Source organism: Syngnathus acus, chromosome 2, assembly GCF_901709675.1.
Source record: "Syngnathus acus chromosome 2, fSynAcu1.2, whole genome shotgun sequence".
NCBI classification, from domain to species: domain Eukaryota; kingdom Metazoa; phylum Chordata; class Actinopteri; order Syngnathiformes; family Syngnathidae; genus Syngnathus; species Syngnathus acus.
Window position 1 is genome coordinate 16,913,916 of NC_051088.1, and position 69,607 is coordinate 16,983,522.

The following is a 69,607-nucleotide window of genomic DNA, read 5'->3' on the forward strand; positions in this document are numbered from 1 at the left end:
TAGAGTTTCAAAGTAGGATTTCAAGATTGGTTTTCTTGCCAGAGTTTGGCTTTGCAGTTCCAGTTAAGATTTCAAACTGTTGTTTAAAGCCAGCATGAGAGTTTGAAACCAGGGTTAAGTTTTCAAGGCAAGTGAAGCCCGCTTTCAAGAGAGATTTAGTGTTCCGAAATAAAGGTTTAAAATAATAAATCAGTGCAAATCGGCTGAGGTTAAGAAGGGTCAACGCTTACTCGCATCAGGCACATATAGACACTAGGTGGTGCTCAAGCACCTCCCCTTTTGCTCTGCATGAAAAAAATTGCCCTTACAATTTAATTTTTATATATCACAAAAACCTGTCCATAGAACAGGGCTGTTTAAATTCAATGTAGCTTCCCCTCACAGTATGCGACTTCCTCTCGCCTCTACTCCATACACTCAGTAAGCAGTAAACAAGTGCAGGTAGAACAAATATTTGATGGCAAAGGAAGTGAAGATTGTAATCTGTGAGTCATGCTCTCAACTGCAGTACCCTTAAGAGTCGTCAAATTCAACTTGAAAAGGGGAAGTGAGTTCAGTGTATCTCAAACCTACAGGAAGGTTTGACGGATGCTGACTTGAAAGGTCTTCAACGAGAACTCGACCCTCTTTTATTTCTGACGCCTCTTTGACTCAAGCTGATGCAGTGGAAATCGGTTCGATGGGCCCGAGTGATTCAGAGCATCGTTCCTTGTGTTTGCGGCACGTGTAACCATGAGTGGCAACAACAAATTGCTCAATTCGGCCGTGATCAAGGCAGAGGTCAAGAGGTTCGAATCGCTCTACAGTGGCATCAACAGACTTTACAAGCAACTGGAAAGGGTTGAGGACTTGCAGCTGCGCTCAGGCCTGAAAGTTTATCTTCGCAGTATAGAAGGTAAGCCGCTCTTTTGCAGCCTTGGTATAAATAATTTTCTGGCCCACATGAATCAGTCGCCAAGGAGTCGCTCTGATATTTCTAGTTTTGTTTCATCATTAAAAAATACCAAGTAAACAACATGTCGATAAACAATTATTGGGAAATGATTTTGCAATCGACTTAAATCTAGATTTTTGTTTGTACAAATTGTATATTTGTATAAATAATTGATAGAATAATTAATTCTAAAAATATTTGATAGGTGCGTCCCAGAACTTGAGTGGGTAATATGACGCATTTGGCTTAGTGAGTTTGATTTGAAAATTCATGAGGTGTTGTGATGGATATCGTCTTCTGCATTTCCTGTTAGCCGTTATGTCTTCCACCCAAAGTTTCATTTGTATTCCCCGATGTGAGTAGTAGCGCTATGTTTGAATGCACTGAAGGCTGCAGCAGAAGAGTGATGAGCGGTCTACTTCCTGTCTGCCAGTGAGCAACCGCTCTCAAAGCCACTTCCTTTCACACAAATGGGCCTTTTCTTGCGACGTTGATGAGTTCTACCTCGTTTCCGCGCAACCTTCACTTCTCATCGCTTCTTGTTAAAATGACAAAAGCTCCCGCAGGCAATTTTTGGCTTGTATTGTGACTTTTCTGGTGTCAAGTGATAGAAGTGATGTCAATGTCAGAAAATGTCAAATAAAAAAATAAAACAGGAGATAAATCAGGTCATCTTCCTTGAAGATAATGCTACTTTTCATCTTCACTGAGGTCAAACAAATGAGCTTTTCTTTTTTATTTTTTATTTTAATCTACCGTATAACATTTCTCATATTTGCTCCAAGGCCAATAAGCTGCCTTGGGGGGGGGGGGGGGGGGGGGGTTGCTGAGCTTTGAGGTCTTTTTAGGTTCTGGCTCATGTTGAAACAATTTCCCTCCGTTTTCGTGTTTGACAACATTCAAGTGAATTTTTGTATAATTAGGCTGGAGCGTTGAGTCTGGATTGAGGATCAAAGCGAGCGGGGCCTTGATGTCGGAGTTCAGAGTTGACTGATGCTAAAAGGAGAGATGCCTCTCCGACAAAGCTGCTCCAGGGGGTGAAATGAAGACGTTGAGATGTGTTTGTGAGCACTTAGCATGTGCGAGAGAGGACGAATGAAGGAGAAATGGGTGCTCACCCGGCGTGACTGCCGCCTTTGGCCATTGTTTGCTCAACAGCAGTCGTGCTCTGGATATGTGACTCTATTTTAGGCTTCTGAATTTCATATTGGATGCTTATAAAACAATTTAGCGTGCTGTGGCCGCCATTGCTGTCTGTCCCCTTGAGCCAAATGCAGTTGTTGGCTCTTTTGTATTCCGTGTGAGTGGTTATTGGGCGGAGGGAGGGAGGGAGGGAGGAGCATGCAGGCAGAGCAGGTGGACAGTCTGATTGTGATTCTGCCATGTTGCGCGTATCCTCGGATGTCATATCAGAGCATTTTTGCGAGAGCAATTAACATTAAATTTTGTGCAGCAAGGTTTAAAGAGCTGGATGCATTCTTATTGTAGCAGCAGCTGCTTTTGCGTGCTCATTTTCAAACACGGCGACTGTTGTTTTCGTCTTCTCTATGTGTTGTGTATGTGATCCGAATTTATTCGTAAATCATAACATGATCATAATGATTGATTTTACTGCACGGCAACAATTTGACATCACAATCAAGTCTGTTTGCATCCGAGGTTTGTCATTGATAGGTTAGATATTGCTTATGAATTGACGCCAGGAATGGTACTGAAAAATGACAAGTGCTGCTACTTTTGAGTGATCGGCTCCACGATGTAATGGATCCTTTTTAATCCCATGCCACACCCCGCCACCAAAAACAATGTTCTATTTTTGGCATGATCAAGGTAACACTGACAGAGTGCCACACAGGCGCAACCATGAATGTCATCTCATGGTGATTAGCTCCTTAAAGGTCTAAGGATCCTTGTTTGGTCAGAAATGAGGATGAGAAACTGCACGTTATTCCACATCTAAGTAAGTGTGTGATGACAGATCGTATTCTGTGGCCCAGCTATTGATGTCCAATATGTTCCCATCCTCCTGCTGAGACCAGAGCTTTCCCACTTCTGCTAATGAACACATGCCGTACGTAGCAGGCAATACGCTACAGATCGATACACTCACAGAAAAGCTCACCCACAGACACGCACACAAGTAGAGAAGCATTGTGAAGCGGCGTTACAGAATGTACCAAGAGAGGAAGGAAGGACACGGAGGAGATGATTGTGCCACCATCGCCAGGAAGATTGTAACACCTTAGCAACAAACAAGCCAAGCCTCCCACTGAGGAGGAGCCACATGCACGAACGCATACACACACACGCACACACACACACACGCACGCGCACACATACGCACAACGACAGACAGCTGAGGACAGATGGATGGTCCTGATAAATTTATTCCTCGGGAAAAAACATCTTGAGTGCCCCCTTTCCCTCCTCCATCCTTTATTTGCATTCTTGGTTACCAGCCCCTCCTTTTTCCCACTGATATTTTCCACTGTCTCCAATTTCTCCGCTCATTTAGCACCCCCACCCCGCCCCCCCATAGACACCCCACCCCTGCCTCGGCGGCAAGCTGGGAGAAAGATGAAGGGGAGGAGGGGATAGGAGGGATGAGCAGTAAAGAGCAGAAAGCAAGCACAGTCTGCAAGAGAAATCGGCAAAGGAGCAGGATTGTGTGGATTGCAACAAGGAGGGGCATGCAGCTCTTTGCTCTTAGCGTGCCTCAGACTCGTCGGACCTGTGCTACGGCATCTCTGCTGTTCTAAGCTGTGACTCGCCTTGTCTCCTACGTCTTGTCATGCTCAACGCTTCATGCGCTCAAAGGACTCGGGCGACCGGGGAGACTACGAGAGGGGCGTGATGGCCAGACGTGCTCTGACTCCTTGGTTTACCTCCGTCAGGAATTCTTCTGGCATCTTCTCTCCATCCACCTCAGCCGTAGTCCATGTCCTTCCTGTCTGCCTGCCACACGTGAGGCTTGAGGAATGGCAATGAGAGCTCATGGTCCAGATCCCTGGCTGCACTCTACCGTGCTTCTTTGAGGTGACCCTACTGAATATTCAAATACTTCACCTTGTCACTTTACGGCTGCCATTGATCCCGTGTTGGATGACGTACGAGACGCAGGGCAGGTGTCGTCGTGAACGGAATCTTGTTTTGCGCAAGAAGAGCCGTGGGGATGAGTAACACATCAGATGGAAGGTGCTAAAAATAAGGTCAATCGAAGTCCGACACGAATGAGGTATTGCGCACGCTAATGAAGATTTATCAGCTTCAGTAGCCACACACAGGCATCGGCGTGTTTTCCAGGACTAAAAGAGTTTCAGTGACTTGTGTGCCAAAGCGATGGAATGTGTCGATTCTCTGTGAGTTAAATTAAAACCTCAAACAAAGGATAAGAGAGATTTGGGGAATGGATGAAGCCAACCGTCCCTCTGCTGGCGTAAGGAGAAACTTGATCTCCTGTGCAAGTTTTTTGTCTCAGCTGCACCGTCGGATTCTTCCGCACATCGACACGCCGGCAAACTGTCATTAGTTGACATCCTAGCGTCTGCTTTGATTCATTTCCTGTGTGTCAACTGAAGCTGGACCCCATGAGCGACAGCGGCGCCCTGCAGCAACGCACCACCTACCTCATCTCCCTCACCTTGGTCAAGGTAGAGGCAGTGGAGGAGAATGGAGGGGAGGTCCAGAGCAGCGCCTCGGAGAGGGACGCCACAGCGAGATCGGGGACCCTGTCAGCGGAGAGCCCGGGAGGAGAAAGGAAGGTGGAGACTGAAGCACAGAGTGAAGCTGGAGAAACCTTGGGTGCTGAGGCTCCTGTTTTTGTCAAAGGGGTTAAATCACATGAAGTCAAAGAAGAAGGGAGGAAACCTCTGAGCAAGTTAAAAGATGACTCATCCTGCGCTGTTGATTCCCCCAGAACTATCTGTGAGAAACCACTGTGCAAACTTTCTATCCCCTTACAACCTGAGAGAGCCATGACTCCCAAGTCGACGGACACGGACGCAACTCAAGAAGAGAAGACATATTGCGCCCCGGAAACAAAGCAACCTTGGCCTCCTTTTCTGCCCAATACACCTCCAACAGAGACCCTTGAACCTGTTCGTACCCCAACCAGAACCAGCCTGCCCATCCGTCCTGTAGGCCAGAGGCCCGTGAGTCTGCTCAAGTCTCACAGCAGCGTGGCCACCCGTGGCCGGGAGTCCAGGGAGGGTCGCGATCGCAGCCCGACCTCGGCACAGAGTCTGGATCGCAAGGACTGCCGAATGCCCACACGCTCCCCCGGCCCCTGCAGGGCCTCGTGGGCCGAGGCCAGCCGGACCGAAGTATGGAGGGACATGCGGGATGAGGTCCAAACTGGGATACAGCTGGAGATTGGAGGCGGGGTGGCCGCAATGCTCAGAGACATGCCTCGCAAGGACAGACTTAAGTCAGGTTCAACCTCCCTACCTGCACCGGCTACCCAGGCAAGCAAAGCTCCACGTAAAGGCAAAAGTCGCACGCTGGACAACAGCGACCTGAACAGTCTTTCTGAAGACCTGGCGCTGAGCAGGGAGGCCCAGCAGGGCCAGCGGGGTGCCTCAAAGGATAGGAAGATGCTCAAATTCATCAGTGGCATTTTCACAAAGAGCAATTCCGCTTTGGCCGGGTCATCCACAACGACTGCTCCTGTCTTCATTCAGAGGGACTCCAGTGAAGAGGAAGGTAGGTGTCCACAAACGCACACTCCCACCTTTCATGATAAAGGAACTGGACACTGACGTACCTGTTTATCTGGGTGCGGTTGGTGTGTCTGCAGTACTCTCTGCGTGTGTTTCGAACCAAAATGGGTGTCCTGAAATAAGCTTTTGTAAATGTGCAAATTCAGACTGATGACAGATGAACTTCTTTCATCTGAGAGCGCACGATCCAATCGTCTTGGACGGTCTTAATCTTATTCCCCTTTGAGCGTGGGCTGATTTCACGCCGCTGGAGGGATAATCTGCTTGCACACATATAACCAGCGTTCCCAGCATAGCTCTAAATCATATCATGATTCCAAGGCGTGGTGGGGGCGGGGTCGCTGGTGGTCCAGATGGGTCTTTCTGCTTGGGGTGATTTTTAGCTCATAAAGATATAACGGTCGCATCGGCAAAAAGCACGAGGCAAAATACCCTTGCCCACGTCAAGAGGGCTATTAACAGCCAAGAGGGTTTCTTCTGAAGTCCGCCCACTTCATGTGCTGGAAATGTATTTCCCTCCCTCTGTCACATGTTCACTTTCATTCGGTACCGTTTTATTTATCAATAGTATTCGAACATTGAGATATCGTTCACAGTTGTGGTTGTACGAGTGAGTGTGTGTGTCTGTTCATTCATTCATTGTGCATTCACACGGTTACACAGGCACATTGTGGATTCACTCAAGTCGTCAGACTACACACACACACGCGCGAGTACACACACGAGTACACACACGCAGTTTCACCCAGCTAGGGCAGGAGGAAGTGTTGCCATGGCAACCGGCAGGACGGCTGCTGCTGCTACAGAGGCAGAGTCTGATGAAACAGAAGGGTGGAGGAGGAGGGCGATTTGTTGGTGTGTGTGAGCGACACAGGTTTGTCACAAAATCCCTCTCCGAAACAATGAAATGGAAAGATTGGTAGCGTTAAACGTCAACTGGCAAGCTACATGTGGCTGCTAAGTGGATCCCACACGGCTGGTTCGGGCCACAGAGCGTGGGTAATTGGCTTTCTGTGGAAATCTGGGCAGCGGAGCAGTTGAAGAATCACAATGTCTGATCAGTTTTGGCTCAGGATGAAGGACAAAGATGAAGCCAAAGTCTATGAATATCTTTTTGCTCCATGCAAGTCGTAAAATGGTGATACCTGGAGCTAGGGCTGAACGATTTGAAGAAAACATTATATAGCAATTTTTCTGACAGATTTCGATTCAATACGCAATTTTCTTGAATCAAGCTTCAGTGCGATTCATAATGTGCAGTAACATGAAAGAAAATGAATTAGTCTTATTCGGTTGGACAGCTACACTCTTAACAAACCTCAGACAGAAGGATCATCTAAGTGGACAATCTTGATAGTCGGGCATTTGACAGCCTCACTCTGCTTGTCTTTGTGTGTTTTCTTGTGGGAACACATCAACAATTTGATGTAGTGTGCCACATTGACCTTTGAGTGACTATACTATGAGATAATGTGAGAATAAATCTGACCAAAAATCCAGATTCTTCCTCGAATCAGGTTTTTTAGGGCTGACTGTCCACTCACTTTATAGCCAGCTCTTTTCAATTTCTTCAATGTGCGCCAATTTTTTTACTGCTCCCAACTTCAATTGGGGCACTTTGGTCTTGCATCGCATAGAAAAGCGTCACGGATAGTCCAAACGCATTTGTGTGTTGTGAGCTGTTCAGACTGAGACGCATCCTGTCCAAATTTGATATGAAACTACCTTATGAATGTGGTTCCATGCAAAAATTGGATTTTATGTGCTTTGTAACGCTGCAGACTACAAAATAGCCATCCACTTTCAATGTAGATGTGCTAAATATTTTTGACTGGAAGTCTGAACGGCGACTTCTCACATTTGGTGCCAGCGGTCTAGACAATGTCTGTGTGTTGAGTCATTTTGAGGCAACAATTAATATACACTGCATCTTGTACACTGACCACAAATAACCAACTTTGGTTATTGTTGAGAGTTTTGGCCTCCTGGCACTTGTAGAGTTCCTCCTCAGGCTTTGTCAGTCCTTTCTCGCACGAAGGGGAATAAAGTGGCAAACGAGCAATGTGGCAGCAGAGCTCTGGATCCCCCGTTGTGATAGAAAGGTTACATTCATTAATGCAGTTGGCCGGGCCACACGTATGCTTATGACACCCAGTCAGGGAGCTCTGATTTATTGCTGTCCTGATGGCTGCCCTTTAATGATCATGATGAGACTGATGAGGCCTTCGTCATGTCGCTGCCTCCTGACTGTTTTTGTCTCCCTGTCTGCAGTAAACATCGCCAACAGCCAGGAATGGAGCCTGGGCAGACCCATCCCAGAGCTGAGATTGGTGAGGCTTTTGCTGCAACGAGGCTGCATGCTGTTATAAAAAAAAAAATAAATAAATAAATAAAAAATAAAAATAAAAATAAAAATAAATAACCATATACACAGGCACGCACACACACGCGCACACACACACACACACACACACACACACACACACACACACACACACACACACACACACACACACACACACACACACACACACACACACGCACGCACACACACACACACACAAAGTATATCTTTTAATCAGCGGAAGCACATTTGCCATCCCTGAACTAGATGGTGAACAACAAGAACAGCGTCAATGTCAATAGTGTGAAGAAACTGGCTAATGAAAGCATACTGGCTGAGATGACAGTTGGAGTGCAAGCGAGCAACAGATTGGGCGACAAAAAGGAAAAAAGAAAAGAAGGAAAACGTTTGCAAACATGATAAAAACATCAAATGTACTCTAGCATTATTCTCTACAAGACTAAAAAAGTGTATTTGAGGTAACGGAACAGAGTGACGTGAAAGCAGTGGCTCATTTTTAATTTTCCGCTCATTTCTCTCAGGGCATTCTGGGAAGTGTGAAAAGTGGCAAGTCGGCCCTGGTGACCAAATACATCACTGGCAGTTATGTTGCGCTTGAGAAACCCGACGGTAAGCGGAACCTGACTTTTAATAGAAATGTGTGAAGAACACCAAACAAAGCAACCATTTGAAGTGTTACACTGAAGAATTTAAATGACAATATGCTTTTCATAACCATCACTGATAAAAAAAAAAAATCAACTTGTGAAAGTGGAAAAATATGTTAATGCATATTTCTTGAATTTTTGTGCAAAATCTTTGTGTGAGGTGTTTTAGTGACCAAAAGTGCAATACGCTTGTTTTTTTAATGTTGTGTGGTCTGTAACGATCTCCAAACACATTGCATAAGACAGGATGTGTCATGCTCTGAATATGCGATGGTGCTTGATGACTTGTCTCTGTCAGGTGGCAGGTATAAAAAGGAGGTGCTTGTGGACGGACAGAGTTATTTATTACTGATCCGAGAGGAAGCCGGGCCACCCGACGCGCAGGTTTGTGGACCGATACGCGGTCCGTGATGGGTGCAGTCTGCTTCATCTCATTCTCTGCCTCCTTCAGTTCAGCGACTGGGTGGACGCAGTGATTCTGGTGTTCAGTCTGGAAAACGAAGGCAGCTTCCAAGAGCTCTACCAGCTCTACAGCCAGCTTGGCTCGCTGCGCGCGGACGTCCCCGTCATCGTTGTTGGCACTCAAGGTGAGAGCAGCGGTCCCATGACTCGTACTGGCAGAACAGGTTGAGAACGGCGGGGTGGACGTTAATATTCATGAGGCGAGTGCTTCCCGATTGTCAAGTGAGGGATCCTTTCGTCAATCGGGACGCATTTCCCTGGTGAGGGCAAGCCCTGCTGATCCACTTGCTTTATTTGTTGAGCCGTAAAAGTGGTTCTCTCCTTTGTCAGTCCGTTTGACTACATCAGGGAGGACATTACCCAACCAGACAGGAGTCTTCTCACTCAGTAAATACATTTTTGGGAGAAATGCCAATATCTTTGTGTTTAGATAAAATCAGCAGCAGCAACCCACGTGTGATCGAGGACCAAAGAGCCCGCCAGTTGTGTATCGACGTGCGTCACTCGCTCTTCTACGAGACCTGCGCCACCTACGGTTTCAATGTCGATCGAGTATTCTTGGAGGGTGAGCATACGATGAGAAGCGACTGAGTCATCACCGCCAAAAGATTCACCTGCTTCTCTTTTCCAGCTGCCCAGAAAATTGTCGCCCAGAAGAAGCAGGCGGCGCTGCAGGCCTGCAAGTCTCTCCCCAACTCTCCCAGTCACTCCGGAAGCTCCACGCCTGGCTCGGCCTCCTTCCCTGGACAGGTTGGAAATCCCCATGGCGCTGTGTCCTGCCCACTCATTTTCTGTGGTTACCCAAACTGCTTAAACCCACAAGTGGTCAATCTTTGACAACTAGTTTGAACCCTCACAGAGTGGTGATCTATTTTTAGAACTGGCCTACTGGCTGTTCATGTGGTCCTTGGGGATGTCCAGTTACCATTGAACACTTTGGGTTGGTCCCTTTCACATGGCCTTCCTGTTGTCTAAGACTTTGCCTCTCTGACGCAGGAGTTGTTTTACATTTCACATTCAGCGTCTTCATTCTCATCATGTCATCACCCGCCGCACCCTGTGACCTTTCCTCTCAGGTCACTAATGGCGTTAGTGGCGGCTACGCTTGCTCCCTCCCCTCCACCCCCATGCTCGGTCACAGAGAGCTGAGGGTGGCGCACGGGGAGGGAGGCGGCAGCTCTCGTTCCCTGAAGAGCATCCCTCGAAGACCCTCGCTCTTCAAGGTCAGTTGTGTTAGCGCCCGCTGCCATCTCACAACTTTGTCGTCATTTCACGCCACCACTTGTTCCACTTGTTGTCCGGTTGGCATGTTTTGAGTACGTCACGCATACTCCGCCTGTTGTTGGGTTTTTCTTGCAGAACCGGGACTCTGAAAGGAGAGTTGCAGATGCCAAAGGAGACACGAGCGGCACTCGGGCCATCCCCATCAAACAGGTTGGAGCCAACCACAATAAAAATAACGGAAGAAAATGTTTGCTTTCATATTCCTTTAAATTGTCATTCAGTGTGATCTGGAAAGTTTGTCTATACATGTGTGCGATTGGCTGGTGACCAATCCAGGATGTACCTCGCCTCTTGTACCCCTGCAAAATGGATGGATGAAAAGTGAAAAATGCCAGATTTTTTTCTTTTCCATTTGCAGATGAAATGACAAAAGCAGATGAAATCACAATTGGCTTTTCTATTAATAACGTCCTTTGTGCTGTTGCTGCGGGACAGCTTTCACTGAAGAGATTGCCTACTTTAGCTTGTTGTGTTTCCACAGAGCATCCTGTGGAAAAGAAGTGGCAGCTCTCTGAACAAGGAGTGGAAGAAGAAATACGTCACTCTATCCAAAAACGGCACGCTGTGCTACCACTCCAGCTCCAGCGTAAGAAGACACCATCGATAACAGAGCATCGACATTTCTCTCGTGTTTAACTTCACCTTTAATCCGTTTTCCATACACGGCTTTGCAGTTAGATTACAGTTTTGAAGCTTCATTGTTGAAACACAGCACAAGCCCAAAACAAAGAACAGGTGAAGCGGATAAGTAAGATGTTGTGGATTTCAGGATTACATGCAAAATGTGCACGGGAAGGAAATCGATCTGCTGCGCGTGACCGTGAAGGTCCCGGGAAAACGTCCTCCGAGAGCCGTGGCGCCCGTGCCCTCGCCGGTGCCTCCTGCCTCATCTGGCGTCAACGGGCTCAGTAAAGAGCTGGCAGCTGCCGAGAGCACCAGTACAGGTACCAAACCGCCAAAAGCGTCCCAGAACCTGCAAATCCTAATTTGAGAAGCCCTGTTGTAGATGTATGTCTAAATAGAATTTCTTTCTGTCTGTCAGTCCCTCAGTTGTGTCCTTCCACCCTTTCCGTGCTCGATGACCGCTCTGCCGGAGGAGAGCGAGGCCTTCAGCGCTGCGTCTCGTCTTTGTCCACCAAAGCACAAAGCGTCGGTACGAACTCATTCTAAAGCCGCTCTGAGGCCGCAGGACTCACAAAACGCACTTAAGTAGAAGTACAAATACAATGAATATAAATGTATCTTCTTGTGATTCGAGATGACTCACTGGAAAACTGGTTCCACGGTTAATATGACCTAGAAGTGAAAAGAAATGCATTCACTCTATTTATTTATGACATTTGGCGAGGTAGCCAAGAGAGGATAGGCAGCGAGCTTGGGAGGTTGAAAAAAACCTATATTGACAATGTAAGCAGTAGAAAGTACATACAGTAATCTATTTTCAAAGGTTAAAAGTACAAAAAAAATGTCTTTAGAGTAGTACTGCAAATTGATCTGTGATTTGATTGCCTTTGCCCAAACTGTTAGATGCCCTTGAGGGGGCATCCGGACCATTTTCTGGAAAAGATGCTGGCCAATCTTCTCCCATGAGTGACCGCAAGAAGAACAGGAGGAAGAAAAGCATGAATCAAAAAGGAGACGCGGCCGTCGGGCAGGCCGAAGGTAATAATAAAGCTCTCGATGAGGGAAAGTTGTCCTTTTGCATAAACTGACAAAAATCTCACTGCTGATGGAATGTTCTGCGAGTTTCACACATGTTCTCTGAATTGTCTTTAGTTGTGATTGTGTGTTTGTCTCTATGTGCCTTGCGATTGGTTCGTCCAGGTTGCACCAAAGTCAGTTGCAGCCAAAAATGAATCTTCTCTGCCTTGAATTAATCCTTGAATTAAATGTGACTTTCTCTGAACATGTTTTCTCAGGCTATTTTTAACATCTGCGCTTTCTTTCTTTGCTTTGTCTTCTGCTTCTCTGTGCTTGTCTCTCGCTCTGCAGCCAAGCGCAAAATGTGGAAGTTAAAGAGCTTTGGTAGCTTGAGAAACATTAACAGGACAGGTAACATTTGCGCTCACATTTGCTCTGTTTGACTGACATTTTCATCGCCAATCCCGATCGTCTTCATTTGTCTCGTTTGTCACAGCAATGTGGGCTTTCTTGCCTCCGTTTGATGTCAGCATGCCAGGAAGCTCGCTCAAAATGGATGACCGAGGCTATCGCGATCGCGTTGTTTGTCTTTCAGATGAAGAGAACGCTGACTTTATCGTGGTGTCGTTTAACGGACAGACGTGGCACTTTGAGGCTCCCAGTCTGGAGGATAGGGACTCGTGGGTGTCGGCCATCGAGAGTCAAATCTTGGCCAGCCTGCAATCGTGTGAGAGCGGCAGAAACAAGGTACACACGCGACTTAATTGAAAGGGGAGGTGAGCACAATCTGTACAAACCGGAAAGGATTCTTTCGAGACCCATCTTGTGAGTTTTTCAACGTACGAGCGGTGAATTTTGCGCTTTGACTTGTGAGCGGAAACGTAAGCGACGAGTACTGTACACGACAAGCGGCCGTTGGGCAGATGAGAGGCATCAAGCTGTAGATGAGAGGCGTCAAGCTGTTTGTTGCCGCCCCCCACATGAGGTTTAATATCAAACTAAACATAAAACTGAGAATTACACTCCGTGGGCCCTTTTTCGTGCCCAGCGCAAGTCTGGCACAAAGCACAAGCTAACCGTGCGCATGTTTGGAATCTTCTTTTTGTTATTTTCGTAGAAGGGCGCATTTGCACTGTTGTGAAAGTGTGTGTGTTTGTAGGCACGACGCAGCAGCCAGAGCGAGGCAGTAGCGTTGCAGGCCATCCGTAACACCAAAGGCAACAACCTGTGCGTGGACTGTGAAGCCCCAAGTAAGTGCTCGCGCGTGCATCTCGAGCTGCAATGCCATTGCCCGCTTGAATCCAACATTTAGTAAGATCAATTCATGCTTGATTGGAATTCATGCTGAATGCATTTTATTTGATGGTAAAAATATGAGAAGACGAGGAAGCCCACGTAGCACTTTTTAAAAATCACACCTCTGATGTTGTTCCCTCCCCAAAGACCCCACTTGGGCCAGCCTCAACCTGGGCGCACTGATTTGCATCGAGTGCTCGGGAATCCATCGGAATCTGGGTACCCACCTCTCTCGGGTTCGCTCGCTGGACCTGGATGACTGGCCCGGAGAGCTCACGCAAGTCCTGTCCGCCATTGGGAACTACACGGCCAACAGCATCTGGGAGGGTCGCACTCTTGGCAGGGCCAAGCCCACCCCCAATGCTTCACGGTGGGTTCATGCTCAGAATATTTTCTCGGGGAGGAAAGGGTGGTTTGAAAATTACATTTGTAACCCGCTGTATTCTATGTGTGTGAGTTCTTTTTTGTTGTTTTTTTTAAAGCGAGGAGAGAGAGTCATGGATTCGTGCCAAGTACGAACAGCGGGCGTTTGTGCCGCCACTCCAGCCGCGTGCGGACGATAATATGCCAGCACGGCTGCTTTCGGCGGTGACCGACCGAGACCTGGCGCGCCTCCTGCTGCTGCTCGCCCACAGCAGCAAGGAGGTCATCAACGCTCAGCCGCCCCCCGCGGGCACGGCCCTGCACGCCGCCTGTCAGCTCGGCGACGTGGTCATGACGCAACTGCTCATCTGGGTGCGTTTCTTCTTCTCGTATCGAACAAGTGCTCTCGTAGCAAATACGGTTGAATTCAGAACTTGTTGGTATTGTTGTGGTGTGACTACATCAGACTGTATCGTTTCTCCACCTGCAGTACGGAATCGATGTGAAAGCGAGGGACCACCAAGGCCAGACGGCCATGATGATAGCCAGAAAAGGCGGAAGCAAAGGCTGCATTGATATTTTGCTCCAACACGGCTGCTCCAATGAGACTTCCCCCGCCGTCGCCACACCCGTCCTCTCCCGCCGCTCCAGCACCGCCAGCCTGGGTCGAAGCAGCCCCAGGAAACCCGTTCCGTAGCCTGGCCGTGGACGCTGACCTCCCCATGACCGCCGGAGTTTGGGAACTGTTGTCAAACTTTTAACACACTTGAGTGATTGAGTATTATGCAGAGGTGGGGGACGCTAGTCACATGACTTGACACAAGTCAGATTTAACTCACCAATTTTAGGACTTGCGACGATCTTGGCTAAAAATGATGAAAAGCTCGACTTTGACTCTACTTGACCTAGACTCGAACTGCGTGTTTACATTGGAAGATGCACAAATTTTAAGACAGTGTGTCACTTGTTTTGCTCTTGAAAGAAAATGTATTTGTGTGTGTGCGAGTGCGTGTGTGTGTTCCACACCAACTTGGCACTCGTGAGCTATGATGACGCCACTTCATGACGCTGGTGTCATGTTTATTTGAGAAGACAATAAAGCAATAAATTTAAAATTCTAAGATAAGAAACATAAGAGCTATTACAACGTCAAAATAAGTTAGCTCTGTTAACCTCACAGTTTAGCCTCCTGATAGTTGGTCAAAAAAAGCTTCATGTCCATTTATTGTCAAATTAATAAGACTGTAAAGAAATAGACAATGCTGGCACTGATTTTGGAAGAATAAAAAACTATGTGAATGTGTTAGCACAGTAGTACCAAGCCAGGTACAGGTGACTAATGTGCTAATATTTCTTGTTTAAACCAATTCGTGACTTGCTCGAAATTTAGTGAGGATTTCACTTGAGTCGCTTTATATTTGCCTGAGTAACCTGGGACTTGCTTAAAACTCGAAGGCTAAAACTTGTGATGTATGTATGACTTGCACATTTGTGACTTCCTCCCACCTCTGGTTTAAATCAAATGTCTCGGAAGACTGAGCAACATATCTAACCATTTGAAGCAAGCAATATTCATTCCATGTATAATATCGGGGAGATGCCGACTTCAGTAGACTCTTTGTAGCGGACTTGTGTTCGACTTCCTCCAGAACAAGTGCAATAATACGGCAGGCGGTGTGTGCTCGTGCTGAGGAGACGATCTGTTCATGTATTCATGTCAGCGTTTCTTCCATTGTTTTAACAAATAAGAGCAAAGCTACGAGATGTCTGCCTGTTGTGTGCCTGTTGCCTCCCTTTGACGGTGGCCTTGAGAAGCGCCTGAGGTCATTTGGTAGTTCTTCTCCAAGACGGAATAACTTGGGAAAACATGAAATGTTTCTGCTCCAACATAAGGTGTTTTAATATACTGTAATTAAACCTATACTACATTATCTGTAACAAAGACACAATGGAAACCAATCAATCAGTTTTGTAAATCATTTCTTAAATGCTCTTTTTAAAAGGCACCTGTTCTTTTTTTTCATTGTCTCCATAATTTTATGACAACATCCATGTTATGTAGGTAATAAAATGTCATTTGGGATAATGACTGAAGGTGAGGAGAGGTGATTCCATGATTGATATCCTGTTCCTGTTGTGTAGGTCTACTCCATGAGTTTACTGTTACGAATGAAGCGTATGTTATTTCTGACACTTGGTGGGTCGTGCGAATCCCAGTATTAAATAAACTTTTTTTAAAATGTTGTTTTGTGTTGATAACTCCTTTACCTTTCACTGAATTTGTGTAATGGCGCCAGACTGAATAACTACATTGGCTCAGGATGACTCATATCAGCCCTCTGAAAAAAAGGGAGGGAGAGAGAGAGAGAGAGAGAGAGAGAGAGAGAGAGAGAGAGAGAGAGAGAGAGAGAGAGAGAGAGAGAGAGAGAGAGAGAGACTGCTGTATATTTTTGGTTACAGTTTTTAATTGTGCCTGAAGAGGGCGCCAGCCCACGGAGCATTTCATCGCGTGACGCCATCAACATGCGATCCGAGTTGAGCTCCTTGATTGTTAAATATTGATGACGTCACAGCTCCTTTTAAGTCATTGTAAACACAATCGAGCAGCGAGGAAGCGACAACACAATGACTGCTTAACTAGGTAAGCTTTTGCAAGGACACAAGGTGCCATTTGTTTGTTAACACATTTTGCTCTCAATGGAATTCACGCCTGTTGGAAATGACGTATTACGTTTAACCTCTCGGCGATTTCTACTTACACGCATGAATTAATGTCATCCATCACGCGAATTAGTTGACGTTGCGAAGCCCTATGACGTCAAGGAGCACGTGACGGGACTTGTACACTGTCGAGCTCATAACCAACAAATACATTTCCATCCATCAATTCACATGCCATTGTTCAAGTTCAGCACCCTCCCCGCCAAAAATCACAATTTTTTTATTTTTTTTGGGGGCATTCATTTTACTATTATCTGTCAAGCATTTCAAGGACCGATCTTTCAAAACCCACAAAATTTTAATTTCTGTGACAAAACAGGCACCAAACCTACCTACGGACTAAACCACATACTGAAGTGTAATCAATTTAATAACGTCCTATTTATGAATCAAGCCCAGCCTCTCAGTTAACAGTTAGCTGATGGGTCCGGCACATATTCCCCATTGAGAATTGGAAGTGGACTGTATGATAGCTGAAGTTTTTAATTTTATTTTAAATTAATTTTAATTTTTCAATTTAATTTTTAATTTATGCTCCTTCAGGTGGCCAGAAGCAAAGATGAGGATCCGTCTCCAGGGTCCCGGCCATGCTGGCCTCCTCCTCGCCGAGCTCAACCGCTGCCGCCAATCGGGCCGCTACTGCGATGTGTCCCTGCAAGTGGGCAAGCGCACGTTTGCGGCACACCGCGCCGTTTTGGCCTGCGCTGGCACGTACTTTCGCAACTTGTTCAGCCAGTCTCCATCGGCCCGCACCGACCCCGTCTCGCTGGAGTTTATTTCCCCATCCAACTTTGAGAAGGTGTTGAGTTTCATGTACACTGGGGAGATCTTGACGGATCTCATAGATGTCGGGGTTCTTTATGAGCTGGCTGAGAGGCTGGGCTTGAGCGAACTAGCGAGGGCGTGTCACGCCACCTTCCCAGACCTGCAGGGATCCATGTCAGCTAACGCCAAGGCTGGCAGCCCCGGAGACCTTCCGACTGCCTCCTCCGTCTGTTCCTCCACCGCCTCCTGCTCATCTCTGTCGTCTTCTGCTGCCCCGACCCCTGCCGGTGCCCTGTCACCTCACGCCAAAGTCGGTGCGGTGCCGGAGCGCCGGTCTCCAGCTGGGACTGCGCCCATGGACTTCAAAATAGAAGACATCCAGTCTCTTATAGCCTATGGGCAAATCGTTGCAGAGAAACCGAGACGCTGCGTTTTAAGCAGTGAGGCGCTCTCTGTGGGTGCTGAACTCTTAACCAAGAAAGAGCAGACATTGGAGGAGGCAGTTAAAGGCAGGCCGAAGGTTTCTGAGAAGACGAGCGACTCGGAGCCATCCCTCGCCTGTCCCTTTCCCGATTCTCTCGCTCGACTCGGCTCAGGGACCTCCTCGCCTTCGGAAGGTCTCGCTAGCAGCGGGGAAGAGTTGCTGGTTTCGCAGGGGAGCGAAGAACGGCGACCTCTGCGATTCAATGGCGCAGTTGGACAGACGACGGAGGAGCAGTGGGGGCGGCTGGCAGCCGAGATCATTGAACTGAGCGATGACGACAACTTTATGGAGGAGAGAGATGAGGAGGACGACGAGGATGAAGACGACCTCTCTGTGGAAAACGGACACGAAAAGGTCATATTTGCAGTGGTCATTTATTAAGTTTAGCCAGTTAACAGCCAGCCAACTATGCTGGATTTTGGCTATGGAACGTAACCTCTGCAATATGCATGTTCATATGATCGATTGGTTTTGTTTTCCTATGCAGGTTCTGGGAGACGTGCTGCTATGTCAAGCCTGTGCGGCTCCTCTACCCGCAGATCCGGCTGCGCTGCGGAGACACGCCGAGAGCCACGTGAACGAGCTCGGACAGTGCAGTCTGTGTGGCGTTTCGTTCCGGGACCGGGCCGCCGGGATCTCCCACTCTCTCGCCCACGTGGGGACGCAGCTTTTCTCTTGTGACATGTGTCACCTGGACTTCTGCAGCCAAAAGAAGCTGCTGCGCCACCAGCGGGAGAGCAGGTCCGCACGTGCCTTAGCGCAGCTCGGCCAAGGCTGTGAGCTACGGTGTGCCGTGTGCGCAAAAGGCCTCAGCAAGGACTTCCAGGTTTGCTATCCATAATTGCTGCCCCTTCCAAAATGTCTAGAATTGCCTATATATCAGGGATGGGCAACTATATTCTATCTTATCTATATTTTCATGTTCATAAGATACACTATCCCAACAACAAAGGGTGTGAAGTAAACAACAAAATAACCATGAACTGCATTTATTTTTCCAGTACAAAGGACTCTCTTGCCATTTCAGGATGGCACAAAAGTGCAGAAATCATTTTGTAAATTCTTCCACAAAATCAGCTCACTCAAAGTTTTTTGATTGAGGTACTGTTTTTTTCTGAAAAAAATATAAAGCCTATGCACATTGTTAAATGGGAAGGGGCAATATGTGACCCAGTGGAAGGGCACCTGTCAGCCATCTAGTGGTGATGGATGATATTACAACTTAACACTACAATTGACCTCTGAATATTCACAGTTTGCATGTTCATGGATTTCCTTCTTTTCTTTCTTTTTTTTATATTTTGAAATGTTCTTGTTTTTTTCTGGAATCCCCCCAATTTTGCAACAGCGATGTAAAAAAATTCTGAAGTTCGACCGAAGCCATGCAATTAGTCAGTAAACTTCAAGCACTTTTTATTTATTGTTTGATTCTATCTGTAAAGAAATTATTATTCCCTTTGTATTGTTTTTGTTGTTATATAGTTTGGGGTGTCACTAAAGCAAAACATATTAGTGTCAGAGTCGCTAGTTTTCTCAATATATTTTTTTCACCAAAACCCTTGTTTTCTCTTTTTGTTGATCAGAGACAGATCTGTTAATAGTCTGCTGCTGATTTCTAAAGAATTGTAAAAGCTAGAAAGAATGGCAACAAATGATCCCAAAACACATTGTCATTTCAAAGTAGCGTAACAATTTGAAAATTGTGACTTGCATGCTGGACCTGCATAAGGTACCTCAACTGTGGTACTAAAATACATTGGGAAAAAATTTCAAAACAAAAGCAGCAGAATAATAGATGATAAAATGTATTTTATTTATTCAAAATAATAAGACACTTGTAAGGAAAGTTTTGATAAGATAAACAAAAATACAGCTTACAGCGTGCACGCCAATAATTCCCTAACTTTGTCTCAGGATAAACATTACAACCTTTCTCACATGCCTTTTTTTTTTTTTTTTTTGCTACCAGATGGTGAGAGAGCATGTCCTAAGCCACGTGTGTGCCCAAAGCCTGAGCTGCAGCGTTTGTCACCTGCCCCAACGCTCCCTGTGCTCTCTGCTGTGGCACGCCCTCACCCACCTTTCGCTGCCCGTCTTCCCCTGCCCCTACTGCGCCCGCTGCTTTGTAGAGCGCCCTCTACTGGACGCACATGTGGCCGCGCACGGCGAGGACGCCAAGGAGCGCGAGGACATCCGAGTGGTCACAGTAGGGGGAGAAAATCTTTCGGGAACGGAGGCGCTCAATTGCTTCCTTTGCCCACAGACGTTGCCTACCCCCTCTGCCTTCCTGTGCCACCTCAGCCAGCACACATCGGAGTCCTTCGGGGGCGGCGGGGAAGGGAGAGGGGGTCCTGGCTTGTTAGGCAAGCGTAAGGCCGAGCAGCCTCTGGAGTACCCGCCCTCGTCTTCCTCCTCTCCGCAAAAGCTCGGAGGTCTCGGAAAGATAAGTGGCACCAGTTTAGGCCCAGGAAGCGGAACGGGCCTCTGCTCTCCTGATAAGTATTTCCCGGGGTCCACGCACAGTTCGTCTTCCGTTGCATTGACCAATGGGAGCACGGGACACGACGGGGCGGTGGGCGTGCGCGGGAAATGGTACCGCTGTCGCTACTGCGGGAAGTGCTTCGCACACTCGGGTGAGTTCACGTACCACCTGCGCATCCACACGGGGGAGAAACCATACCAGTGCAAGGTGTGCCTGCGCTTCTTCCGAGGCCGCTCCACCATGATCTGCCACCTCAAGACGCACGCCGGCGCGCTCATGTATCGATGCACCGTCTGTGGCCTCTACTGCTCGACGCTCAAGACGATGGCCGCACATATGGAGCTCCACAAGGACCAGCTGCCGGCCGATTTCAACATTGAGCACACCTTCATGTATAACGACCACTCCAAAGAAGCGCTGACTTCTGTGGACACTTGAATGACTCCTGGCAGAGGCGTGTGTGGGTATGTGTGTGTGTGTGTGTAGGGGTCAGGGGGTCATGTGCATTAAACACTCGATTGTGGTAGATGTAGTTGGCATCTAAAATGTGGCTACTTAAGTAGTTTAGTTCCAAAATGCTTATTTAGGGCCGCAAAATAATTAGCTGTAGTGACAGAATAAATATAACAAATTTTTATTGTTGCCACAATATATGTATAATATGCACACAAAATCCCAATTACTAATTTATGTGCATAAAATGGCGCACAAGTAAATAGATATATATATTTTTTTAAACTTTAGTAACTCTAGAGGGCCTCTATATGAAAATCCCGCTCTTACTTCCATTTTTCTACATGCAGCCAACCTGTTTATTCACATCCACAACATTTGATCTTCGACTGAAACAAAATACTGTACTAAGTTATGGCCACAAAATAGGCATAACGTGCTCATGAAATACAAAACTGTGGGTTTAATATTTTCCTGTGATATCTTCATTGTCCGGTTAAGCAAATGGAGCACAGCAGCGTACCCTTCTCCAGAAACTTTAATGTCTTTCTTAGCAAAAAAAAGCTATAGTACTTTTGGAGTCTATTTAAAAGTAAAACAATTCTTTACAATAATATGTTCTATGCACCCTCACTATTCTAACCACGGCATTCTGATTAATATTGCATTTGTGAAATATAAATGAAGCAGCTAAGTCACTAAGTCCACCTGTTTTGCTCTAACTCAGGGGGTGGCCATTTTGCAAGTTGCTGTCAATTAAAAATGACATCACAGTGCCTATGTAACGAAAATTGTTTTCCGTGTATGGACATGTGGCGCTCACAAGCTGATCCTGCAATGTCATTTCAGTCAACAAGTGGGAAAATGGCTGCCCGATAGGAGAGAGAAAAATAAGTGGATTTGCTGCATATTCCAGAAACTATTCCAAATATTATTCAGAATACCGTTGCATGGAATATATTACTGTGACAAACATTTTTGACTCGAGTTCCTCTTTAAATGCATCTGAGTAATAACAATTCTTTGTGGTGACTTGATTTTTTGAGTCCCAAGAACAAGTTAGATGTCTGAGTACAAAATGGAGCGCACCTTCTGTAAAAAGTGCAACGTCCTCTACTTCTACATACTTTTTAAAGACGCTGCAGTCTGCTTACCCAACTGACCATGAATGATATTAATAGAATTAATTTCTATTTTCTGGACACACTCAAGAAATACCGAAAGAGTGAGAACTCTCGGAATGTTTCATGTTCACTTTGTAATTAGCCTTAGCTCATATTTATGATACTGTGACCGCTCTGACTTTGGACATCTTTATACAATTTGTTTCTATTTGTAAATGCCTTTTTATTGACAAAAATAGAACAAATGCACTAAGGAAATTGTGTCATCATGCATGATATGATTGCCTAAAGTTGTTTGATAGAAAAAAAAAAACACATCCATCGCTAGCAGGCCGTGATGACTCAGCGTATTTATGCGAGCACCCTTGCCCCTTGTAAAATTCTTGTCGTCCTCTTCCTGCTATTGTCCTAACACCAGCTCTTCCCCTTCTTTATTGTTCAAACTTTGAGGCAAATTCCTCATTTGGAAATGACAAAAAAAAAAAAAATCATCAGAAACCTTCTTTCAAACAGAAGTAATGGTGTTACATTTAATTTGTTCATGTTTTGTGAAATTTGTGAAGAAAGCACCTCTGGTGCTTTTACATTCAAGAGGCTTTAACAAAAGCATACTCATTTATGGCTTAGATAAGACAAGAAAACATTACATTAGGGCTCACGGCCAGCTTGGAGACTGGCCAAGTGAGAGAAAACATACACAGGAGAATCAGCAAGCAATGTTAAAAACATCTTTCCCTACCTTTATGATGTTTTTAAAAAAATGTTTATTCATTATAACACTTATTTCCATTTTTTGACAGATTTTTATTTTTTTTCTATTATTGTTATAACCTCTCACCATTTTTTTGCAGGAGCCCCTGCTTATTTTCTTCACAATTCTCCATTTAGTCCCATTTTTTACATGATTCGTTGTGCGTTCTCTGTGCATATTTCATTTTAATAGGGGCAGAAATTAAATTTAGATAAAATATGGAACCTATCCCATTTTTGTGGAAACCCCTGCTTTTTTCACAGTATTTTATCCCCAATCTACCACTTAGTCCTGTTTTTTTTTTTTTTAATATCTGTTTTTACTGAATTAATTTTTTTCTATATTCAGGGTCTGAGTGAGTTTGCTCGCACAAATACCTGGGCATCAATTTATGTGCATTTTCGGTTCATAAACACTCATGTCAGGGTTTATTCAAGGTCGCAGATCTTTGCCAACAGTTTTTGTTGTTTTTCTTGTTGCAAGGAAATTGAAGTTCAAAATTCCCTTGCGACAAGAAGTAAATATCTGGTAACCATTTCATGAACATCTGCTTCCTTTGACGAACCTTGATGAGCATGAGCATTAACATTAGTGTCCTTCGAAAACACTTCAGCAGGATAGGGGCTCTGGTGAGTGCAGTTTGTGGTCACAAATGGGCATTTCTATCTAAATCGTGGCCACGATTTGTCATGTCTGTGGCTTTTACATCTATGAATTGACCAAACATGCCTGAATGCCTGAGGGAGGGAGTCAATCGATCGCTTGTTTGAGCAGCCACTAAAGAACCGAGAATCCACTTGTAAGCAAATTCCAATCAGGACCCGAGATCTGACTGGCTGGTGCTCACGTCGCTCAACTTACGGCGTGAGCCCTTGTCGCAAGCTGTCTCTCCTGTTCCTCCTCCCCCGTTGGGCCTGGTCCCCATGTCCGTCTGCCGGGGCAGGCGGCTGACCACGGCATTAACGAGGTTGTCGCGGAAGCCTTTGCTCAGGAAATTATAGAGGACAGGATTGGCCACGCAGTGAAAGAGCGACAGGTTCTGCACCACGCTGAATGAGAAGTAGACAAACTCCACAACGTTGCAGCTGAACAGACCAGGCGACAGGTCGCTGATGATAATCAGCGTCATGACCAGGTGGTAGGGCAGCCAGCAGGCCACAAACACCAGAGAGTAGACGTGCACCAACCACACGTCCCGTCGGCCCTCCACGTGGGTTGCCGCACGCACGGTGCGAGCGATCAGCACATTGCAGGTGATGATGACTGAGGCGGGCCCAAGGAACTGGAAGATCAGGCACAGAAAGGCCACAGAGACGAACCATTCGGTATAGTTGCCCTCCGGAAGCATATAGCAGCCCGGCTCGTCCCACTCCAGGAGGTCCACGTGGACGTTCTCCAGCAGTGCCAGGAACAGGGCGAAGAGCCAGAGACCTCCGCAGAGGGCCCAGCGGCGCCAGCCCGTCGCTGGAAACAAGACGATCCCTGACGGCCGGTTTAGCGACAGGTAACGTTCCAAGGTCATGGCGGCCAGGAAGAAGGAGCTGCTAAAGAAGTTGATGCAGTAGACCAGATTGGTGAGCTTGCAGAGGAAGCGGCCCCACAGCCACACGCGCTCCACCGTCACCTCCATCATGAAGAAGGGCAGCACGATGATTACCATCATGTCCGACAGGCTGACGTTGAGCACGCAAAAGAGAACGCCATTGGCTGAGTGGCGCCGCCGCCAATTGACCCACAGCACCAGCACGTTCTCCAGCAGGCCCACCACGAACACAAACAGGTAGAGCAGGAAGAGGCAGATGCGGCGGTATTCGGCATCCAGCTCCAGGGTGCACTCGGACACAAACCATGGCGTTTCATTGGCTGAGACCTGCGAGATGTTGGGCTTGTCTGCGCTCATCGTGGACGGCTCTGGAAACAAGTAGGACACGGCTGAAAATGAGACCTTGTTGAAGTGTCACTGAAAGGAAATGCTTTCTGGAAACTTCTGTCAGCGGTTGTCAAAGTGCAGAACGTATCACTTAATCAAATGTACAAACGGTGCAGAACATTACACCAGCTCATTATCAATTCAAATTCAGTTAGGCAGAGGTGCCTTGAGATACAAGTCAAATTCTTTCAGTGAACGCACCCCAAACACTCTTAAATCAAATCATCTTTCCTCAGGGATCAAGTCACAATCAATCACGGCTCACCAAAAGATGAGCTGTGATTGGTTGTGACAGCAAGGAGCATTGGACTTTGTCAAATGACTGTTTTTGTGCATTTGCAATGGCCCCTTCTTTTTTTCCAAAGCTGGATGTGTGAACTGCCTACTTTGCTCCACAGACGGCTATCATTTTTTTGTTTATCAAAAGTGACAGTAAGTCAAATTCAATTCTAGAAAAAAAATAAAAATACTACTGCAATATGATCACAAAACGTCAGTATGACTAACCAATCAGGAATAAGGATTTCCCCAGTCGGAGTAAAGTTTAACTCTCAAACAGTAGGTATGTTTTGCAGCCTAATGGACAAGAGAGAAATAAAGTCTGTTTAAGTTAAGGTTTTTTCCAGTGCAGTTTTCCAATTTTTAGTGGAGGCTACGGTATTTGCTTTTGGAGTTCAACAAGTTAATTTTGTTCATGTGCAATTTATCAATGTGGTTTTAAAAACGGTCAACAATAACTAATATTTATGAAACTCTTTTCTGTCTTTTTGATGACCACCGTACGTAACTGCACGCCCATAAATATTTAAACTCCACATTGCTAGAATCAAAGGCCAAATGTCACACAAGACACGAATGAATGATCAGCGTACCTGGAGGGATCCTGATGCCTCCTCGACTGCAAATTAGAGGAGATGCTTTGCAGCTCCGATGTTGATGGATGTCTGAGCTCTCTGCCGGTCCCACTCTGCCTTCTCCCCACTTTCTCACACACACACACGCACACACAGATTTAACAGGATATCCTGTGTAAGTTGCAAAATTGTGGATCCGGCGATTCCCTCACCTCAACTTCAGGGTTAAGAGGGCAAAATAATAATCATTATCATCAGGACATTTGCATTTAATGCTGGATACTATCGCAGTGTTCATTTATTGAGCCGAGCCCGCCATTTTAGGTTAGCCAAGTCTGACAACACGTCACCGTAGAAAAATGGCACAAAGAATCTTCTGAATGATGGTTTCCATCAATTTGCAATTAGTGTGAAACGTAAACCTGTTCATTTTCAGAGATAGACTGATGTTTTTACCAATTGGTCAAGGAGGCAGACAACATTGTAGTAAAAGAAAAAAAAATAGAAATTACATAAAACATGTCGCCGATACATTTGGTGTACAAACTCAAACAGGTGCCATAGCTTAGCGCACAACAATGGCAGGAAAGGGACACACGAGACAGGCAAGCTGGGTTCGGGGAGAAGGGAAGCTGAGGAGGGGGCCCCTTTAACATAGCTGCACACAAACACTTCCTTAGCATCACATGAGTTATCTGTTTTGTCTGTCTAGTATCTTGCAAAAGTGAGAGCACCTATTTTATGAGCGGAGTGGAACAGGATTCCAGCGAAAAACTGGGAAGCTGTGAACTCCCGACATGCCCGAGCCGCTCATAAGCAATGCTGGAAAAGAATGGTGGCCGGACATAGTACTCGTGACACTTTGGACCCAATTTGGACATTTTCACTAAGGAATCACATTTTAGCAAATCAATCTACTTCTAAAAGTGGAAATAAAAAAACACTTTGTTGAGTAGCTGACATGGAAGAAGGCAATGCAAGTTAAGCCAGTATGTAAACAAATGTTGCTTGCAAAAATTATTGACAGGAATAATAGGAACAGATTTTTTTCTAACGCTTTGAGGAATAGAAATAATTCCATTCCAGATGTGAAAGTGGTGTTCTCCACTAAATGCTCTGTGCCAGGGTCAGATTTGTGAAAGATTACTTGCATGATCCTCGTGTAAACACGTCTTTAAAAATCTCCCACTTTGTAAATATTGCTCTTTAAGCTATGAAATGTGGAGATTCCAAATGTATCCATCCATCCATCCATCCATCCATCCATCCATCCATCCATCCATCCATCCATCCATCCATCCATCCATCTTACCAATGTTTCTAGATGTTTCCATTAGGGCCACGGAAGAGCTGGCGTCTATGCCAGCCGAGGCCTTGTATCCCCCTGAAGAAAGGACCAACTTTCTGGGGAGAGTGGAGTGCGGGCTTCCACCAAGGCGACCTGACCCCGGAAGAGTGAAAAAAAACTGATGGATCGATTTTTGCGGTTTTATTAATTCAATAGTCTATGCATTTGGCAATTTACCAGGGCTGTGTGCTCGTGTTGTGTTTCCGCTGCAGTGGCAGGTTTTGAATATGGGAAAAGGTCATAAAGCAAAAAAAAGCAGGAACATTTACATTGGCCGGGTCCTGTGCAGATTGATGGATACGCTGTTCCTATTGCTTCTCGGAATTGTCAGCAGTTTGGGACTCGCATGGTGACCCTTTAGCTAGTCGCTCATCCTGCCTGGAACTAATATGTGTGTTTGTGTGTGATGAGAGACTTCCAACAGTCAGCATGTTCTGTCTTCTCTAGTTTGACAGGAAGGAACCAGTCAGCAGAAATCCCTCTTCTGACACAAATGAGACAAATAACAGTCCCTGACCTCCACAACATCCTTGTCATCATCCTCATCTTCAACCCCATTATATACACCACAGCAAGGTGAATTAAAAGGATGTCGTGTACCTCACCTTTGATAAGTAGCTGATTCTAAACAAAAGATGAAGGTATTCTAGAGCATATCTAGTCAATGGGGGGGGGTTCCAAAAAGGTGAGTGTCCCTTGCAATAATCCCCACTACAGTAAACAAATAAACAAGAACCATAATAATCAAGTGAGATGGAAAAAAATGTTTTTGATCAACAATTTTAAAATAAAATAAACAGCAGCATGAATTGCACTTGTACCTTCTGCCTTCTAACAGAAATGCATTTGATGTCATAGATAGATGAAAAAAAAGACATGTTTGTAATTCATAAATGAGAATATTCAGAACAATCTAGTGAAATTGGCTGATATTCCACGCACACTTGCCTTTGTACACTCCTAAACAGTAGGTGGCGGTGTGCGACAAATGATCGTAACCCGCCGGTAAACTAAAAGTAGAAAACGAAGAAGAAGCTTTCAACTTTATTGGGGATGAATGTTCACGACTAATGTAGAGAGGGTTGTTTTGAAAAGTGCGTTCAAGTTGCGTGAGTCCGTGTGACACATCGGTTCGGAGGTCGACGGCTGACTTCTGGTTGTCCTTTGTCCTTTGCTTGAGCATCATTTGGTTTAGCTGAGCGGCGGTAATGGCTTCGCTGGGGAACTCGGCGGCCGCCTCGTCGAATAGCAGCAGCCCCATGGTAGTGCTGGTGCCCCAAACCAAGACGAAAAAGAAGCACTTTGTCCAGCAGAAGGTCAAAGTGTTTCGAGCCAGCGACCCTGTCCTCAGCGTCTTCATGTGGGGCGTCAATCACTCGGTGAGTCACCAGCTAGCATGCTAACGCTGCTACCTCGCTTAGCATTTTTAGCTTGGATGTTAGCAGGCGCGCCAAACGCATGCCTGCATGCATGAGCGCACGCACAAACACAAACACACGCGCTCACAGGAAATCTGATTCACCGTTGTGGGACTTCATATTCGTACAATATGGCCTCAAAACAAAACTTGAGGGTTGTGTGTGTGTGTGTGTGTGTGGGGGGGGGGGGGGGTACATTTGCATATACACTAGAAAACGCTTGATGGCACTCCACCAAACACAATAATGTCAAAGTACAGTATCTGCTAACAAATGAGTGTGCATAGGGCTACTATCCATCCGTCCATCTTCTATACTGCTTGTCCCCATGGGGGTCGTGGGTGTGCTGGAGCCTATCCCAGCAGTCATCGGGCAGTAGGCGGGGGACAGCCTGAACTGGTTGCACATATAAACAAAGAGCCATTCACTCTCACAATCACACCTACGGACAATTTGGAGTGCCCAATCAACCTACCATACAATATTTTGGAATATGGGAGGAAACTGAAGCATACAGAAGAAACCCTTGCAGGCATGGGAGAGCATGCAAACTCGAAACAGGAAGCCCAATCGAAACGTGCACCTCTGAAGTGTGAGGCGGACTGCTAACCAGTTAGTATTCAGATTCATTGGACTGGTTGTTTGGTCCACACCTGGATATGTTTTTGTGTATTCACACCTGCATAAAGCATATAAAATGAAACCCTGGTTTGTTTAACATGGACCAATTACTGCAGTGTGTTAACACCCCTAATTTGCCACTGTTAATTTAGTAAAAGAGTGGTCTTGCTTTTCTCCAGATTAATGATCTGAGCCAGGTTCCAGTGCCTGTCATGTTGCTCCCCGATGACTTCAAGGCCAACACAAAAATCAAAGTGAACAACCACCTCTTCAACAAGTATGTTGTCTCGATGAAGGTGCTTTCAAAGGTTACAGTCACGTCATGTTAATAACATCACAATGCTTTCCTCTCGGCACAGAGAAAATCTTCCTGGACACTTTAAATTCAAGGAATACTGTCCTCAAGTCTTTAGAAATCTTAGAGAGCGCTTTGGAATAGAAGATCTGGACTATCAGGTAGAAGACTTCTCTCTGCTGTCCTTACATGCCACTTAAAGAGTGTTGTTGTTAGGTTTAATGCAGCGACAGATTTTTCTTGGTGTTGAAACATGACTGATTGTCTTTATCCTCAAACTTCCAAGGTGTCTTTGACCCGCAGCCCCCCAACGAGAAGTGTCAATGACCAAGGGGAGGGGCTGCTCCTCAACTCCTACGACCGCACACTGATCGTCAAGCAAATCTCTGGCGAGGACGTGGCCGACATGCACAACATACTATCGGATTATCACCAGGTGAGTTGGAATGAGAATCCCTTGGACCAAATGCAAATACAAATTCGGCTTGTCATTGTAGCAAATCTGGTCGAGTCTTATTGACAGTTGTGACTTTCAGCACAGCTGTCATTGTAAAAAAAAAAAAAAAAAAGCCATGCCAAGATTTTTTCAGGTGTCTGTAATTGAGTTTGTATTTTTCTGATGACTTTTTATCTCTACTCTCTACATTTCAAAGCAGTTATCTGTGCTCCTTTAATTTGTCAAAATAGGCTTTTTTGTTACTGTTTCTGAACTGGGTGGATGATGACATGATGTTAAATAGAGAGAGAACATGATCCATGATGGAAATCTTGATTGCTCGAGTTCTTGGGGTCTTATCAAGGCAAAAGAAAGATTAACATCGACCTAAAGGAATGTTGGCCAGCCTGTTGACAGCAACTGATTTGAAGTAGCCATCTATGGTGTTATGACAGAGAAGTTCAATGTCAGCTACAAGAATGGGATTGCTGACTAGAGCCAGCATGAAAAGCATGACCTTCTGGCACTTAATTTTTTTTCTTACTCTGGTAAAGTGTCTTTTTTGTTGGCAAGCGCTTAAACCGTAACGTGACATGGAGTGTGATTTCTCTCAACCACACCTTCTCTCTCAGTACATGGACCATGTGAGTTAATAAAAGAGGGAAACTGTTTTGTGTGCAAAGAATTCATCACCATGCCAAGTTAGAAACGTCACAATTTTACTGGAGTGTGAGTACTTCTGCCACCTCTGTTGTCCATGCAGATGCCATCTGATCCATCTGACCTCTAAAGCTGAAAAATGGAATGTGGTAGAAGCTCATTGTCACTCAAATGATGATATGAATCTTGTAAACGTGTCCCCTATTTTGACTGCAAAACGTGTAGCTAAAATAAAAATCCCCAGTTAGGAGGCCATAGAAGGAGGCTGGTGTGCTGCAGTTGAACCCAGCCAGCATCATTTTTTGCGTGCCAGCTGTGTGTCCTACTTATTCCATCTGTACCCTTCAGCTTTTGTCAAATAGTTTCGCAGTTGAGCGCATGCCAGATGCTGCTTTGACTTTTACACTACAAGTGTGAGCAGCAGGTAACCCAGATATTGGAAAATTAATCGTCAAATTCAGTTGGAGAATGCTGTGACAAATAGTTTGCTTAACGTACAAACTGTATTATTTTTAATCACCATGACTTGTTGTCAGTGTTCCTGGTTGGAAATATTTTCCTACGCTTATTTGATCAGCGCCATGAAAAAAACAATGATCACAAAGTAAAAAAAAACCTCAGGTCTTCATGGATGTGTGACAGTTTGGCTACTCAATAATAATAAAAAAAAAAACAATCACAATAATTGAAATCACAATTATTCAAACAATCGTTTTTTTTTTTCAAAATGTTTATTAGTAAAAAAAAAAACATTAAGATAAATTTCTTTGAAATGCTATATCTAGTTCCTTTTGGACCAAACAGAATTTATCAAATTAATTAGTTAAAATAAAAAAGGTATGTTTTCCTTGTATAAACACACATTTTATTGAATGAATGAATGTCTTTCTATTTTTTTTCCATCTATGCCCCTCAAGCATATAGTAAAGTGTCACGGGAGTACCCTGCTGCCTCAGTTCCTGGGAATGTACCGTGTTAGCGTGGAGAGTGAAGAGACCTACCTGATTGTCATGAGGAACATGTTCAGCCACAGATTGGTGGTACACAGGAAGTATGACCTAAAGGTGAGGCCAAACGCTACTTCTTGCTTGCACTGCTGTCGTCAAACTTGTTTCCCCAACATTTTTCGAGCCAATGCACAGAGGCTTTGTTCAGACTGCAGGCAATTGCGGCGTAAATTAAGATTTTATATTTGCTATATAGATTTTTTTTTTTTTTAGCTCACTTGAGATTTCTGCTTTGGACAACTTCGTTTCAAGATTGATAATTAAACAGAATCTTCATTGGTATGGTTCTTTCTCTGTGTTGAGAATTGAGATAATCAAACCACACCACACACATAATGACCAAAATTGTTAAATGCCTGAATTTTGATCCTCGTGTGGAGTCTTTCACAGATAGACAAATTTGCAGTATATTGTCTGTCAGTTATTTTTTTTTGAGGTGGTATTTAGCGTGAAATGTTTGAGAAGGGTGCAGATTTTCAATCTTGTGATCTCTGCAGGGTTCGCTGGTGGATCGGGAAGCAAGCGACAAAGAACGAGTAAAAGCCGACTTGACTTTCTAATAATTTATCTTCTCAACATGCCAAAGTGTTTTAATCTTTGAATATTTTGGCTGTGCTTCAATTGTACAATTCAGGGTAAAGAGCTTCCCACCTTTAAGGACAAGGACTTCAGGAACAACATGCAGAAGGTGTACGTCACAGACGAGCAAAAGGAGAAGTTCATAGAGAAACTTAATCGAGATGTGGAAGTGAGTTGCACGGAAATGGAAATGATTTTATTTTGTTCCCCTTCACTGTTGCAATTGCTATGCAATTTTAAATTTGATTTTTGAGTTTTTCTCCCTGTCATCATTTGAATATTTTATGACGTTAGATTTTTAGACTTTTGGTAGGTTTGATGCTTAGTTTGTGACAGAGCACAATATTCTGTGCATCTTGAAAGATCACTCAAAATATTCTGTAATGGCTGCTTGCAATCTGTTTTGAAAAAGGCAGGCAGTGGATGAGTTCATAATTAACATGTTGCTCTTATTAGATTAGGCCTCTTTGGTGCGTCTAATTAGATACACGCCTTGAGCTAGACTGTGATTGTGCTGTGACCTTTGTCTAGCTTTTGCTTGGCTTTCTATCTTTGGCACTCTGGCACGCATCCAGTTGAATCCACATAAAGCCATCGGTTCGCACATTGTCACATGGGCTAGCAGAAACGCCCTCCTGTGTGGAGGCCGCTAAGATGGTATAAAAGTAGGTAGGTACCATGGACAGTGTCACAATGCTCCTCTTTTCCTCAGTTCCTGGTGAAGCTGAAGATCATGGACTACAGCCTGCTGCTCGGCATCCACGACGTCGGCCGCGCTGAGAGGGAGGAAGAGGAAGGCGAAGAGGTTTCCAACGAGGAAGACCAGGAGAGTGAGAACGGCTTGGCCACTGGCCCCGCCGTGGGATCTTACGGCACGTCTCCGGAGGGGATCGCCGGTTACATGTCCTGCTGCAAACCTCTCGGGCCCGGCGAGTTTGACCCTTATGTGGACGTCTATGCTGTCGCAAGCTGCCCTGGTGAGCTTCTGTGCGGATATGCTGTAGCAAGTATACGTCCAGCTGATAAATTCTTTTTTTTTTTTAACGTCGATATTTTGCCGGTCATAGAATTAATAAGATAACTTCTTATTTGGTTTCTTAACACAAGAACAACGCTATTAATTACAATCAGAGACTCAGAACATTTGACTGTTTTCAGTACGACAGACATTGGGCTCTGTGTTGCTGTCAATCAGCAGCCCAAAAGGTCACTGTTAATTAAAAAAGGCCTAATACTTGCCGATATAATCAGCTGGCTGATTGATTGTTCGGGCCCTAATAAAAAGCAACAGTAAACCGTAGATTTCAGCATCAGACGGAGAAGCTCCGCCAAAAAGAGCGTTCTCACGATGGGCCTTTCTGTTATTGCAGGAGCCCCTCAGAGGGAGGTCTACTTCATGGGCCTGATCGATGTCCTGACTCAATATGACACGAAGAAGAAAGCAGCTCATGCGGCCAAGACCGTTAAGCACGGGGTGAGTATGACGCGCAAGGGACTTGAGGAAGAAAGGAGGGCTGTTTTTGACTTTCTACTGACCCGCTTGTCTGGTCTTGTGCCCCTTTGTCACAGGCGGGCGCCGAAATCTCCACCGTACACCCCGAGCAGTACGCCAAACGGTTCCGGGATTTCATCTCCAACATTTTTGCATAAACTACATGCCTTGCTATTGACCAAAATTGGTGTGCCCAGGCAATATTTTCAATTTGTTGACATGAAGACGACCTCCATTGCATAGAGACAGTATAGCGTGCTTCATTATTATGTGCTTCGTTATTTCTCTGAAGGGAAGAAATCTGGATCTTTCACTGACCTTGTTCACTGTTCAAGTGCACAATCGTTTCTTCCTTTTACAGTAAAGATTGCATTCGAAAAGGAATTGCCTCTCCAAAGGTGGCCCTTCTGGCAACTTCCCTTTGGCACTAGAGGCCGCTGTTGCGTAGCACTGGCATTGGAGTCCAGGAACTAGGCAAAAGGTTCCCAGTGATTAATTCAAACTCCCTCTTGAACCATAGCCCATGATCTTCAGCTTCACTAGGAACTGAGGATGAGCGTTGTCAAACTGTGGAAGGTTTCTCTTAGTGGAAGCAAAACAATATGAATGAAACTTGTGGGAAAGAGAGTCAAATGACCAGCCTGTAAATGAACTCAATATGTACAAAACCGCATGTCGTTCGCAAGCACACTGACGTACATTCCGGGAAGACAGAGCGTCACAGTTTTCTCTTGGAAGCAAATGATGATTAATGAGCAGTTTCAGAGGCCACATGGCAGACTTGAATGAGTCACTACCTTCCTGACGTGAATCTCAGCAACAAAGTGAATCAAGGAATTTCTTGGACCTTGAATGGAGATGAATAAAGGTTGCCCTAATGACATGCATGAGAGATGACAAATGAGTGCCAAAATGTGTGCCATGTCCACAATCACGCATGCAAAATTTGCACTTGACTGTGAAAGAAGTGCAAGGAGTGAATTTGATTGAAAGGATTACACTACTTGTTAATATTTGATTTAAATATTTAATATATGCAATTTGAATTAAAAGCATATCATAGTGGTAGTTTATCAATGATGGTGTATTGTTGTTTTGTGTGGGAAGAATTGAGCAATACAGTACAAGTATTCGGTCATTTTGCGGCTATGTTTAGATCTGCAGTTGAGTAGTTTAGCAGTCAGCCTTAAAATGCAGCATTCCAAAAACCTGGCATGGAAGTGTACAGAAATCTCTACTCTGTTTAAGGCCTCATCGATTGCACATGTATTTTTGAAAATCAGCATTTTGACCAAAATATATTTTACAAAAAACTTGGGGTTGTTATTTGTGTTCATTCTACTAACAAAGTTGCATACATACAAACAAACACACATGGTATATCCGGGCTATTAAATTTCGAGTTCAGTTGGTCCAAACTGTTCAAATCAAGACATGGCTCATCTGTTTGTTTATACATGTTCCATTATTAGCCATGGTGCAAGATGACACTTTCTCCTCTCAGCAGAATAATGCATTTGCTGTCAAGAGCTAAAATTGATACCAAACTCAATTTTCTATCAGTTTGGTCTGTCCAAATTGATACTAATTTGTGATAGGATTAAAAATATACACTACCGTTCAAAAGTTTGGGGTCACAAAATTGTTTGGGTGACCCCAAACTTTTGAACGGTAGTGTAAATATTATTATAATAAAATATTATGAATTAAATATTATAAATTATATCTTATATTTGTATAAGATTATATATAATCTATGAATATAAGTATACATATATATTATAAGATTTTTTACACAGAAGATTATATATATAATCTATAAATAATTATCTAAATAAATATATACACTACCGTTCAAAAGTTTGGGGTCACCCAAACAATTTTGTGACCCCAAACTTTTGAACGGTAGTGTATATCTCCTTGAAATTTCTGCTATATGCTGAAAATTACATATAGGTCATTGGCAAATGCAGTTTACATGATTCAAGAAACTTGAGGTAGGATTTGCAGTGATCGTGGTAAGTCCATTTTGAGGGGAGGTTGATCAGCCACATTCAATGATTATTCATTGAATTCATTCATTGACTCCATTCAATAATTTTATCTCATGTTGACTACTGTATCATAAGTTAGTCTCTCACTGCAGCTACAAATGTGAAATTAATAGAATCACAATGCAAAAAAAACCAAAACTTTTGATAAAAAAATGTAATGTTTTGAATAAGCACAATCTTTTAAATTTTGAATTTTTTTTTTTTTTTTTTAAGTATGTATGCTTCATTTATAAAGCGCAACATGGACTAGCCCCTCCTCCAGTGTCTACCTTGTTTAAATCTAAGACTTTAAGTGGCCTGAGAACCAGGGCCTCCTCAAAAGGAGACTGTGAGGTCCCCTACAGGTGAACAACGTTTGGACAGAAGGCTATCTGTGAGGGCCACTAACATCTGGAACAGTCTTCCTCTGAATGCACGGGAAAGCCTGATGTATATTAATATGCATTGACTCTGTTCAAATACATCATCATTTGACCTCAAAACTCGACTTCTGTGTCATTGACCTATATCAGAAATAGTGCAGTGCAACACCACCATCTATCGTCAAAGTTATGGTACTACAACACATGTTCCAGTCAGTGATTTCATATATTTGTAATATGCATTCAAAGTATCCCTTTTACTTAGGCTAACGTTTACAGCTTCGTTTTAATGTGTCAGTGGCCTCCTCCACCCTGAAGGGGTCGTACGAGAGCACACCAGGTCACGTCGGTTCTGTTCTTCTTCTACGGCACAGACACATACCCACGAGTTGCTAGCCGTTCGCGAAAAGTTTGACCTCATCGGACCTGCTTGACAACATACGGTGCAAAATAAATACAAAACTTTGGACAGCTTTTTGGCCAAGGTTCTTGGTCTCAATTGACAACACAGTTTACAGTTATTCCAGCTTGTGTATGCCGTGCCAACTATGACAGTCTGTGGAACAATTATTCTCAGCACACAAAGAAAAAAGAGAGACTTTTGATGCTAATAGCATCAATTGAAGACTGTACAGGTACGTAACAGACTTCATTTCCAAGTTTGGGTAAGAGAATCAAAGTTTTACATGAACTTGAAATGAGGCCAGACTATGAAACAGATTAGACTATAATTTGAATTTCAATGTTTTTGTCATTGTTTTGTTGAATGGTTTTTGTTGAAAACATTTGGGTTTGGAAAGGTGTATCGTGCGACTAGCTGGCGACCCATTTAGCCTTTCTCCCGATGTCAGCTGGAACAAGCTCCAGCACCCCTCGCGACCCTAAGCGGTATTGAAAATGAATGGTTGGTTTGGAATTGTTTCAAATACGAACGGAATATTTTGACATCCTAAATGAAAATTCTGTATTTGTTTTAGACGCCACTTGGAATGGGTAGGTTTATAAGTATGCAAAAATTGCAATATCTCTAAACAAATTGTTTGTTTGTTTGCTTCGGCTAGTACATTGTCATCATTCACCACAATTTTATTTCATGCTCTGTTAACACATGCCCCGCCGAAATGGCCAAGTGGATGAAGCAATTTGCTTATCTAGTAGCTTATCATTTAAAAAAAAAAAAAAAGAAAACCGAATACTTGCAGTTACAACAAAAGCCGCTAGGGGACTCTAACGCTCTTTGATTTTCATTGAATATACATAAAGCAGTTAGCTTTGACCATTTGACCTAAATATTTGATATCATGATGCTTTTGTTATAGAATGACATGAACAATTGGCAGGTCATAGGACAAACCGCGTTCAACAAGCCTACAAAAAGATTCACTGGTTAAACAATTTGTATAATTTTCTACAAGGCCTTGCTTCCATTATGGTTGGACAGATAGGGTAATCCCACGAATGGTGTTACCTTGGAAACAAGCATGTAGCAAAATCCTGTGGAGAAGCACGAGAAATAATCCTTCATGTGTGGAGCATGACGCATGAATATGCTCTCCTTCCAGTATGTGACGTTCATTTCCATTTCATTTGACTGCTGCATCCAGTGATTGTGAATCACGAAGCAAGAATTCACTCAGTGATTGGACTTGTATTAAGATAAGTTTTATTTGTTTCCATATTTATTATCATTAGGTGTAATGTCCTTTGTGTGCAGACATCCAACCATCACGGTAACACATCGGCACAACAAGATTGGTCAGTAATGGATAAATTCTACTCACACTTAACACACCCATTTTTATAACTTTGGCAAGACATTTTTCTTTTTTTTTTCTTTCTGTTCAGTAAAGTATGAGTAAGAGGAAAACATAATGCTTTCATGGACATTCTCGGGTTTAAATCAACAAGACATAAATTAAAAGAGAAAATAAAAACACGTACAGTAGTTGAAGTGAGCTCCGATGATGGATATTTTTTTTCCATAAAGTTAGGTGCCCTTAAAGCACTAGACTTCCACCAACGTGAAACAAAAATAATCTCAGTCTTTAAATAAGAAATAGCTGACAATATAAAAATACATGGCAGTATACTGTAGTTTGTTAAATAAAAGCAATAATTCATATATAAAATATATTGAGGTGTATAAAAATATGCCTTACAACTTTTTGAAAAGGACAACAGCCGTACGCTTTTTGTCTGCAGCTTCGGAACATCACACAGTCAAGCACAAGAGTCCAACATATTGTACAATCAACCGACAAGCATTCACCACACTCACTTGACAAATAAAGCATCCTGGATCATTTTCATGTGACTATTTTTTTTTTCCAGACAAAACATACACAAATATAGAAGGTAAGGAAGGTTGTAAGCTTAAAGCAGTATACAATGAACAGACCCAAAAATAAATTCCTCTTAAGAGAATGGAATCGTTGATATCAGTGTATCTTTGGAGAGAGGGAGAGAGGATGGTGAGGGAGACACATTTTTCAAACGTTTGTGTCACTTCACCTGTGTAACAGTATTTAAGCCCGCTGAGATCAGAACATGCACAGGCAGTGTCAGCTATCCTAAAGAAGAAAGTAGGGATGCACCGAAAATTCAGTCGTTGAACATTTAAAACGGCTTAAAACTGCGTTTTCGTTTTTTCAGCCGAAAGACTTGGTGTCCGAAACAGTTGCGGTGACGCAAGCAAAAACCTTTTAAGCAAGCCCAATCTCTGACGAGAATGGTTTCTGGCCAACGTGGTACTGACTTGAAGTTTGTAGGTAACATTTTTTTGGGGGGGGGTCCATCCAAGGAGGCTGGAGTTTCACACTGTTTAAGCCGCTAAGAAAGCGAGTTGGCTGGCCACGATGACAGGCAGGGTCTTGGGCACTGACTTGGAGCTTAGGTTAACATTAGACTTAGAAGAGAAAAGGGGATGGGGGCAATCGGGTAGGGAGTAGCGGTGACAGGTCACAACTGAGTGGTCGCCCACGCATCAACTGAGCGGGAGGTGGGGAACTGAGCCTTAAATTCTTCTGCAGTGACAGCCGGCCATTGGCCCAGGGCAAGATGGCCGCCTGGCCGGGGAGGACTGCCTCTCCGGGAGCCATCAAAGCGGGCGCATTACTCGGAAAGAACCTGACAGCTCGCACAAATTTGGCAAAGTATTGATATTGGTCCAGCCATGAAAATGTCTTTTTTTTTTTTAAGATATTGCAATGTCTTTCTATGTTTTGGTCTTTATTTTGGCCTTGGGTTCCTCATGTTCAGTTGTGCTTACGGAGGAAAAGTTTCATTACGGTGCATCCCTAAAAGAAAGCAAAAGAGAAATCTAACCCGAAAGCCGGGACAAGAGGCAGGAAAGAGAGCTCAAATCGCCGCGAACGTGAGCATGCAGTGTTGTCTACAGACGACGCAGTTCAGGCCCGAGCTGCGAGTCTACCCATATCGTTTCCCTCACGATTGATGTGTATTTTCCTTTGGGAGTGTTTTTATTTTCCCTGCTACCTCCTGTCCGGGCAGTGTTGGTCTAGTCTAGCCCACGCTAAAGCCCCCGTCTCCCTGAGCACCTCTCCTCCTCGTCTTCCTCCAGGCGCAGAACGATAGCACAGGCTCAACACTCACTCCCCGTCGCACGGTAGAACACCGTCCTCGCTGGCTCGGGAGGGCACCAGAGTGCCCAGCTCGTCCACGCACCAGCAGTGGCCGCGGTGCATGCCTTTGGAAGAGCGACACTGGACAGGATGGTGGCAGAGAAAAAAATGGTATGTCAAAACACAATCGTGATTAGACCATTCGACTATGCCAAATTTGAGTTTTTGGTTGGTTTAATCCAAGATGCCAAGTAAATACAGGGCCAGTGTCGCTGATAATTAACAAACTTCCCATTACTGTTTTTGTGATGTTTACCTTTTTGTTATTAGATTGTTTAAAGATAGGACATGATTAAAACAAAGACTATTCGTTAAAACACAATTCCACCCTTTCCCCCAATGTTTGGATATTTCTTTAAATAATACACAGTGATAAGCAAAAACTAATTATTTTTAACAAGTATTGTTTAGAAGCTACTGTACATTTTTTTTAATAAAATGGACTTTTCTGCATATTATTAAGAAAAAAATGTATTCCACGATTCTTACAAAAAAACCCAACTCATTGTCTAAGAGGCCCACCACAGACTGAGAGATGCGGCTGAATGTAGAATCGCAAACAAAATGCAGTCGGCAATTAACCTTCGCACGTATACAGTGGAAAAACTGCGATCCCTGCTGTTCATATTGGGAAACATTTTAGGGGCCATAAATATTGTATTATATTAGTATTAGTTGAACCACAACATGACATGGTTGATTGCCCTGGTCAATGTATAGATCCTAACACAAAAAGAGGATATATTTCTACTTCTGGGTACATTTTTCTTGAAGGAATGTAAGTGACAACTTATGCAATCATATTACAAGATTTGTTCAGACCTCTAAATTATAATTTAATGTTTATCTACGCCAACGTAGTATAAGCTTTTGAATATTCAAATTCCATCTCTTGGGACCATTAAATCTTATTTTCTGAGCGTGAGAGGAAGGTAACAGTTGATTTTCTGATGCAGCTTTGGCACCAACACTGTGCTCACATGACAAATTTGGAACATTCCCGACTTTACCTGCTTTTTTCTGTAGAAGCCTCGCGTGTCACAGTTGGGTATGTAGATGTCGCGGTCCGACTGGATGACGGTCAGCTGCAAGCCTCTCAGGACGTTGTTGAGCAGTTTGCGACACGGCGCCTGAAAAAGCAAGGCCGAGTGAAACCGGGGGCAAAGCTCGAGAGTCGGGTCAGATGTTCACTTATGTCACATGAGAGCCGGCGTTACAGCCATAAGTATGTTTACATGACACGCATTTAACTGCAATGCTTCGGATGTTTCGGGTGCTTCTTGTGACACAACGGACCAAGTGATCAATAATCCCCAATCGTGCGTATTCCTTTAAAAAGCCTCTCGGGTAAAACGATGCATTTTGTGTGGCCTTTGTCATCAGGCTCAAATAATTGTGCCGCATAGCAGCACACGCATCGTACACTGTAATGCCATGTGTGAAGACACCGCCAGTAGCAAAGATGGCCAATAAAGCGTCTGAAAACTACACATTCAAGCTGACATTTATCAGTTTGACCTCATCTGTGCAGCCGTGACGGTGAATCACCTTCACTAATTGTACATTACAAGAGAATAAAGACAACTCACTTTTTCAATGTCATCGCTGTGTGAAGGATGAGGACCTGGGAGAAAAGCATACACGGAAACAACGTTAAGCATCTACCAACAGTCGGAACAGTTTGCCTCGCTGTGTCTGCACAAAAAATTCAAATGGTGGCACAGATATATGAATCAATCCATGGACGGATGGATGGGCGGTCGTCGGTAGTGAGGAAGAGGATTTCCGCCGATGCCATTCCTTTTCAGCTGGCGGAGTCTCTGTTTGGCAGTATAAAGCTTCTCCATCAGGACGTTAGTGGAGCGTTCACATTGACGGCAAACAAATGTCATCGTTTTCTTCGGACGCTGTCACGGCGCCTCGCTGAAACCTCATTCGTCCGCGTCTGTCACACAACTTGCTAACAAATTGCGAGTGGGTCGAAATGACGAATGAGCGGAGCGAGGCACTGCAGAGCAGCGCCGGATGATGCGTGCGACTGGATACCAACGGGCCTTCGGCATTTCGTGTACAGCGACCGCATGTGTGTGTGCGGCAGGCGACCTATGTATGCATAGGTCTAGGTCACATGTAAAGGAGGCGCATCTTACCTGTGGGGTGGGGCCGCTCGGTGGGACTGGTCCTGCTGTGCTTGACACAAATGCCCCTGCCCTGCAAGAGAGCCTGCAGGGGGCTGTGCTCCCTGGGTGGGGGGACGCAGCGGAGCCCCTTGGCACAGCTGAGGGTGTACACACCACAGGGCTCCCCCTGGGCCAACAGCGACGTGCTGCCGGCAACGTTGTGCTCCCTGGGGGGCCTACCCGCCCCCAGTGGATCCCTGCAGCTAGGGCAGACCTTGAAGGGGCCCAAACGGTTCGCTCCCGTCCATGATCCCCAGTGAACAATCAGCAATAAGACAACGCCAGTGAAGTTACAAAGCAAAGGCATTTCTCAGATTCTCCACACTGACAGGTAAATGTGGCTGAAGCTAGAGCTCCCCTCTGTTCTCTCTCCCCTTTTCTTTCTTTTTTTTTTTTCCACTCGCCCTCCTGCTTCTAGGACAGCAGCTATCCTCGGTGCCGAGTCCCCTGCGGTGCCAGAGGAGACGAACAGAGCTCGAGAGAGACGCGGCACGGTGCCGGCTTTTAAAGATCTGAAAGGCGGTGAGTGAGTGAGAGAGAGGGAGAGCGGGCGCAGCTATGACACCTTCAGGGGCTGGGACTCACTGAGAGAGAGAGAGAGAGAGGGGGGAGGACAAGAAGGAGGTGGCGGGGAGGGACAGAGGAAGAGGGGGGTGGATGCTGTCCCTTTCACAAATGATCCAAATACCCACACATGCAATATTCATCTCATCTCATTCTGCAAGTAGACAACCTATTCCACCGTTTCCGATGCCACGGACCCTCCGGCAAGAACATGTCATGCTAACAAATATGAACACACCTCCATCGCCTCTGCACAGCCGCCTGATATTTCAGTCGGGGAGGGGGGACAGACAACGTTCCCTGTGGCAACACTTGAGAAAATGACAGGCGCCAAATTAGGTCAATTTGCACACAGAAAAGAATTTGGCACGCACAAGTGAGTACCGATCCACATCCAGGATTGTCGATGGACTTGAAGAGTAATCATCTGAATTGTTAAGGCCAGCTCCTGCTCCCCCGTGGACAATCTGCTGGCTAAAAATAGCACAAGCTATTTTGGACAAACATGGATCACTCGTGTCACCTTCACCTTTCTCCTCCAAATGCCACCGCAAAACGCTCGGTCCAGCTGTCCCCGACATCACAATACCCGCATCATTTCGCTGTGGGATAATGTCACCGTGTCACATTTGTGGCTGCTCAAGAAGTCAAACGAATGGAACCAGCGCATCATTCTTCAATCATCGGCTCACAACTGCGGTGACCCTGTGACCCGCATTTTGCCATTGTCGCGTGACCGAAATTAGGAGCGATAAAGAACATTTATTGTTCAAAAGTAGCCTTTGAAAACATGTATGTACAAAGTCCTAGAAACATTGACATCTTGGCATCTCTTCCTCTCAGGAAAATGCAACATCACTCTTTTTTGCTATCTTAATGAGAAAGACTATAGATGGGCTAACACAATGATGCAACTGATTATTTAGTAACATTCTCTTTATTGATGTCATGACCGTCATTTTTTATATTATATGCACCGCTGTACTCTGAGCATGACCATTTCAAAAGAGTACAAATAATCATCATTGTCCCTCCTCTTCGTTGGCAACTTGTAATGCTCGCGGTATCCAATTTCCTCCAGAATACTATATGTGCTCAGGATTTGGCCGAGAGGCTTTGGAGTCCGTGCACACAATGCGCTCTATGTGCCGGAGGGTCAGAGTGGACGTCAAGGCGCGGCAGAGCAGATACGTATCCCCATCGGTCCACGAGAATTCAGTTGGAACACGAGGCCAAAAATGACACCGCTATCTGCGGCTCGCAGGTTGTATTGATCTTGGCGCGGATGGCTAAAATCACCTGCTGACACGCGTTCGCATCAGTTTGCAGACTTCAGCATTAGTCTGCATATCTGGCATACTCGGAGGACATTCCGAGACAAGCGGCAGACCAAGTGGGGGCTCTGTGCGTCCACATTTCCCAGGAAGATTCTTTTTTTGAACTACTGTCAACATGGCAACCGGCGTCAACACAGTACCAAGGTCCTTAATTCCACCGACATTGTTTCAAGTAGGTCTGTCAAAATAAACGCTCTGGCCCACTTGGATTATAATTTTGTGTTTCTGTAGCAGAAAATAGGCAGATAAGTAAATGAAAACAATAAAACAAAAATAATAATTGCAGTGAATGAACTCAAATGACCCTGTCCGTCCGTGACTGTACTGTATAACACCCCCCTCCCCAAATTTTAACCCAACCATCTCAGAATTAGATGAAACGTGGTTTATTTGCTTAGTATGATCTTTCAACGGCAAATCCAAAAGTCTACAGACACCACACCAGCGGTTTGGGACATAGGGCCATTTGGAAGATTTTGGCAAAAACGCGTGTGGAAGCCAACTGTTCCACTCGAGTATCTTGGGAATTACTGGAGCAATTTTCTTTTAGGATTGTGGGATGATGAGGCCACCTAACCTTTTGACTCTGACCTTGAATTTCAACTTGTAGACCACCCGACTTATGAGACAAAATGTCCTGAAATTCATTGATGTCTGCTTTGACCAAGGTTGGCGGTGTCACTTTGTCTTTGTCAAGGACATTACTGCGCCCTACTTTGAATAATTGACTACATTTGTAGCATTTTTAGTTGCTGAATAATGCTGCTCTGTGAAGAGCAGACATCCTTGAAAAAAAATGTTCACTCTTCTGTTATCCCTCCAAAAGGATCCCTGATCTCTGTTCAATCTGTGAGCAAATTTTCAAGTCCGCTGTTTTGTTGAATGATAAAACTAAACGCAAAACAATAAGCTATTATCACTAAACTAAACAGTGTACCTTAAGAGCAAAAGAAATATTTAAGTTGCTTGTTTTGAAACATTTCCATGGGGAAAAAAGTGTCCAGCTGGCAAGGATGACACTTAGGGAAAAACTGGGCCAGTAAATGACAAATTGCAAATATAATTGGCAATTGGTGAAAATTATTAACTGTCATTTTTTTTTTTTTTTAGATGCTTTGTATATGTTGCTGATGTGACATGATGATGGACATGATAAATTCTGACTTATATTTGTATCAAAATAGCTGTAGTGTATGTAATATATTCGTGTTCCGTGGCAAACCTGTTCCCATTGCTACAATTTGCTGTCTCATGAATGGATGATGAGTCATTGCAAGGCTGTTATGTTCACTGACATTGATTTCATTTGAACTGTTCTTTCCGCATAAATAACCATGTGATCCTGTACTTAAAAGTGGCTTGATGCTGTTTGAATCAATAATGTCAATGCAGTTTTATTTAAAAGTTACACACACACGCGCGCACACACTCGCGCGCACACACTCGCGCTCTCCGTGTTAACCTGTAATTTATTCCCTTTAGTTACCAAGGGAACTCAGAAGAAGTGGGTTGCTATGTGGCTGGCCATCCTTTGTCAAAAGGAAATTGCTACTTTGAGGTACAGTCGGGCTCTGCGGTCGATGCTTTCAGACTTGAGTGCTCGTCGAGTCGCCTTCTAGCATCTCAGCAACTCATACATGATGATAATTGTGAATATTTGAGCATTACCAGATGGCAGAGTAAAGAATGGCTATCAGAATAAATTATTGTCCCAAAAAGTATTATTTGGGGATTTTGCAGAGCCTTGCCATGGTTTTATCAAGTAGATAAATAAATGCATAACTAATCCTTATATATGTATTTCTTTGTACATTATTATAATGAATGACTATTTTGATAATGATCATTGAGAGCCCAAAACTTAAAATTGTCAAAATCTTGCGGCATGAGCCATGATTGTTGCCATTTCGGCATTGTGTCCCCCCTGAAGACAAACGTGGGGGAATCCAAAATCAAAATCATCAGGGCGGCGGAACAGAAAGTCCATGCTCATGTTGTCTTCATTCCTTTGATTTCTTTTCCTTTTATGTCACATTTTTCTGCTAACAACAAACCAAAAACTATCACAACCGCCTCCTCTTTGTCCGCCATATTTGTTTCTTCCAAAGTCACGTTTAATCTCGAGAGGTTTTGTAAGATTTCCCCTCTGACGTGTGGGGTCAGAGGTTGGAAGTCAGCCGACAATTTGAAAATCTTGTCGTGTGAACCGGGCTTAAAGTATTCCTTTGAAGATGTCACACATAAAACGACGGAGTTGACTTTGTGCTCTGATCGTATCGAGGGGCCTCTCCATTTGTGCCTGACATTTCCTGTAAAACGCAATGTCTGACCCACGCATTGAAAGTTTTCAAGTTTGTAGTGAAATGAGACGTCACATTCAGAACTTGATATGTCCCCTTGACATTTAAACAAGCCCGACCCAATACAAGTATGCGGCTATTTTATTTTCTGCAATGAATTTCTCCAGCTGTGACGCACATGCTGTCCACTTATCTCAAACATTCGGGAGCTTTTCTTCTATTAAAGGTCAGGCTGCTGTCAAAGTACGCATCGTGACTTTCCTACTGTTTCTCCTGGCTTGGCTTTCACGTGGGCTCCATTTCACCTTCTTCAAACATGCGCAGCATTCCGCTCGGCTCACCGCATTGGTTTGAGAAGCTCGTTTGTCAGGCTCATCACTGAGCACATTCCTATCCTTGTAGAGCAAAAAGCGCCTCTTAAGATGGATGAGTCAGTGAACGAGCGTGGAGATCTAAACAAGAAGGCATGTACTTCTAGTTTGAGAATACACAGTGGTGACAGGACACACAAAATTTGAGCGCAGTCCTCGGATATCCTATACATGCGCCATATGTTGGCAACGAACTCGCCTCACTTAATAATAAACAAATAGTTAACATGTCATCAATGTCTTTTCAATGCCACTCCTAGTAAAGTCCATTGTCAAACTACACCCAAAAAACAATCACCAATTTTGCATTCAAAATAACCAGAGCCTTTCAACCTGGTAGCTAAATGCTAATGGTAATTAGCTTCTATATTGTGGGACTTTAACCCTTTAAATATTAACAAACCACCCAGGCGTACATAACAATCACATCACCTCTTAAAATAGTTCAATATTCCTTGTTTTCCTTCCGATAATGTCTAGCTAAATCTTTGCAAATTTGTGATGAAAATAAGCCCCTCTGGCCTGTCAAAATTTGGGACACTATTTGGGATTCAGGATCTGCACACTAAATTTTGGACCCCATTTGTAGGCCCTCATCTTTTGTTTTAAATTAGGTACACAACCTGCAAATGGCTATAATCTATGTATGTATTCCGAACCCGTCTATCAGAAGCTGCATTTCAAAATAGTACAGGTGTACTATTTTCTGTAGCGATATTAGCCCTTTAAGGGTAAGAAAAAAAAAAAGAGGTCCATAGCTGCAGGCCACCACCGAGCGTCTGCTGAAGCAGCAGCCGGCTCGGGGTCACGCCGATCACATTACAGCGTTCAAGTCTCCATCTCCACCAGCAGTAATATATAAAATCACGTTTTGTCCCTTTTCAGTCTAGAGCAGTAAATGTTTCTTCCCTGGGAAGATCCCGTTAGGATGGTGAAACCAAATGTTTAATCGTCTCATCAAATTATCATATATTACACGAAACAATGATAGGTTCTTAGCTTTCAGACGTCAATGATAGCAGTTTCTTCAATTATTGTTCCAGTGCAAATGAGAAACATTTTGATAAAGATTTTAGCTAGGGTCGTGACTGACATTTTTTGCTTTCACGGGCCACATAAATTGTTGCGGTGGGCCAGATCTGGCCTCAGGCCTCCAGTTTGACACCTGTAGTCTTGAGCAACCATACACTGCAAGCATCTTCTACTTCATGAACAGAAGTCGCTGGTTGCAGGTGGTGGAAATACATATGGTGATTATTAATTAAATTTCTAAGGGAAAAAAAATTGCATCGATTAATTGTTGGTGTTTGCGTATCGGAGTAAACTGACTAATTAGGGCAGTTTTGAAGGTGCAAAAATCACCTGTCACAATAAACCCATACTTGAAGTCGTACAGCATTTTTCATCTCCTAAATGCAGCTTGTTTTACTTTTTGACCCCCGTCAAATGGCTTGGAGGGCTAGGGTAGTTACTGTCCGGCAATGACAAAATAAGCCTTTTTTTTTTCCCAGACTTGAATCTCGAATAAAATATTTTTTGTTCACTGTCCCTGTGTGGCCCAGTTGCAAATGTTCCACAAACGGCTGATCTAACAAGTTGTGTATATATACATACATAAATCACAAGAGCGTTTTTTTTATGCTCCTTGTGCTGAGTGATGCCTTTTGAAAGAGCACTGATAAAACATTGAGTTGAATGTCTTCTGACAGAGCAAGATTACCTTGTTGAGTCACAGTTGCTCCCAGTTCGCTGTTTGGGTTGCGCTTAATAAAATCCTCAAAGTGTCAGTCGTTTAGTCACTATGCACTCTATACCCTTTAATGTTTGGGCGAAGCTCGAGGCTTCGGTTTATATAATGTCGTGATCTGTGCCTGCCTGTGTCTGATCTCGATGGCGTAACATTTTTAATGTTTTAACTTTTAAAGACAATAGTCACTGTTCTTTTGAGTCCTCATATATTGCCAAACTTCAATTATTCACCTGCAGCCAACAAAATTTGCTGTCTGTCAAACTTATAGCCACCTCTATTTGTTACACAATCATTTTTTTTTCACAATTTATTACAAAAACAACCCTAATGGCAAGACATTTTTGACAAGAAAACAAACTGAAATGCGAGATCTGGCCAATTGGAGGCTAACTTCCTCTGTTCTGCCTCCTCAGCCAATCATTGTAGGCCACCTTAGTCTCTGCAGCGATCCTCCTCAGGATAAGAGCAGTCACGCCACACGCACACACAACACACAACACAACACAACACAACACAAGAGACAGCAGCTCATACATACTCAAAAAATATGTCCTCCGGCCAGAGCCATAACAAAATATTATTGTAAAAATGGATTTGTACGACTCAATGAATAAATTGCTTTCCTGCAATGGAAATGCTCTTATGAGGCCACTATGTGTACATAGTGGTACACAGTACACGATGAATGCAATCTGCGGTACATCAATGTGTTTTATGCAATTAACGGTGCAGAAAATGCTGAAATATAAATGTTCATTGGCTTCCAAAGTAAAAGCAGATGTTTGCAAAGATGCTTTGACTTCCGGGCTAGAAAGATTGGCACCAATACCTAACTCATATCTCATAAAAAATTTGATCACCGATGTGGCAATATATAATCATATATGTGTATGCCTATAATTAACAGTGGAAAGCATGATACAGCTCCTTTAAGCAAGCACACTGAATTATTAATCGATAATGGTTCATTTGATCATCAATTACTTTTTGATTAATCAACTAATTCTGTTAGGCTGTTAGGATCCTGAACTCGCTCCCCCTTTCAGCGTAGCGTCCTGTTCTTGCTGTCTGCTGTATGCACACTGGCTCGGTTTTGCCCCTCTTATTTAATGGGTTATTGGTCTGTTATTTATTCATCGCTCATTTTATTTTATTTATTATTTATTATTTATGGTTTGTGCCTTCTTGTTTTTGTTTTGTGTCGCCTACTTGTATGTCTCGTCACCGTGGGATGGAGGAAACGGAATTTCGGTTTCTTTGTGTGTCTTGACATATGAAGGGATTGACAATAAAGCTGACTTTGACTTTGACTTAATTCTTGGTAGTTTAACAAAATATCTGAATTAAATTCAACAAAAGTTAATAATGTACAGTTCTCAATACAAATGTGCCCAGCCCTTTGAAAAGTAAGCTTTTCAATCAGAATTCTTGTAATTTTTTTTAATGTAGTTAGTCTTGCCTTTTTTTTTTTTTTTTTAACAGTAAGACACAAAGATGATGAAAATTCTTTTTTTTTTTTTAATGTAGTTCGTCTTGGCCTTTTTTTTTTTAAACAATTAGACACAAAGATGAGGAAACATTTTGTTTTCTGATTAATCTTCTGAGTGTTGCATACCCCACAAGTCCGAGGATGGGAGAAAAGCAAGTGAAGAGCTGAAAAGCTTTCTGGAGAATGTTATAAAAACATTCTTATGTTTTCTTCCACTTTCACGGTTCCAGTCAAAGACTTGGGGAGTTTTTTTTGTTGAACTCCGTCCGCTGTCTAATTTTAGCTGAAAGAAAATATTGAATTTCTGCTAGTTTTACATCTGGCAACCCAAGTGGTGGATGGGGGCAGCCAATGTTTTGCCATGTCATTTCAAACTGCAGAACGATGGATCTCCCCATGTTATCTCTTCAGAAACTCATATGGTATTTTGTATTTGTGGTTTCCCCAAGAAGTGATGGCACCCCATAAGGCTTGGTCCCCATCCAGAATGTCCTTTTTTTTTTCTTGCCTCAAGTTTATATTGTTACTTTGACTGTCCCAGTCATCTTCTTCAAATTCTTTTTGTTTCAATTAATTGTGCGGGGAAAAACTTTTAGTTTTCATATCTATATCAAAAAGAGCGGACAGTACCTACCCTAGCCCTCCAAGCCATAGACGTTAAAGTCAAGGCCCGGGGGCCAGATGCGGCCCGCCACATAATTTTAGGTGGCCCACGCGACAAATTTTGCATCGACTTTGTATCGATACAAAGATTACAAATTGTCTTCACTTTTAAAAAAAAATAGATATTGCTTGCTATTTTTTATTACAATTCTTCTTTTTAAAATATTTTAACATTTTTTACTACTCTCTGATTTCAAAACTAGTTATTCATCAATTAGTTTTATAGCCTATACTGTATAATCATAATGGCCCTCCGAGGGAAACTATGACTACGATGCGGCCCGCGACAAAAATGAGTTTAACACCCCTACTCTAAAGCCATTAATACATGATAGAAATGGTTGATTAATTTGATAATGAGTGAGTTGCTGATTAATCGATGAATCGTTGCAGTTCTGCACTCACCTTTCTTTCTAGCGCACTTTCACAACTGCAGCTCTAACAAAATACAGCAGATAAATAACAATGATAATAAAATAATTTGAAACTCCAAAACCAAATGTGACAGCAAAAAATGGGAAAATGACATGCAGTATGAACTACTAGACTCTTGACGGCCAGTACGAAAGCAGCTACAGGTTCCTCTCCAACCAGCCAGAGTATCGTCCCGCCGACTTCGTGATTGTTCGGTTGCCACGGATAAATAAATAACACCTCCGCTGCAGCTCAGCAGCAAAGTCGTTTTTACATGTTGCTATTTGATGAAGTTGTTGTAATCAGCGTTCCGGTTGATTGCTGTCCTTGCTGATTTCAACACGGACGGGGCGAGTGACAGAATATCTCCGCAAGACAAATGACTTTTCTGACTGGTATGCCTTTGAAGAGGCCACACTTGTTAAGTGCGAAACCGCAGAAGGCACAGAGAACAATGGCGCCAGTGACTTGTCTACAGTGCAGATTTGCCATCCTGTTTAGATAGGTGGCCTATCTGATCACGGATGTCTTTCTACTATCATCATACCCTCGTTGGTTGTTAAACATTTTCCTTTCTCGCCACTTTCGTTTCGCTTTTTCTTTGTGTCTGTCAGTGAGAGGTGTACGTACTTGATTGTCGTTGAAATGCCACTAGAAATAAACAACAGTTAAGTAATCAAACGTCTCGGATAATGTACTCAACACTATGTGAAGTCTTTCAAGTAAAAAAAACACAATGTAAGTGACAAGTAGCAATCATCTTTGTGGAATTTTCTCAAAGACAAACATGGAACGAGCGCTTCGGATACCTCCAAATACTCTGGAAAGGAATAGTAAAGTACCTGATGTATTCAAATCATAATAATAGTAACTTGGATTTATATAGCACTGAGAGAGTTCCCGAGGGTGGGGAATACTGTTCCATTTGCGGTAGTTATAAGGAAAGTCAACCCCAAATCGTTCTTTGAAGTAATACGTTTTGTAAATCATTGCTCACCACTGAGCCGTAATTGACTGTGACCTGAGAGTTGGCAACTGTGATGTCATTTTCAGTCGTGGCAAAATGGCCGCCCCCTGAGATGGCTAAAAAGCAAGTGGCTATTGCCTGTTTGATTCATATTCCACAAACTGAACATTTATTAGAAGACTGTTTCAACTAGTTGAGCTGGACATACAATATATTATTGTAAAGAAGGTTTTGGGGTTGACTTGCCCTTTACGTCAAGTTTTTAGGGCAAGTGACAGCATTTGGTGGATATATTGAAATGAAACATATTGAAGTTACTTGTTTTATATTGAAGAAATCTATTGGTGGATATATTGAAATGAAATATATTGAAGTGAAACTTGTCAGCCAATCAGAAAAGAGTTTCCCCTACTGCAGATGAAACAAAAGGATTGCAATGTTGGGAGGAGGGCGTTTACCGTTTTACTCTCATTGACACTTTTTTTTTTTGGTCTTATAAGTGACTTTACACAAAATCGTGTGCGTTGTGGCCCACTCTGCTGTTGTACAGTCTGATGGTTGTGGATACAAAGTAACACTGCAACGCTCAAGTTCTGCTCCTCGCTGTAATGAGGCAATGGCTAAATAAAGAGCTTATCTGGCAAAAGCTTATCATAGAGAGGATGAGAGGAGGGCGCCCTGATGGCCCTGATTTTGTCATTCATCATCCTCTCAGCCATAGTCTCAAGGTTGTCCAGCTCCTGTCCAATCACAGAGCGGGCCTCATAAAGGAAAGTTGGGAGTTTACTCTTCAACAGAGAGAAGGGGGACTGCATCTGAAGGATAGCTCCACAAGGGAGGTAAAGTCCCGTTCTACAAATATTTTGGGAAAAACAAGTAATTGTTTGAACTGTGAGCTTAGCGTTCCATTTGACCGATAAGGCACCGTAAGCTTTTTCAAGGGGAACTCAACCCAATGCAGCACACTATGGAAATATGTCGGCGGACAGATTTTGAGAGCGATGAATGAAGAGATTCAAACCTGTGGATAAGAAAAAAAATCAGGCAGCGGCCATCGGAGGAATTGTAGCCAAGAGTAACTGTGTTATATGTCAACTCCTTCATGAGAAAAAGATCTGCAAAAAGAGATCCAGATCTGCTCACAACTCTGTACAGTACATGCCTTTGCTCAATTTCTGCGAACTGTGTGGTTTTTCTAAATAACGCAAGCAAGAATGGTCTTACGGACTTTGTTTTAAATTTTTGAGGAAGCCAGTATAGCTAAACTAGTAGAGGAGAAAACTAATCTCCTCTGCTGCTTCTGGCTAGAACCTTCTCAGCTGGAAGGTCTTTACAGGCTTACTTAGCAAAGAGTTGCCATAATCCAGCCTTGAGGGGCACAACACCGTTTATTCACATTTATTTCACGTATTTAATGATTTATTTTGTTTGGAACTCGCATCAGGTTAAGCCTCAGTCCTGGCAATAATTGCTAGCTTTGACGGTGCATACCGATTTGCAGGAGTGGTGTTGCTAATCAATCGTAAGTGAAGTGAATTAAAAGCCAGCGAGTGACAAGTTGTAAGTGGAAGGAAACATCCTCGACTCTCACAACTTTTAAAACGCCGCGTGATGACACTGCCAAGTGTTTGCACATTGTTTTCCCATTAAGTTTGTGATTGATTGTCTTGTAGTATGCACATACATATGTGGAGATGTTCAGCATATAATGTTTTAAGCTCTAATGCTTGTTGATACTTGAATTCCAGACTGATTTTTCTTCACAGTGTCCTCGCCATGGGGATGAGCTGTTGCAGTGTTTTGTTTTGGCTCATTTGTTCCACAACTTCATCAGAGTGCCGTTGTGCTTCTTAAGAGGCGTCATTGTCGCTAGCACGCGTTCGCATTGGTTGGTTTCACACTTGATCAGGAATGCTGTTAAAGTTTTGCAATGGGTGATTGATGTGATCTATTTTAAGTATCAAAAACCTGATTCGTTTTTTTGAAGAGCGTGGTATATGTTGCAGTTTTGTTCTTCTTGTATGGGTCTGTTTGCAGTTTCAAGAAAGTGCTGCGAGTCACTCAACTGCGTTTATTTTTTTATTTTTTATTACCTCACGCCTCCCAATTTATGTATGCTGTAGCAATGATGGATTGTTTGCAATGTGTTCTGGCACCACACTGATAGTTGGAACTTCATAACATTCATCATCTTTTCACAAAATATGTGCATCCCATGGACAAGTCCGGCTTACGCACTGGAGAGCAGCCTGGCGAAATGTGTGATTGTTTATGAGCCACAATTTTTCCAAAAAGACACATCCATCTTACATACTTTCCAAATGAAATTGGCAGTCGGCGAAGGGGGCTGTTTAATTTTCACATTGTTTGAATTGCCAGCATATTTCATAAGAAGAGAACATGTTGTCTTTGAGAACTACTCAGTCATTGTAGGCCTTTGCAAAGCATTAGGAAAAAAATGATTGGATTTGACTTTGGTAAGCTGCCTCTTTAAAGCTTTCGCAATGGATTTCTTAGATTGCCTTCATTCTTGAAGACTTAATTGTGCCGAAGCAAGACACAAATCTTTGTCCGAATCAGTGATATTCACACAATACTGTGTTACCCAATTTCACCCTTTTTTTGAGATACAAACTACCGTTCGACTGATTAATTTTTGTGGGGATGTCGACTTTTGAACTCAAAACTGAGAAACGAGTGCTTTATGGTGGCAGTCAATTATTTAACTTTAACTCTTGAAGCTTCGGATTGAAAACAAATGGTTCAGCCATATCCTCTATGTAGAACACTAATATTAGTGCTGCACTGGTAACTTCAGAGAAGAATTAATGAGCTGCGCTTAACTGATACCGTGCCACAAAATTATTTTTAATTCTATTTAACAAGGTTTATGACTGTATGTTTTATATGTTTTAAGCACAATCTTATGGAGTGCAGAGAACGGATTAATGGCATTTCCATTCATTTCAATGGGAAAAACGATTTGATTGCCGTTTCAAGTTACAATTGTGGTCGCAGAACAAATTAAACTTGTATTGCAAGGCACCAATGCATGAAATTTTATTATCATTTTCTTCCTAAAAGCATTTGCACAGTTCCAAAGCATTTTGGGAGCTCATTCGTAATCATCAAATGTGAGCTACTGATAACGCCAGAGGCGGTGGCAAAATGATTTTATGCAATGAGAAAGTTGAAACAAAGTCAAAACGACAAAGTTTTTGCCCTCAACGGAAAGCTTGCAGCTGCAATTCTCAATGAGGCTCTTTTTACGTTCTCTTCCATTAGGAGTGACAGGAAACTGGCAGAGCCACTCTGTAGATGTTACATCTGTCTCCCAGGCAGCAGCCCAACAAAACAAGTCTTGCACACCATCATCGCTTTTCTTGCACCTGAATTACTTTGGACACGACGAGCAAGGTAAGGAGACTGTCAGGTATCTGAGTGAGGCACAGTTTGCTCCAGGCTACGTCTCGCGCTCCGCTTCCATTACTCAGCAGCAACAAAGCAAGAAGTAGGTGTGACTGTCCATCAAGCGCAAATGCTACCTTGCTACCGACAGAGCACGACATTTCAACAGTCCAAAATATCGGCTGAATTTTACTCATGACAAAAGTAAACTTAACTGATTGGCTGGATCGGATTGGCTGAGAATTTGCATTTCATGCACATTTTTTCATGGGTGGTAATGTCTTAAATCCGGCGATCGGCTGGTGTCAATAAAAAGCTTAAAGCACACACAGGGAGGGCAAAAACCATCATCATAAACCATGCTGTTTGGCACATTCATCATTTTTCTTCCATTACCATGTTTTTACGATCGTGAGAAGCCAAAATCGAAATTACGATTACATTTCAATTAATTGCTGAGCCTGACTTCTCATATAACGGTTAAAACAAACAGCTTCATGTGAATTGCACAAGATCAAGTCTTAATACATTTGAGAAAACAGTAAACAAATTCAAACAAATCTTGAAAATAACGCCATTGATTTTCCTTTCTGCTAGCGTACGTATGCAAAAGAGCAGTCATCTCTTGTCACTTCAGCTCAAAGATCCTTCAAGAACATTTTGGAATTAAAAGTGGGATTAGAGCTTTCATGAAAATGACCCATTTTTGACCCGCAAAGGAGTGGGAGTTTTTTGTATTTATTTCTAACTTGCTTTTAATTTGATGACTCACCAAGCAACAGACAATAACAGATGTGGAAAATAGCACTACCCTAACTTTAATGCTTTATTTTTTTTTTTTTTTTTCCCACACCGAGATTGAGACACACGCATACACCTGCTCGCACACGTGCAGGTGTGCGCAAACAAAAAGAATACAGAGCTAATTCTGTCCACCTCCACGTCATCCGTCATCCCGTCCTTTGAAACGGTAGGCGTATTTTTCTCATTATTTTGCGGTTAATCTCAAGCGTGCAGTCACATGACACTGAAAGGATTCTCAGCTGTACGTCTTTGTGGTTGCTTAGCTGCCCACCTACTCACTTAAACACGATACCCATCCATCCTCACATGGTGACATGATCGAGCATAATGTCGACCTCAATTAATTACACAATCATTTTGGATTGCACACGCCATCTGTTTGTGGCTGTTCATACTTGCAGGATGTTCATCCGGCAATTCAGGGCCCGTCAATGTTTTCAGGGAGTCTACAAAGCGGGCGGGTAAATCCCCAAACTGTTTTAAAGCATCTCCGTAGCTCATTTTGTGAGCCTTTTTGGGTTGATGTTAAAGTAGCTTTGTGTTCCCCAAAAATGACAAAATGTTTAGTCTGGCGCTAGATGGTCACCTATGGAAAGAGTGGTCAAGAGTAAATGTCAAGTTTCTTTTCCTTTCGCTGTAAACCGGTCGGGTCAACTTGAAAAAGGAAGAAAGCAGATGTAGGCTCAACTCAGTTTATTGTCTTTATTAAGACACAGATGCAGGTTGAAAACCTTGAAACAAGGAAACAAAAATGCATTACTACTATAGACAGGTCCTTCTACTTCCTGGGACTTCATCAATCACATGAACTTAAAGTTTCAAACACCTCAATAGTCTTTTAAATGTAGAGTCTTACATATTTGACAGTCTAAAACCACAGTGAATTCACCTGTAAATGATATTGAGGCTTCTAAAGCGATGCTACGCCCATGGCCTCAACCAGTTGCGCCTGGTTGCTCAATTTCTACTTGGTGGAAGCTGCCCACCGATGCACCTGGTTGGTCTTATTATTGCCCGCAGAACCCAGTCGATGCCACCCTCTTGTGTCCAAACGAAAACATGCACTGAGAGGTAAATAAATAAGAGAGTGAGAGGTGCAGGTGAAAGGCCAAAACTGCTTTTGACTCAACAGTAAAAATGATATCTCTAGGATAGGTCATGTCATCCATTGTATTTTTCCTGAATTTATTTGTTATGAAGGAGTCTAAGAAATGTTTTTTGGGCCCATTCCAGGTTAGGAAATTCCACCAGCGATAACTCAGAGGTGTTATTCAAAAATTTAACGACCCGCTTATGGACATATTTGGGTTTCTGCGGGTGTTTACATGGACTTTCGAAACTTGAATGCTGCCAATATTCGGGTTTTAAAAAGGTTATTGACTGCATGTAACCCTCGTCACTGTCATTGTCTCATTTAAGCTGTTGATCAACGATCCAACTTGACAGGAGGTATGTGATTGGTTGGACTGATCTTTACATGCTACACAAACGTTGCGATGTCAATGTTCATATGAATGAACGTTCATATCTCGATTTCGATACGGTAACGATATATCGCCCTGCCCTGATATTTTTGGGGAAGATAGTACAGACTGTGTTGACTACCTGACTTCTAGAACGAAAATAAGATTTGAAAACAGTCGGCATTCTGAAATTTGTAATCGTGGCCGATCCCGTAAGTTCGTTGAAGCCTATTGTTCTTTTTTCTTCTACTCTGCTTGTACTGCTCCCTTACCTAGCTTTATTGCCTTTAACAGCAACTTCGCCACTTCAATAATGTTCAAATTTCTACATTTTACAAATCTCTTTAAACTCCCATGTGAAGGCAACTAGATATAGCGGTGTCATGCATTGCAAACAAGCTTCAATTATTGCACATTCTATTTCTCATAGTCTGGCTCACTGTTGTCTTTCTGATTCTAACAAGAAATTAAATCTTCCCTTTATTTGACACAAACAAAAGTAGGATGTGTGTTAGCACAAAATTCTGTTGAGGTTCTACTTTGGATGTCGGCCTTCCCTGACCTCTTTCTGTCTTAAGATAAGGCCCTAAGGTTTTGAATGAACAGCGCATTTGCTTGATATGTTGTCTTTCGGTTCCGCACACAGACTGGTTGCCAGGACACTGAACAAAGAGGCTAAGTTCTGCAGTGGAATTTAGGGGTAACAAAAACAAACAAACCCCTGAAGTTGTACAAGAAACTGACTGGGCTGGAGGATTAAAGACTTAGTGTCATCAAATGGATGTTTCCTCAGTCCTGGTTAGGCCTCGCTCACTCTTGAGAGCAGCTCTTCCTCCCGCTGTCATGCTGACAACCCCCTGACGTGAAGCAAATTAGGCCAATTTAAGGAAAGGCAGATTGATTTCTCAAGTGAATTTCATACACAAGCTGATACACTCGGCTTTGTGTGAGTACATTTAAAACCATTTAAGAACAGATAGATTCTTCAAACCTATACCTAAATGTACACGTCTCTCGTAAGTGCGCCCATCCTCCTTGTTCCGCCCGCGACAAACAAGTGACTTTATCTGTTGTATCTGTGCCTGCATGCCCCGACACAGCCACACTGTTCTGCTCACTGCAGTCTGATCATCAGCTAATGTCAGCTTGTTTCTGTTATCATCTGGAGTTTAGAGGCCAGTGTTGCAAACACAGACCTGCATTGGTTCCCCGCACAGCTCCAGTCCTTACTCACGAGCTTGTGCTGGTATGCGCAAACACAATGCGTGCGACTTGACTTGATAACAACAACCATAATATTTTAGAGTAACTTTCACAGTCACACTTCTCCGGGCAAAGTGGTCCACCTCAAACATGCAAGCAGGAGAGGAGGAAGGAGAAAGGAGAAGTTGCAGTAAAACAGGCCAAAATCTAGATGTCAGGTGGTTCGGCCGGGCAAGAGGAAATTTGCATACTAGATGTGTTTTACCTAAGTGTGTGTAAAACTAAGCCTGAAGTCGACAATACAGAGGTCGCTGCAGGTTGGGCATTCAGGAGTCCCGGTGCCTAAATCGAGAATTAAAACTCCTTTTTAGCTTTTGTGTTGCAAGCGTAAGTTCTGGGATAAAACATATGGTATCACTAAGTCAGCAAGATAGAAAGATGCTAAGTCATGGGATTTTTTTTTTGTAGCAATAAGTAACAAAACCTTAAAATCACATCTAAAATGGACTGGGAGCCACTTTGCGAGTTCATTCGAAAGATGAACTCATTCACCTTCTGGTCCACTTCAGGCGTGGTGGGCTTCACTGACTGCAAGGCAAAGTCAAGTGGGAACATTTTGTGAGAACATTGGATAGGTTACGCAAAGCCTCCACAGACTTGAACCAAAGTGGGACAACCTCTCTAGGTCATGGACCTTGTGGGGACAAATGTCAACAGTGTCACTTCAATTGGGACTTAGCAAAGCAACTTTACATAATTGATGGCAGAGTTTACACTGAAATGAATATTTATTGTTTTTCTTGAGGTTGAAAGTACAGGTACCTTTTAAATCTTGATATACTTTTTCTAAATTATGCCAATATTAGTCTCGTGGGTGTGTGTGCGCTTTTTATAGCCAGTGTCCAAGTCAAGTAACCATAGTTCACGGACTTTAGCAAAGTGAGAACATGTTTTGAGTTTTGGGAAAGCGTTTCAGATGACAGGACGATAGCCAGAGACAGCAACGTGACAAGCCAATCATCATTCAGCAAGTTGGCAAGACGGCCCTTTTTTTTTTTGAGCTAGAAAGCGTTCTTTTGTTCATTCTTTGTTCCGCATGGGAAGGATGTACCTCAATGTCCCTGCGCAGCTGACCAGAACGCACGCTATGATTTTCCTGGTGGTCTGGGTTTTTTTTTTTTTTTTTTGGATGCATCATAAGTAATTGGAGGTAGTCATCTACCACATTAAATTGCAGCTTTGTCTCTTGCATCATCTAAAATTATACAAGATTAATGTAAAATCTTTTTTTTCTTGACTGTCATGTCAAATATAATTTCATTAAAAAATAATTGTTCTTGCCGAGTGGTGACAAAAAAATATTTTGACAGTTTTAAAAAATATTTACGCAATAGTTCCTTGAGATAGAAGTTTCTTCTTTGAGTGGCCATGCTTGTAACTCAAAACACTGACATTTAAATTGCCTTTGTCTATTGAAATGAATGGAAATGCCTTGAACCCATTCTAAACCAATAATTGTGTGTGTGGGGGGGGGGGTTTTCTAACAAAGAAAAAAAAACTTTCTAAAATATTCGAATTTGGAAAAACAAAGTAATATTAATATAATCAAATAGAACGTAAATAATAAAACAGTTGGTGCATCCTGATTTAATGCTGGTCCTTCTGGTGCACATGCCTTGGCAACCTGTTTAATTCAGACGTTTGTTTCCTGTTTAGATTTCATCTCATTTTTAACTCAGAGTAGCAATACACAGCTTGAAACCTCTTTTTTTTTTAAAGAGGTGAATTGAATTGAGTTGCCTTTCATCATCCAGCACTTGTGTCTTAAAGGAGAAGCCAACCGCCAAATTTTCTTTGTCGTAATATGTTCTGTGCAGCCCAACTAGTCAAACCACAGTGTTCTGATGACTTTGTGGAATATGAATTAAACAGGCAATAGCCACCTGTGTTTATCCATCTCAGCGGGCAGCCATTTTGCCACTTGCTGTGGCCTGAGAATGACATCACAGTTTCCAGGTCTCACAAGTCGTCTGAAGCTGAGCCGTTGGTTTTGAAGTTTGATTCGTCACCATCAGACGCAAATGTGTTGGTCAAATTGCACTTTTCGCCGTTGGGTCGTCTAAATAGAGATTTGCGACAGGGTCATCAATCAGGCAGCAGACGATCCTCCATCACCTTAGTTAGCCTGATGAATCGTCAAGACAATAGAGGAGCAGAATTGGCGTCTCAACAGGTTTGGGGCTTGGAGCGATAGCTGCATTCCTCAATGTCTCTCTGTCTTCCTCTGATGATGTCTCAATCTGTCCGTGTACACCGCTTGCCTTCTTCCCTCCAGCTATCTCCATTTCCTCGTCCCCAGTGGCCTTGTGAAAGTGAGCTGATAATGTTTCCCTGATGCCAGATGTTGCACTCCGCCCGGATGCGATGACCTTATTATTCATTATTCCGCAAACTTTAATGTGCTTTTAGGTGATTTGTGTTTTCTAAAGCAGACATTCTCCACAATTTTCTCATGACCCACCTTTATGAAAGTCAAATTAATCTAATGTAGTTTTCCAAATAAAAACATCTACTCAAAAACATAAATAGATGCGGCCATGGACAGAGTTGAACAATCCCCGCTCCGTCTTGGGGGTTACGTCAAGAAACCCCCATCAAATCAGCAATATGAAAATACCCTATTTAAATATAGCCTACGTATGTTTTTGTAACATTTACAACACTTTTAAAACGATACAAACTTTATGAAACACTACTATGTTTAATTTAGGACATTATGGTCGTACATGGAGAGCCAAATAAAACGAGTCGAAAGTTTGAAAACCACTGTTTTAACAGTTTTTTAAAATGGCATTTAAAGCCTGTTTGTCTCTAAACAGACATTTTCTCGAGATGTCAGAGGGATCTAAGTTGAAGCTATGCCGTGTGGTGTGTTTCTTAAATAATGAAGGTGCAGCGTTGAAGACAGATACAACCTCTGGCAATTAGCTCAGTCACACTTGTCTAAAATTGGCTCGCCAGTTGTTTTTGTTGGCACCTGCAGATCAGCCTAGACGAGCCAAAATGTTGGTAAAGGGAAAGGAACATGAACGTTTTAATTAGATTAAAATCCAGAAAGTCTGGCACAATCCCGTCAAAAGGGATTTAAGGGTTTGTGCTGTGATTAACAATGATCGGTTCAGGGTGTAACGATTGACTCCGCCTTCCCTGTGACTCAACAGGATATGTGGACTGGCAAATGGATTGTCTGAATTGCTCGAAAATGTGCTCAATGAATACAGTACGCTTACAAAATATAGTTTGACTTTTGAATCTGAAGCTCGACAGCGACTTCCGATTCCAGGTTGATTGCAAGATCAATCGGTATCCCGTAAAATAAGCCTAAAATCGCCACCGCTTGCTCAGAAACATTTGACAAAATCTTTCGTTAGTTTCAAGTCACAATCAAAGATGTTCCACCGGCTATTTCCTTGTACTGTCTGAGATGCATCCCTGTTTGATGTTAGTTCTATTTTTTAGTTAGAGCATATAGGATTTAAGCAAATGTGAAATATGAGTCAAATATTGAATTTTTCTCTAAAATAAAAAACAGATTTGTATGTTTGTCCCCAGACCTTGACACGGTATACAACAACAAAAATTTGAAAAACAATTTTGCTTTACTTTATGTAACATTCTTGATGTGTGCCTGATTATTTGTCTGGTGGTGTCTGACTAGTATTTTTTTTTTATGTTTAAATATAATTTATATAAATGACAGCCTATTTTTTTTTGTAAATCATTTTTTTTCGAATAAGCGTGTGGAATGAGGAGACAGCGTTAGTATCATACTATCTGTTGACATTCGACCCAAACATCTCAGGGTGGGAGGGAATGTAAGGGTGCTTCGAAAAGAGCTCAAGGAAGATGGAGGCAGGGTGATAAAATAACAAAAAGCTGCAGCCACTCACATCATCAGGAAAAACTCGATTTCTCTGCAAGGCAACCAGTGTTCACATTCAAGTGAAGAAATAGCCAAGAAAAAAGTAAAGCCAGAGTAATCTTTCTTTCCATAGGTTAAGTCTCGGATGTTTTGAACGACGGATTTGCCAATATCATCGTTTACAAAAGTGACAGAGCCTGCCGATCTGCGTCAAGCTGACATTTTGTGACAAACATGATAGCTTGAAGCATCACATTACTCTGCATGGACATTTATCTCATTAAATTTGTACTTTTAATAATTTATTTGAATCACTTCCTTTCCAGAGTGGAATGATTGTGCAAAAGAACACAAATTGGGCGCACAAGTTTGAATTTGTTTTGGATTTTTCTCTAATCCACACAGACCGCTCTAATTTTTTAGAATATGTGAAAAGTTGACAAGGCCAAGCCCTGTTAACTTCTCATAAGCAGCTGCAGTCAAGATTGACTGCATTTTGGACTATGCTTAAATAAAACCTGAGTACATGCCAGGAAACAAACCAATTTGAATTGACTTGATTGATTCTGCCAACAAGAGTGCTGAAACAGCCAGCTACAATTATCCCACATTTGATGGCTACAAAAAGCGCCGGTTCCAACCAGATGCACTTTGCAAGAGACGTTTAACCAAATTTGACATTGGTACCATGAGGTACGAGTGACTCAATGTAGAGGATGGGAATAAAAAAGACTCCAAATCACGATTCACAGGTTTCAAAAGATAATTGTATAATCAGGATCTCCAAAGTTACAAGAATAACTATACAAGAAACGTCTAAGAAAGAAAAAAAAAATTGCAAAGCAGGAAGAAACTCAAATTCAGAGAGCTTAAATTTTCAACATTTCTGGTATAAACTAGGAACAAAACTAACAACTGGAGGCAAAACCAATTTCAAAAATCAGTAACAAAAAGTAAGAAAGTAACAAAAGCAGACTGTTGGCAACATGGACTCCAGTCGAGCTTACTAATCACCATGAGGACAGAGGATGAGAAGAAGCAATAACTACAAAATAAAAATAGCCAAGACAACACAAAAGACTGGACAAAGAACATAGAACTCAACAAACAATGGAACATGACACTTAAAGCTGTTTCATTTCCCTTCCAGTTCAACTGTGCTCTCAAGCTAAACAGAAAAGTTAGAGAATTAAACATGATTTCCAAAACAAATGCGTAGCTTAGCCTGAAGCTTAATGCTAACATTTCGCCCAACTCCTATTTAATCCTTTTTGCAACTGATATTTGAACATAATAGTTGCGGCAACACATTAAACGGTACTTCCAGTCATATATTCTTTATCCTCTGATCGGAGCTAAAATGAGCTGTGATGTTTGCACTGCGCCGAAATCCACATATCAAAACATATTCTCCTTTGTACATTCCATGCATGATTCGAAGCTGTTTATAATCTTCGACTCCAATATGCTTATGCAGATTTCACTCGGGCGTGAATAATAATACAAAAAACAGCGGGAGCGGCAAGCCCCGCTGTGGTCTGCGGACGAGTCTGCCGCTGAGTGATGGGCGACGCACACCAGCCTGGCCCCTGAGTTCGAGTGCTGCGCGCGGTCTGTCTGGTTTGGCAGCCGTATGCGCGCACCCTAACACGGCCACCATTAATCTTATTTGTTTGAGACTAGAATGAGGCTTGTGGTTTTTCTGAGATCAGCTTTGCGACAAGCGGGTTAAAGAATGGGCTCTGCTCCAGCTACATAAAAACGAGAGCAGAAGTTCTCAGATTGTCTGAGAAGTGCGTGCATATGCACTTTGGATTGGTGACAGTGCATATGTTGGTCACATGATCAAGACAGACAGAGCTTAAAAGCTCAATTCCAAACTAGCTTTCCGAGCATTGCAGCAGTTCTGTGACATGTTGCTGTGTTTATAACTTTGGGGTTAGTTTTTTGGGGTAAATTTGGTCTCATGATATACAGTAAATAAAAGTTATTCTCGCCAAAGTATTTGCTTCTTGTAAATTATCCATACTTACTGTTGTATACAGACCCTTCACTATATTCCACTGCACTTCTTTCCAGTTTAGTGCACCACAATCAGGTTTTTCAAGTTTCCCAAAACAAAAACATCTCTCTCCACCAAACAGCGTCAGTCATTTGGAAAAGCAAATAAAAAACATTCATTCTCTTTTTGGAGACTGATTAGTTGACCGGTGGACTTTGCATTGGTCTGTTGTAGTGGAGACAGACCTCAGCCGAAAGGTGAAGATTTACCGTCACGCTTCTGGGATGACCCAGGACACAAAACAATGGACGGATGCAAGGATGGATGGATGGACGCAAGGATGGATGGATGGACGCAAGGATGGATGGATGCAAGGATGGATGGATGATGGACGCAAGGATGGATGGACGGAACGATAAATGGATGGAATGATGGATGGATGGACGGACGGACGGATGGATGGATGGATGGATATTTTATCAGTATTTGGATATATTTGTTGGAAAAGCTTGCCTTCAACTCACCTTCACTCCATACTCCAAAGTCCCACTCAACTATGTTTAGCCAAGCTGCACCCTTCTGGCGTGTTAGCAGAGTGTGTGGTGTGTCAAGGTCCCGCATGAGGGCTACAATGATACAGTGTCTCCATCCACTTCCTTGTACTCTGATTGTTTAAACAGTATCCTGCGCTGGGGACGGGTCCCATGACAACTTGGTAAATATTTACCCGCAGGAGCTGCGCCGATTCCTTGAGAAGCCCTCGTCCGCAGGCAGGTTGCCTCTGCAATGTTTTTTTTTCGACTTATTTTTTCATCTTTTAGTCTGCATGATTGTTTGGAGTGTTCTGTACTGTCTTTCATGACAGAGTGTTTTTACTGATTGTGATTAGAATATTTGCAATGTCACGAATGTGAGCAATCATGGGTTCCTACACAGTTTCGGAATATTAAAGCCACAAACAACTTCATAGTCCAGCGCCAATGTGCATGTGCATTTTTTTTTAAACAAATATCGTAATAATGCATAGTTCCATGCTATCTACAGATACGTGTGACTCAATTTACGGGTTTGTCCAGACACAAGCTGTGAGACGATACAAAAAAAAAGACTTAATTATCCATACGTGAAAGCTCATTTACATATCTGTCTTGCTGCCTTATGCTGCCCCAAATGTCCAAAGCAGACACACCAGTAGCAGCACAGCGAGCAATCAATTAATCAACGACTATTTTAATGATCAAGTCATCGTTTGGAGAATTTTTTTTTTAAACTTAAAATTGTCCAAATTCTTTACTGCCAGCCTCTCAACAGTAATTCATGCAAATAGACATTTGAAAATATCTGCTTTTACGTTGGAAGACAATAACCGCGCCGGTAACTGAATTATCTTAAAAAAGGTCTCGTTTGATAGTTAAATTGTTGTTTAATTCATAAACGCTATACCATAATAAGGACAGCATTTGCCAGGAGCTCTGACTTATGTCCTGTCAGCATCAAGTATTCCCGCTGGTGCAACTTGTCGGCCGGCCGGCCGCCCGCACGCAGGCCTTCGTAGGTGTGAACGGGTTGATGTGAGCCCATGTGTTCCTGAAACCCAAGTGGGTGAGAACAGAAAATCCTCTGATTTGTCAATATTTACTCAGCGCAATGCATTAGCCTCGCTGCATTGTTCCCTGACATCAGATGTCTTTGTTGGCGGGCGGGACCGCACGTGTGCGAGGGTGCGTCAGTGTGTGTGTGTGTGTGTGTGTGTGTGTGTGTGTGTGTGTGTGTGTGTGTGTGTGTGTGTGTGTGTGTGTGTGTGTGTGTGTGTGTGTGTGTGTGTGTGTGTGTGTGTGTGTGTGTGTGTGTGTGTGTGTAATCGACCCTTACGTGTGCCTTACCACCACGTTGCCATTATTGTTGCAAACGCATGACGGCAGTTTGCCTCACAATAGCAACTAAGCCGCTCCTTTTCAAGTGGGTGGCACATGAAATGTTTAATATATGAGAACACACACTTGACTTGTTGTTTTAGCGTGCGTGTGTATTTGCTCTCCGAGTTGAGTAGAAGCCTTTTGTATGAACGTTGAAAAGTGTCTCTGTGTTCTTTTCATGCGAGCTGGATAATATTTGATCACTTGGCCCACTTAGAAACTTAAAATCGACTTGACTGACATCACACTGTTGCCACTTATTTATTTAAAGGGACCATGCGGCCAGGATGGCCCCTTTGTGTATATTTTGATCAGCAAAATAAAAATAGCTTGCATGTTCTATTTTATAAATTAGTTTTGGAGAAACCAGTAAATCACTATTTTTATCACGCCTCTTTTTCCGATCCAGCGTTGTATCTGGCAACCTCCACACCACCCTGGAGATGCTGAGCAGCTGCGAGAAGGTCAGTGGATCTGCATCCCCTCAACGGGTGAGACCCATGTTCACAACACGCTCGTGACTCTGCAGTTGGCTTATTTCAGACTTACGCTGGCTTGTAAATGTCATCGTCATAATCACAGCGCCTCATCAGGCAACCTTGCCGCTTGTAAATCCTGCGCAGTGTGTTCTGTCATCTGTCAACGCAGAGCTCCAACACCCTTTGTCTGCTTTATTTCATTTGACTGTCCAAGCAAAACAAGCAAGTTCCCTGAGGTGCTCCAACCACCCTACTTTGGCAACCATCTCTGGATGGCAGAGGTAGGGCGCCTCCTAGTGACGGAGCACAGAGTTGCTCCTCACTGGAGATTGCTGGATGGGGGCGGACATGTTGCATGTTCTGAGTGGTTTTAAATTGGAGATTTTTGCACAGCTATAAGCCAGGGGTGGCTATTCTGAATGTTTTATAAGTCTCCCTGTTCCAACACCCCTGATTCAAATGCTCAGCAAGCAATGCCGGGTAAAGATCCGAATCATTTGAATGCGGTGTGTTGCAGCAGTGAGACACAAAACATCCGGCCCATGTGAGTTTCAAAATCTGAGCCCTGATTGGTCCGTTAGCTGAGCACATGTGATGGCGTTTACAGCAAAATATGGCAAAATGCCTTTTTGATACCATTTGATTTTTTAAAGGGCATCTTCAAAATACCTTTTCTTATTTTGCTTTTTTTTTTCCCCAGGAGAAGAAAACCCAACTGAGATATTTTGTTCACAATTTATTTAAATAGGTCACGGCCTTAGAAACAGTACATCAGAACCAGATTATCCAGTTTTGGTTTCTAATTTTCCAGGATAAACATTGCAAATGGCAGTAGTGTTTTTAAAACACCAAACATTTTTTTTCCTTAAATAGTAACCGATTGAAGGGTTTGTTTTGTTTATTACAGGTTTCGCCGTTATTGTGAATTTGAAAGAAGAGGCAGTGAGCAACAGTGGCATAACACGGCATTGGCATTTCAAAATGGCATTGATTGGTATTGCAGTGGCATTCAAATTCAAAACGGTAAGGTGAAATACATTTGAGTCTTTCGGCCTTTACCTCTAATAATGTTTAATTGAGACGAAGCTTTAAATAGGTTTCACTTAAAAAAAGGTGAGAGGAAGAAAACAATTGGAATGGCTTTGAATGTAGAAAAGAGGCACAGTTCAAGAATTTGGTCGCGTTCAACCTGAAACTAGCGGTAACTCGGCAAGCGGACGAAGAAGTCACTGGACTCGATTCAGAAGTCCTCTCCGTCATCATAGAAGCGATTTCGCTTGATCATTTCCTCCACGCTCAGCGTCTCCAACTCCGGCTTATCGTCGGTTTCCTCGCCCTCCCAGTAGCCCACATCCTGCGGTGAGCGACTGGCCTCCACCTCTTCCTCCTGGGAGGACTTGTCAGGTTTCACTTTTTCCTCCTCTTCTTGGTCCTCCAGCGACTCCCCTGGGTGAGCGAGACCCACAGCGTTGACCTTGTGGGAGAGATGACGCTTTGGCCCGTCTTCTCTCTTCACGTCTTGAACTCCCTTCTCCAGCATGTCTTCGCCCTCTTTTTCCAACATGTCTTCACCCTCCTCTCCAAAGCTGTTGTTGACATCCACGCTGCTGTCCTCTGTGGGCGTGTGATTATCTGGCGACTGGCCCCCGGTTTTCAGCTCCCTGCTCGGGGACTCATCCGTTGCGCCCTGACCCGCCAGTGTGAAGAGCATGCAGCGCTCCTTTAAGGAGGAGCCTCTTCCCTGATCGGAAGCTCCATTGGCTTGTCCGGGTGGCGAGGAGGAGACGGAGGAGTCGTTGTCCTCCGGTGGCCACTTGGCTCGAATGGGCTTGCCGGTTGAGTCGGCGAGCACAGCGGCACCGGCGTCAGTCTCCGGTTGTGGCGGCCAGGAGATTTTCAGCCTGCGCGTCTCCACCGGCCTGTCACTTTTCTCCGGGGTGCCCTGTCCTAGGGCCTCCATGGTGGCGGTCAGGACGTTGACCTTGGCGAGCGGGGACTCCTCCACGCTGGGGCTTGTCAGCTCAGAGCCGAGGGAAGAGGGGCTCTTGGCGACCTGCGGCGAAGTCGTCGGCATCAGCAGTGTGGCGGTGGTCTCCCCCGTCTCGCCTTTGCTCTCCCACAACTCCTTGTGAGGCCGGTGGCCAAAGCCCTCGTCATAGTTACCCTTGGCCTTGAAGAGCTGGCTGAAGTGTGGCTTGCAATACACGTTGTTGTGCAGGGAGGCGTAGTTGAGCAAACTAGATGGCGAAAGAGGGCAAAAGACAAAAAGGTGATGCTTTCAACCTTCTCTCCAAAGAGTATTAGGTAGGATACTGTACATAATCTCCAAATAAGATCCAATCGAGATGTGCAAGTACGTCTTTCATTATTGTCACTGATGTTTATTGTTGTTTTGAAGATTATCCTGGGTAGTATTCACAAGGTAATTTGTCATTGGAATTGTAAAGAAAAGTAGTAGAGCTCCAGTTAGGTGGCCTGCCTGCTCACCTGAGTTTGGTATTGCAGTGGAAGCAGCGAAAACAAGCGCTGTGGAAGATTTGCTGATTGGCCACCAGCCTCTCCAGAGGATACACAGTCTTCTGACAGGATACGCACGTTTCCCTCACGGGCAGACGGAAATTCTGCTCAGGGTATACACACGAGTGTGAGCCGAGTGTGTAGGTGCGTGTTTAGCTGTGTAAAACTCACCCTTGGAGTTTTGGCTGGAGAACAGGAAGATGGATTGTCATCACCAGGACCTGTGGCAGCAGATCAACATGTTGGCAATTTGAACACCGGGTGGTGCCATTGAGCAGTTGAAATCACAACTCGTTAAGATTTTGCAGAGGAAGGATAGCTGCCAAATTTGAGTAAAAATAAGAACACTCATTTTAACACAAATTTAGAATGCCGTGGAATTGTTTGAGCAATAAAAATTAGCCATTGTTTTAGTTTATACTTACAATAAAACAGATGAAGAAAGCCTGGACAAAAAATGACACGCTCAATGGGTGGAGAGGTCAGATTACTGAATCGTAATTTATGTTAGTGTTTTCTGCAAACAATTTGAAATAATGTCTTGTGTTATATAAGAAAGGAATGCAATTTTGGAAAGAATGCTTCTAACTCTGATTCATCAATTATTCGCAAAAACAATGGACCGATTAATTGATTATGTATTAACATAATCCTCATTGAGCAGCTCTCAA

At 43.4% G+C, this 69,607-nt stretch overlaps 6 protein-coding genes across 11 annotated transcripts in view; 3 read left to right on the forward strand and 3 right to left on the reverse strand.

Annotated features, from left to right (window-relative positions):
• The first annotated feature begins 554 nt into the window (after positions 1-554).
• Positions 555-15,954, forward strand: agap2 (ArfGAP with GTPase domain, ankyrin repeat and PH domain 2). Of its 5 annotated transcripts, none has more exons than XM_037275914.1 (19): positions 555-895; positions 7,924-7,982; positions 8,539-8,626; positions 8,963-9,048; positions 9,116-9,251; positions 9,557-9,691; positions 9,758-9,876; positions 10,203-10,349; positions 10,486-10,560; positions 10,892-10,996; positions 11,180-11,354; positions 11,453-11,563; positions 11,938-12,072; positions 12,403-12,462; positions 12,647-12,798; positions 13,211-13,301; positions 13,495-13,717; positions 13,830-14,082; positions 14,201-15,954. In XM_037275914.1, exons 1-19 carry the CDS (start codon positions 733-735, stop codon positions 14,405-14,407), a joined length of 2,520 nt encoding a protein of 839 aa, XP_037131809.1. In that variant the 5' UTR covers positions 555-732; the 3' UTR covers positions 14,408-15,954. The 5 variants fall into 5 exon arrangements, with proteins under 5 accessions (XP_037131809.1, XP_037131819.1, XP_037131799.1 ...); XM_037275886.1 differs by lacking the exon at positions 555-895 and adding an exon at positions 3,496-5,635; XM_037275924.1 differs by lacking the exon at positions 12,403-12,462 and having other exon boundaries at positions 556-895.
• A 270-nt stretch (positions 15,955-16,224) lies between these two features.
• LOC119116610 (zinc finger and BTB domain-containing protein 39) lies at positions 16,225-20,959 on the forward strand. Its single transcript, XM_037242103.1, has 4 exons — positions 16,225-16,351; positions 16,975-18,034; positions 18,168-18,506; positions 19,650-20,959. Exons 1-4 carry the CDS (start codon positions 16,272-16,274, stop codon positions 20,598-20,600), a joined length of 2,430 nt encoding a protein of 809 aa, XP_037097998.1. The 5' UTR covers positions 16,225-16,271; the 3' UTR covers positions 20,601-20,959.
• Positions 20,960-21,147: 188 nt separating this feature from the next.
• Positions 21,148-25,401, reverse strand: gpr182 (G protein-coupled receptor 182). The gene is made up of 2 exons (XM_037242116.1): positions 25,293-25,401; positions 21,148-24,401 (listed from the first exon to the last, which is right to left on the reverse strand). The coding sequence occupies exon 2, from the start codon at positions 24,388-24,390 to the stop codon at positions 23,305-23,307; it is 1,086 nt and encodes a 361-aa protein (XP_037098011.1). The 5' UTR covers positions 24,391-24,401; positions 25,293-25,401; the 3' UTR covers positions 21,148-23,304.
• A 2,224-nt stretch (positions 25,402-27,625) lies between these two features.
• On the forward strand, positions 27,626-34,444 carry LOC119115389 (phosphatidylinositol 5-phosphate 4-kinase type-2 gamma). The gene is made up of 10 exons (XM_037239839.1): positions 27,626-28,001; positions 28,841-28,938; positions 29,021-29,117; positions 29,243-29,392; positions 30,970-31,116; positions 31,557-31,595; positions 31,694-31,807; positions 32,351-32,615; positions 33,009-33,112; positions 33,208-34,444. Exons 1-10 carry the CDS (start codon positions 27,831-27,833, stop codon positions 33,286-33,288), a joined length of 1,266 nt encoding a protein of 421 aa, XP_037095734.1. The 5' UTR covers positions 27,626-27,830; the 3' UTR covers positions 33,289-34,444.
• A 2,748-nt stretch (positions 34,445-37,192) lies between these two features.
• Positions 37,193-41,935, reverse strand: igfbp6b (insulin-like growth factor binding protein 6b). Its single transcript, XM_037239162.1, has 4 exons — positions 41,338-41,935; positions 40,777-40,811; positions 40,198-40,317; positions 37,193-39,268 (listed from the first exon to the last, which is right to left on the reverse strand). The coding sequence occupies exons 1-4, from the start codon at positions 41,672-41,674 to the stop codon at positions 39,155-39,157; spliced, it is 606 nt and encodes a 201-aa protein (XP_037095057.1). The 5' UTR covers positions 41,675-41,935; the 3' UTR covers positions 37,193-39,154.
• Positions 41,936-67,140: 25,205 nt separating this feature from the next.
• Positions 67,141-69,607, reverse strand: part of LOC119137517 (LIM domain and actin-binding protein 1-like) — a 14,266-nt gene continuing 11,799 nt past the window's right edge. For both annotated transcript variants that reach the window (XM_037276877.1, XM_037276887.1), the window contains 3 exons: positions 69,108-69,157; positions 68,907-69,040; positions 67,141-68,656 (listed from right to left, as the gene is read on the reverse strand). In XM_037276877.1, coding sequence (XP_037132772.1) covers positions 67,660-68,656; positions 68,907-69,040; positions 69,108-69,157 — 1,181 coding nt within the window. In that variant the 3' untranslated portion in view covers positions 67,141-67,659. The remainder of the gene's footprint in view (positions 68,657-68,906; positions 69,041-69,107; positions 69,158-69,607) is intronic.

Excerpts from the sequence above, each read along its gene's own strand:
- agap2 (XM_037275886.1), top strand. The coding sequence starts at position 4,522 with ATGAGCGACAGCGGCGCCCTGCAGCAACGCACCACCTACCTCATCTCC. Across the intron at positions 9,049-9,115 it reads CCGGGCCACCCGACGCGCAG|TTCAGCGACTGGGTGGACGC; the intron begins GTTTGTGGACCG and ends TGCCTCCTTCAG. Across the intron at positions 12,463-12,646 it reads GAGAAACATTAACAGGACAG|ATGAAGAGAACGCTGACTTT; the intron begins GTAACATTTGCG and ends TTTGTCTTTCAG.
- LOC119116610 (XM_037242103.1), top strand. The coding sequence starts at position 16,272 with ATGACGTCACAGCTCCTTTTAAGTCATTGTAAACACAATCGAGCAGCG. Across the intron at positions 16,352-16,974 it reads CACAATGACTGCTTAACTAG|GTGGCCAGAAGCAAAGATGA; the intron begins GTAAGCTTTTGC and ends ATGCTCCTTCAG. Across the intron at positions 18,507-19,649 it reads GCCTCAGCAAGGACTTCCAG|ATGGTGAGAGAGCATGTCCT; the intron begins GTTTGCTATCCA and ends TTTTGCTACCAG.
- gpr182 (XM_037242116.1), bottom strand. The coding sequence starts at position 24,390 with ATGAGCGCAGACAAGCCCAACATCTCGCAGGTCTCAGCCAATGAAACG.
- LOC119115389 (XM_037239839.1), top strand. The coding sequence starts at position 27,831 with ATGGCTTCGCTGGGGAACTCGGCGGCCGCCTCGTCGAATAGCAGCAGC. Across the intron at positions 29,118-29,242 it reads TAGAAGATCTGGACTATCAG|GTGTCTTTGACCCGCAGCCC; the intron begins GTAGAAGACTTC and ends CAAACTTCCAAG. Across the intron at positions 31,117-31,556 it reads ACAGGAAGTATGACCTAAAG|GGTTCGCTGGTGGATCGGGA; the intron begins GTGAGGCCAAAC and ends TGATCTCTGCAG.
- igfbp6b (XM_037239162.1), bottom strand. The coding sequence starts at position 41,674 with ATGCCTTTGCTTTGTAACTTCACTGGCGTTGTCTTATTGCTGATTGTT. Across the intron at positions 40,318-40,776 it reads ACAGCGATGACATTGAAAAA|GCGCCGTGTCGCAAACTGCT; the intron begins GTGAGTTGTCTT and ends TTGCTTTTTCAG. Across the intron at positions 39,269-40,197 it reads GCTTCTACAGAAAAAAGCAG|TGTCGCTCTTCCAAAGGCAT; the intron begins GTAAAGTCGGGA and ends CATCCTGTCCAG.